At 43.7% G+C, this 52,073-nt stretch overlaps 2 protein-coding genes and 1 long non-coding RNA gene across 7 annotated transcripts; 2 read left to right on the top strand and 1 right to left on the bottom strand.

The window, feature by feature from the left end:
• Nucleotides 1–9,136: 9,136 nt before the first annotated feature.
• LOC132539518 (uncharacterized) lies at nt 9,137–9,660 on the top strand. The gene is made up of 2 exons (XR_009550854.1): nt 9,137–9,236; nt 9,592–9,660. It is a non-coding gene; the product is annotated as an uncharacterized LOC132539518 (long non-coding RNA).
• Nucleotides 9,661–13,532: 3,872 nt separating this feature from the next.
• Nucleotides 13,533–30,789, top strand: LETMD1 (LETM1 domain containing 1). 5 transcript variants are annotated; one of them, XM_060195342.1, is made up of 9 exons: nt 13,533–13,664; nt 14,295–14,446; nt 19,424–19,539; nt 20,335–20,417; nt 24,408–24,594; nt 24,712–24,813; nt 24,913–25,065; nt 25,946–26,042; nt 27,808–30,789. In XM_060195342.1, the coding sequence occupies exons 2-9, from the start codon at nt 14,368–14,370 to the stop codon at nt 27,876–27,878; spliced, it is 888 nt and encodes a 295-aa protein (XP_060051325.1). In that variant the 5' UTR covers nt 13,533–13,664; nt 14,295–14,367; the 3' UTR covers nt 27,879–30,789. The 5 variants fall into 5 exon arrangements, with proteins under 5 accessions (XP_060051325.1, XP_007537762.2, XP_060051324.1 ...); XM_007537700.3 differs by having other exon boundaries at nt 13,608–13,771; XM_060195341.1 differs by lacking the exon at nt 24,913–25,065 and having other exon boundaries at nt 13,608–13,771.
• On the bottom strand, nt 29,077–50,317 carry CSRNP2 (cysteine and serine rich nuclear protein 2). The gene is made up of 6 exons (XM_016194598.2): nt 50,179–50,317; nt 49,387–49,543; nt 43,733–43,968; nt 40,011–40,270; nt 35,719–36,015; nt 29,077–32,703 (listed from the first exon to the last, which is right to left on the bottom strand). The coding sequence occupies exons 3-6, from the start codon at nt 43,881–43,883 to the stop codon at nt 31,786–31,788; spliced, it is 1,626 nt and encodes a 541-aa protein (XP_016050084.1). The 5' UTR covers nt 43,884–43,968; nt 49,387–49,543; nt 50,179–50,317; the 3' UTR covers nt 29,077–31,785.
• Between the last annotated feature and the right edge of the window lie 1,756 nt (nt 50,318–52,073).

Genomic DNA, 52,073 nt, shown 5'->3' with positions numbered 1-52,073 from the left:
GGGCTCTTTGGAATATAATTAAAATGAACTACTATCTACAAAATGGAGACCCCTCAATTCTTCATATGAACTATTCCAGCCTTTAGGTTCATGATTAGTCAACACTTTTTTTGGCTCTATATGTTAACTGTTTTTCTCAACCAAACCACCAAATGCCAGATGCTAACATGATGCCAGCAGACCTTCCCTGGACAGACAACCCCACCAATGTGTCCTGAAGCCCCACTTCCCCTAAACCCCATCCCACTAGGGAAAGAGAGAGACAGGCTAGGAGTATGGATCGACCTACCAATGCCCATGGTTAGCAGGGAAGCAATTACAGAAACCAGACCTTCCACCTTCTGCACCCCACAATGACCTTGGGTCCATACTCCCAGAGGGATAAGGAGTGAGAAAGCTATTGGGGGATGGGATGGGATACGGAATTGTGGTGGTGGGAATTGTATGGAGTTGTACCCTTCTTATACTATGGTTTTTGTGAGTGTTACCTTTATTTTTTAAATATTTATTTATTCCCTTTTGTTGCCCTTGTTGTTTTATTGTTGTAGTTATTATCATTGTTGTTATTGATGTTGTTGTTGGATAGGACAGAGAGGAATTGAGAGAGGAGGGGAAGACATAGAGGGGGAGAGAAAAATAGACACCTGCAGTCCTGCTTCACCACCTGTGAAACGACTCCCTTGCAGGTGGGGAGCCGGAGTCTCGAACAGGTATCCTTATGCTGGTTCTTGCACTTTGCACCACCTGCCTTTAACCAGCTGCGCTACAGCCCGACTCCCCAGTGTTTCCTTTTTATAAATAATTTTTTTTAAAAAAGAAATGAAATAGTGCCACTATGCAAACATTAGAAAGAAAAACGCTTTCATTATCTTTTGTTGGAACTTGCAAAGGCAGGTGTTAGGAATTTTTGTTTTTAACTAGAGACAGCAAGAAAGAGAAAGAGACCAGAGCACTACTCAGCTTTGACTTATGATGGTGCAAGGAATTGAACCTGGGACCTTAGAGCCTCAGGCATGACAATTTGTTTGCATAACCATTATGCTATCTCCCCAGTTCAGGTCTTTTTCCCCCCTCTTTATAGTTAAGACCTGAATTTACCAAGGGCTGAGTTATAATAAAACATGAAAAACAAATCAATGGCCAGGAAGGGTAATGCAATGGTAGAACTTTGAAATATGAAGTATGAGGTACCAGGTTCTATCTTTGGCACTGCTTATGCCAGAGTGTTGCTCTGCCCCCCACCCCCTCTCTTTTTCAAATCAGACATATATATATATATCCATACACACATATAATTAGCTTTCCCCCTGTAGATGGGAACAGGGGCTTATATATATTTATTTATATTATATTATATATATTTAATATTATAAATATTATAATATATTTATATTATTATATAATATTATATAATAAAATAAATAAATTATATAATGATATTTATATTATAAATATTATTTATTTATATTATTATAAATATTATAATATATTTATATTATATTTTATATATTTAAATATATTATATATATATTTAGTTGGACAGAGAGAAATTGAGAAGGTAGGAAGTGATAGAAAGGGAAGGAGAGAGGGAAGCCAGGCAGTAACGCAGCGGTTAACTGCACGTGCCACAAAGTGCAAAGACCGGCTTAAGGATCCCTGTCGAGCCCCCAGTACCCCACCTTGTAGGGGAGTCGCTTCACAGGTGGTTGAAGCAGGTCTGCAGGTGTCTTTCTCTCCCCTCTGTCTTCCCCTCCTCTCTCCATTTCTCTATGTCCTATCCAACAACGAACAACATCAGTAACAACAGTAATAACTACAACAATAAAACAAGGGCAACAAAGGAAATAAATAAATAAAAATATCTCTTAAAAAAAAGAAAGGGAAAGAGAAAAAGAGACATCTGCAGCACTGCTTCACCACTTATGAAACTTCCCCTAGCAGGTAGGAACCAGGGGCTTGAAATTGGGTCCTTGCACATGACAGCATGTGCACTCAAACAAGTGTGCCACCCACCCCTGGCCTCTCTCTATTTCTAGTAAGTCTTTAAAAAATACAGAAAAGAAAAGCAAACCACTGGTTAAAGTATGGTCTTGATTTTGTTACTGGGTATTACTTTTTTCCCCCATATACTAAAACAAAGAAAATGTAATTATAAGCAAGCTTATAATAAAATTAAATGGTATTGCCAAGTAAAAGATATATTTTCTTCAACACTGATGTGACAGTACGAGTAGTTACCAAGAGTGTGGTTGATTAAAATCTAAGTGAAATTTAACTAGCATAGTAAAGCACCACTGTACAAGGTAAGTCAGTTTGACCAGCTCATTGTTTCCTTTCTCACAAGTATCTCACTTACCTATAAAATATATATACATATATATATATATGTACAAGAGATATCAACTTTCATATATATATATATATATATATCCATAGGTATATTTATTTTTATTGCTGGGGCCCTGTGCTGGCACAAAGAATTCACCACTCCCAGCAGCCATTCTTTCTATTGTTTCTGTTTTTTCTATTTTATTTGATAGAACACAGAGAAATTGAAAGGGGTGAGAGAATGTCCCACTCACAGGTGGGGAGCGGGGTCTCAAGCCTGGGTCCTTGTGCATGGTAGTATGTGCGCTTAACTGGATGTGCCATTGTCCAACTCCTGATATATCAATTTTCTATAACTTTAAAACTCTACCCAAACTTCTATGTTCAGGTTTACATAAATACATGCACATAGATAGTTTTAAGTTCCAGAAGCAGGTACAACCCCCTGGGGATGTGGCCTTCACAGGCCAGTGGTTGAGCTCTGGCTGTTGTAGCAGTGTTGCAGGGTGGCGGGTCTTTGACCTACACTTCGGGCTGTCAGCTTTCACTATGCTTTCCGAGGACATCCTTGCCCTTTGTTCCAAAGGCTTGAACGGAACTCACCTCTGAACTGACAGAGATGTGTTAAGAGGACCCTGGGCAGAGCAGGACTGAGGGAGAGTGGGTCTCATTCTTCTCGCAGGCTGTTGTCATCTACAGACCAGGGAGTCAGCATCCACGGTGTTGAGAAGGTAGAGTTCAGGCTGAGTCGTCAGCCCCAGGTGGTACTAGGTATAAAGGAAGGAAGAGGGTTAGACTGATTTTCGAGTACTTAAGTATTGATACCTAAGGATCTATAATCAGAATACTGACTAAGTCCAAATAGGTCCATTTCTGTCTGGTACTTTAGATCAAACAGTACTCTGCCAGCTTTTTGCATGAAGGGAGAAAGCCTATACCATCCAACACATGGTTGGAGTACATGTGTTACTCAGGTCAACCAGCACCTTCCCAGTCATGGCTGTTTTCATATTCCCGGAGATTGGAGCACAACAGAAACTGGAAGCCCAAAACCCAGATTATTATTATTATTTACTCTTCTGCCTTTGCCTTCCATTCTCTTTCCAACAGAGGAAGAGGTAGATAGTGAGACATTCAGAACCTCAAGATGTTACTTTTTGCTTAATGGAAGGGGATGGGTCTACAGGTCTTTTTTGTTTGTTCTCAGACTCACCAATTTTAGGGGCTACTTTTCACCCAGTTTCTTAGTTGCTGGCCCCGCCTTTCCTAGCAGGCATTCCAGACAGTTCAAATTCAGTCTGTTGAGTTAGTTTTACTACATTGACTTACTTCAGAAAAGAAATGGTTTACAAAGACATAAGTGGCTTTGCATGAGGTGGGCAGTGGCTGAATTGCTTGCCTTGTATTTAAGAGATGTTGTGGTTGAGAGTCAGGGAGAAAGAGAGAGAGGGAGGAAGAGAGAGACAACAAAGGGGACCACCTGTAGCACTACTCTACCACTTGTGAATGTTCCCCTTCCTACAGAGAGAACCAGCAACTTGAATTAGGTCCTTGTGTGTGATAACATGTGTCCTCTACCAAGATTTTGAATTTTTCTTTTTTAAATATTTCTTATTTACTTATTTTCCCTTTTGTTCCCCTTGTTTTTTCATTGTTGTAGTTAGATAGGACAGAGAGAAATGGAGAGAGGAGGGGAAGAAAAAGGGGGGGGAGAAAGATAGACACCTCAGATCTGCTTCACCGCCTGTGAAGCGGCTCCTCTTTAGGTGGGGATCTAGAGGCTCGAACTGGGATCCTTACACCGGTCCTTGGGCTTCACGCCATGTGCACTTAACCCACCGCGCTACGGCCGACTCCCCAGATTTTGAATTTCACAACACTGAGAAGCTGAACTATAATTACCTTAACCTTTGGTGCCACCTACAGATCAAACTACATTTCACATCTCTACAGCACAAAGATACTGGAAATCCTTTCCACAGCTATAATAAAATTATTAAATGTGGGTGAATACAGTCCCAAACCAGGGGCTGTGTTGTGGTGCATTCAGCTGACTACAAAGGTCACCATGTACAAGGAACTAGGTTCAAGTCCCTGGATCCACCTGCAGGGTGGAAGCTTCACAATTCTTTCTCTCCCTATCTTCCTTTCCATCTCAGTATCTGCCTCTAGCCAATAAATGAATAAATAAGTAAAAATATTAAAAAGTTTAAAAAGAGAGTCTCAAACCATGACTTTTTCATGCACAGATTATAAGAAAAACTGAACACTCTTAGTATCACTTATGTTGTTCCTCCATAAGTTCTCTAGTCCGCCATCATCATCAAAAATGTTTACTGAGGGCATATGTGATATTAGGCAAGCACTAAATCATTTTTTTTTTGTCTCCAGGATTATCATTGGGTTTGGGTGCCTGCACTACTCATCCACTGCTCCTGGAGGCCATTTCTTCCCTTTTGTTGCCCTTGTTGTTTATCATTGTTGTTGTTATTATTGTTGTTGTTATTGCTGTCATTAGATAGGACAGAGAAATCAAGAGAGGAGGGGAAGACAGAGAAAAGGGGGAGAGAAAGATAAACACCTGCAGACCTGCTTCACTGCTTGTGAAGCCACCCCCTTGCCGGTGGGCTCCAACTGGGATCCTTGCTCAGGTCTTTGAGCTTTGCTGCCATGTGCGTTTAACCTGCTGAGCTACCGCCCAACCCTCCACACTAAACCATTTTAAAGATGACAGAAGGGTCTTAAGGTTTCAAATAGGGGTCATGCAGTGGTGCACCCAGTAAAGTAAAACTGTCACAGTGCGCAAGGACCCTGTTTCAGCACCTGGTCCCCACCTGCAGGGGGAAGCTTCATAAGCAGTGAAGCAGTGCTGCAGGTGTCTCTCTCTCACTCTCTCTTGTCTTCCATTCTCAGTTTCTCTCTTTTTCTATCAAAAAATAAACAAATAATATATACATATTTTAATAACAAAGGATACCCAGAGCCAAGAAAATAGCACAAGTTTATGCAATAGACCTCATGCCTGAGAAGTCCTAGATAATTCAATTGCCATCATCACCATAAGCCACAGCTGAGTAGTAAAAAAAAAAGGAGAGGGGGTTAAGTGCACATGGTTCATAGCACAAGGACTGGCTCAAGGATCCTGGTTCGAGCTCCCAACTCCCCACCTGCAGGGGAGTTGCTTCACAGGTGGTGAAGCAGGTCTGCAGGTATCTATCTTTCTCTCTTCCTCTCTGTCTTCCCCTCCTCTCTCCATTTCTCTCTGTCCTATCCAACAATAACGACATCAATGATAACAACAATAATAATGACAACAATGATTAAAAAAGGGGGGTTGGGTGATAGCATAATGGTTATGCAAAAAGACTCTCATGCCTGAAGCTCCAAAGTCCCAGGTTCAATCCCCTACACCACAATAAGCCAGAGCTGTGCAGTGCTCTGGTGTTTCTCTCTGTATCTCTCTCAAAAGTAAAATAAATAAAATACTTTAAAAAAAAAGGGGCAACAAAAGGGGAAAAAAATAGCCTCTAGGAGCAGTGGATTTGTGGTGCAGGTACCAAGCCCCAGAATAAACCTGGAGGCAAAGAGAGAGAGAGAGAGAGAGAGAGAGAGAGAGAAAATTAAGGAAATAAAGTCTGAGGCAAGATCTGTTGAAAGGTGGCTGTCCCCCAGTCTGTCAGCCATGAGTGGCACACAGTGGTTTGAAAGCTGCTGCACTATTTCTTGTGGGGCCCAAGGCACTGTAGGATTTTCCTGCCCTATTTCAGCCTTCACTTTACCCTCATATTCACAATCATTCACAAGTCAATGAAAAGGTATTTACTGGCTTCTTGCAGTCCTGTTTGCCAGTCCATATAACCTCTTACATTCAAGTATCTAGTATTTATTTACTTGTTTTATTTATTTTTTTTAACTAGAGCACTACTCTGCTCTGGCTTATGGTGGTGTGGATGCCTGAACCTGGGACCTTGGAACCACAGACATAAGTCTTTTGCATTACTACTATGCTATCTCCCCTGTTCTGGTAAATATTTAGCAAGTACCTTTTTCTATACCAGGCACAGTGCTAGGGACTAGAAACACAATGAGCTTAGAAACCCATGAAAAGGGGGTAGGTGGTGGTGTACCTGGTTGAGTTCACACGTGACAATGCGCAATGACCCGGGTTCAAGCCCCCAGTCCCCACTTGCATGGGGAAAGCTTCACAAGTGTTGAAGCAGGTCTGCAGGTGTCTCTCTGTCTCTCTCCCTCTCTATCTCCCCATTCTCTCTTTCTGGTTGTCTCTATCCAATAAATAAATAAAAATAAGAATAAAAAATTTTTTAAAAGAAGCCCATAAAAATAGTCCATAAATGTATGATGACAATACTAATTAATTATGATCATGTTGGTGCCACTACGAATAAGTAGAGTGGTGCTGGGCAGTGGTACACCTGGTTAAGCGCACATAGTACCCACTCAAGGACCTGGGTTTGAGCCACAGCTCCACACCTGCAGCAGGGATGCTTCTTGAGCAATGAAGCAGATCTGCAGGTGTCTTCCTCTCTCCCTCTCTATCTCTCTTCCTCTCTCAATTTCTCTCTGTCCTATCAAATAAAATGAAAAAAGAAAAAAGGTGGTGGGGGGGAATAGCCACCAGGAACAGTGGATTCATAGTGCCTGCACAAAGCGCCAGCGACTGGAGGCAATAAAAATAAGTAAATAAATAATAGAGTATATATACACAATGGAATACTACTCAGCTATTAAAAATGGGGATTTCACCGTTTTCAGCCCACTTTGGTTGGAGCTTGAAGAAATCATGTTAAGTGAAGTAAGTCAGAAACAGAAGGATGAATATGGGATGATCTCTCACTGGCAGAAGTTGAAAAACAAGATCAGAAAAGAAAACACAAGTAGAACCTGAACTGGAGTTGGTGTATTGCATCAAAGTAAAAGACTCTGGGGTAGGTCTGTGGGGGGAGAGTACAGGTCCTGGAAAAGGATGGCAGAGGACCTAGTGGGGGTTGTATTGTTATGTGGAAAACTGAGAAATGTTATGCATGTACAAACTATTGTATTTACTGTCGACTATAAAACATTAATCCCCAATAAGGAAATTTTAAAAAAAGAAAAGAAAAAAAGTGTATCTAGCCACAAGATGAATAATAAGTAACAGAGGAACCAGTCTGTGGGGGTTAATGCTGTTTTTATACCATGCAGAAGCATTTATGTTCTTGTTTTACTAAGTAGAACTAACAATCCTATCTATCTCATGAAGCTACAGTTGGGATAATGTGACTTAATAGATGCAAAGGATAAAAACACAGAACACAGTATCTGTCCTATACATGCTATTAATATGATCTCTGCTGGAATATGAAAGATAAGCTAGGAGGAAGAGACAGCAACATATTTAAAAACATGTTAAAGTCATTGGGCTTATGTGGAAATGAAAGGATTAAAACAAATTGTGGAAAGTCGGGTCGTAGCACAGCGGGTTAAGTGCAGGTGGCGCAAAGCGTAAGGACCAAGAGTAAGGATTGCAGTTCAAGCCCCTGGCTCCCCAAATGCAGGGGAGTTGCTTCACAAGCAGTGAAGCAGGTCTGCAGGTGTCTTTCTCTCCCGCTCTCTTGTCTTCCCCTCCTCTCTCCATTTCTTCTTGTCCTCTCCAACAACGATGACAAATTACTACAATAAAACAACAACGGAAATAAAAGGGAATAAATAAATATTAAAAAATTAAAAGAAAAAATTGTGGTGGTGAATGAACCCAGGGCCTTGCAAATGCAAGATGCTATTGAGTAACTTCCTGAAGGCCAATGATTCATTTTCTAGAAACCTAAAAGGTAAAAGGTACCGTGAGATGCAGATGAGGCTGGACAGGTACAGGCTGAGTCAATTATGCAGTCAATCATGCCAGCTTTAGGTGTCTGATTTTTACCCTAGGATCAGAAAACTACAAAAGTAAAGGACACAGGCATATATTTGCAATTAAAAAAACTTTCTGGGCTGGCAAATAGAACTCCCAGTTGAATGTACATGCTACAGTACACAAGAATCTGGGTTCAAGTCCCCAGTCCCCATTATAGGGGGACAGGTCACAAATGGTGAAGCTGTGGTTGCAGGCGTCTTTCCTTCTCTCTGCCTCTCCCTCTCTATTTCTGTCTCTATCAGAAAAGGCCAGTGGGAGTTGTAGAGTTGTGCAGGCACTGAGTCCCAGATAACCCTGGTGGTCAGAAAAAATCAAAACAAGGGAACTGGGCGGTGGCGAAGCGGGTTAAGCACACATGGCGCGATCCTGGTTTGGCCCCTGGCTCCCCACCTGCAGGGGAGTCGCTTCACAGGTGGTGAAGCAGGTCTGCAGGTGTCTATCTTTCTCTCCCCCTCCTCTCTCCATTTCTCTCTGTCCTATCCAACAACAACGACAGCAATAACAACAACAACAACCACAACGACAGTAAACAAGGGCAACAAAAAGGGAAAAAATAAAAATAAATATAAAAAATTAAAAAAAAGAAAAAAACAAACAAAAAATACCCAACTTTATAACTACAATTTGAATATCAACAGTCTGGAGGATGGCCAAAACAGTTGATAGGAGAGCTGAGTAGTGGAGCACCTGATAGAGTGCACACATTAACATACAAAAGAAGGACCTGGGTTCAAGTCCTTGGTCCCCAAGTGCCAAGGGTGGGGTATCTTCACATGTGGTAGAACAGTGCTGCAAGTCTCTCTCTTTCCCGTTCTCTATCTTTCTCCACCTCCCTTCTCAATTTCTGTCTCTATAAACAAAAAGGGGGAGATAGCTAATGATTATGCAAAAAGACTCTCATACGTGAGACTTCTAAGTCCCAGGTTCAATCCCCCATCCCACCATAAGCCAAAGCTGAGCAGTGCTCTAGTAAAAAAAAAGAAAGAAAGAGGGAGTCAGGCGGTGGCGCAGTGGGTTAAGCGCACGTGGCGCAAAGCGCAGGGACCAGCGTAAGGATCCCGGTTCGAGCCCCCGGCTCCCCACCTGCAGGGGAGTCGCTTCACGGGCGGTGAAGCAGGTCTGCAGGTGTCTATCTTTCTCTCCCCCCTCTCTCTGTCTTCCCCTCCTCTCTCCATTTCTCTCTGTCCTATCCAACAACAAAGCAACGTCAACAATGGCAATAATAACCGCAACAAGGCTGCAACAACTAGGGCAACAAAAAGGGGGAAAATGGCCTCCAGGAGCGGTGGATTCATGGTGCAGGCACCGAGCCCAGCAATAACCCTGGAGGGAAAAAAAAAAAAAGAGAGAAAGAAAAGAGAAGAAAAGGAGGAATAAGAAAGGCCTCTAGGAGTGTTGATGACCCTGAGAGAGAGAGAAACCTGCAGCATTGCTTCGCCACTCACAATGCTGCCCCGTGCAGGTGTGTGTGTGTGGGGGGGGTCCCTGGGCCTTGTGTAAGGCAATGTGCGCTCAACCAGGTGTGCCACCACTCCTCAGCCCCACTCCTGGCTGTTTAACTGTATGAAATGCTTCCCACTCTCTAGTAATACCATAGGCATAATTCATTCTCAGTAATTATTTTTGTCTCCTTTGCTGGAATGTGCTGAAAGTTTAGAGCTAACCATTCTGGAGAGATACATAGTAGGGGAGAGGACACAGTATAACATCGTTCACTCAGTTTTCTGCCCCACCCATCCCTTCCACCTAACACATCCACCTACTTTTTTCTAATTATATTACTTTTTCTTCTTTTTTTTGTACAATAGTTTGTACATGCATAACATTGTATTACTTTTTTCTAATTATGCTAAAATCAAATTTCATGACCCAAAAGCTTTAGACAGATGATGTTTTCACAATAACTTTCTTTTTGGATCTTTACAGGTCTCCTAGGATTCAGTGCTATTTCAAAAGATAGAAACTCAGTGCTAAGTACCTGTCCAACGTCACATAAACCAAAGGAAATGGCAGCGACTAGATTGGATTTATTAATATATCCCAAACCCAAATGCTAGCTCAGAGGTTGGCTCAGTCTTCATCACCCTTCACAAAGGGTCTCTGTGTGTTCTTGGAGAACTGACAACTCTTGAAATCAGCTAGTTGCCACTTCTGATGGTCCTTTCCATTTGAGGTATTCATTTTAGTTTCTGGAGCACCAACCCCATGCAGCCATGACACCTAGTGTTGGGAGCGGGTACAGCAGTGAACGGCAAGATAGGTTTGTTCTCAAGTCTACTTCAAGGAGTAGGTCAAAAAAAAAAAAAAAAAAAAAAAAAGGAAATGATTGTTGTGTATGATACAGCAAATCCTAACAGGAATTTTCAAAGTTAACCTAATTGCCAAATAATTTGATTACAGCAATAACTATCTATTGCCCTTTTAAGCCCTAGGACAGCAGGAACCTCCGGCTTCCTCTATAGAGCCTATTTCCCCCAGTCCTGGAAACTCTAGGGTGGGGCTCACTTTCCTGCATGCTTCTCTCAATTCATGCCAAATGATATCGCATCTGCTGAGCCCAACCTAATCAATGCAGTGAGTGCCACCTCGGCATGCTTCACTTCAGACTGTGTCCAGAGATGTCAGGCGTGGAATGTCAACCCTTCAGCCTCATTACTCGGGTGAGACCTTCCCTTTCATAGGATGCTCTAATTCTATTCCAGGTGGTTCACTTCCTAACAACATCCCAAAACGTAGATAGAGACTAGGTCCCATGAGATAGACAGTATGTTCACATGTATCCATAAATTAGGGCAATTACCTGAAAGCAAAAGTGCACAATAGTCTGCAGTGAGTCAGTATAAAGTTCCTAATGAAATAGTTTCTACTTAGACTTAAATACCCTCCTCACCTACTTCCTATTATACTTCCCTCACTCATGCCAAAGTGAACCTTATCAAAGTAAGAACTGCAAAAGCTGAATAAGGGCAAGAGACTGGCATACTTTAACGATGACTCTCTAGTCACTATTAGGCCACCCCATCAGCTGGGGCCCTAGTCAGGGAATCCTGAGATTCCCAAATAGACATGACGGGCCTAGACCTTGAATAAATCCCTCTCCCCAATGTTACTGGCCATCTCTATCAGAACAACACAACAGACCCCTTTGTGGGTCTATTTTGGGTCCCACCAATGTGTCCTGGAGCTTTGCTTCCCCAGAACCCCACCCCACTAGAGAAAGAGAGAGGCAGGCTGGGAGTATGGATCAACCTGTCAATGCCCAAGTTCAGCGGGGAAACAATTACAGAAGCCAGACCTTCCACCTTCTGCATCCCACAATAACCTTACTCCCAGAGGGATAAAGAATAGGAAAGCTAACAAAGCCCCCAAATCTAGATATAGACCAGGTCTCCTGAGATAGAGCATATGTTCACATGTACCCATAAACTAGGGCAAAATATAGACCTGAAAGCAAAAGTACACAATAGTCTGCAGTGAGTACCCCCAACTCTTCATCTGCACTATTCCAGCCTTTAGGTCCATAATTGTTCAACAATTTGTTTGGCTTTGTACGTTAACTCTCTTTTCAGCCACCAGGTTCCAGATGCCAGCAGGATGCCGACCAGACTTCCCTGGACAGACAACCCCACCAGTATGTCCTGGAGCCCCGCTTCCCCAGAGTCCCGCCCCACTAGGGAAAGAGAGAGACAGGCTGGGAGTATGGATCAACCAGTCAACGCCCATGTTCAGCGGGGAAGCAATTACAGAAGCCAGACCTTCCACCTTCTGCAACCCACAGTGACCTTGGGTCCATGCTCCCAGAGGGTAAAGAATAGGAAAGCTATCAGGGGAGGGGATGGGATATGGAGATCTGGTGGTGGGAACTGTGTGTAGTTGTACCCTATCCTACGGTTTTGTTAATGTCTCCTTTTTAAAATAAATACATTTTAAAAAAGGAAAAAACACAAGAAGATTCTATTGGGTGTATGAATGGATATGTTATCACTAAAAATTAAAACATACAGGTTTTAAAATAAAATTAAAAAAAGAAAAGGAGAGCTATCTGGAGGGGATGGGATACGGAGATCTGGTGGTGGGAACTGTGTGGAGTTGTACCCCTCTTATCCTATGGTTTGTTTCCTTTTTATAAATATATATATTTTTTTTTTTTTTAAGTAAATGATGTAAAAACAATCTAAGTGGTGTTATAAAGTACAGAGGGACAAGAGGAAATTTTTTTTTTTTTTTTAGTTTCTTGTGGGCTCTATTTATTTTCGGTGGTACTGGGACCTCCCACGTGTGATTTCTGTGCTCCGGTCACTTTATTTTTGTCATCACCAGGGCTTCACCACCCAACTTTCTCCATTGAAAGAGAGACAGCCACAGTTGGAGAGGGAAAGACCACAGCAGGGAGACGTCCCCTAGTGGGGCGAGTCTCAGGCTTGACAAGCGGGCACACTGTCCAGGTGAGTTAACTTGCCCGCCTGGCTTCCGGTCACTTTTCTTCTTTTAAGTTTTACTTTATTTTAGACAGCACTCTGGTATATGCAATGCCTGGGGCCTGTATTCACTCAGGACTCAAATCTGCAAGTCCGAAGCTCAACTGCCACTGTTTCACTTCCCAAGCCTCTCCAGGTCGCTTTTTCATGCACATGCACATCCATCTACAAAGGAGGGCACCACAGCACCAGAGCTTTCTCTCCCACATGGTGCTGACACTCCAGCCTGAGCCGGTGACGGCAGTGAAGGGTCGCTACCCGGTGAGCTACCTTGCCTGCCCTGTGGGCTCAGATTCGGCCTCTCAGGCATTCAAGCATCATCCGAGGTGAGGCTCCACAAGGCGCTTAACGGGCGGCAATGGCCCCCAGACCCCGCCCGGGAGAGGCCAGCCGAGGAACACTCCCGCTGAGTCCGCACAGGGCAGCTCCCAGGCCGCCCAGGGTCACAGGCCACGGGCCGGGCGCGCGGGGTCCTCCAGCCCCCAGGAGGCGCTGCGGCCCGAGGCCACGCCACGCCGCCATCGGGCACCTACCGCGTCCAGACCCCGAGGCCCGGACACCGACAGAGGCAAAGGCGGCCTGACGAAGCCCTGAGGCCCTGGGGAGGCGCGGGGACTGGGGGCAGGGGTCACAGGAGCGCCAGCAGAGGACGTCCTCCACCCCGCGGACCCAGCCGCTGGCAGCCAGCCTCGCTCCCTCGGGAAGAGCCCGTTTCCGGCGCCTTTAAACCAGGAAGTGCCGCCGGCGCCCAATCCCGCTCCCTCTTCCTCACTCCGTCTCAGCGTCGGCTCCTCGCTGCCGCAGCGCCGGGCGAGCGGCCTGTCGCTACCAATCAGCGCCCCGGAAAGGCGCATGCGTCTTGCGGACCAGCGGGGACCTTTGACCCCATGGTCGCCTCCCCCGTCTTGTGCCCCTCCCTGGCTTTGAAGATGGCGCTGTCCAGGGTGTGCTGGGCTCGGGCTGCTCTCTGGGGTTCAGCTGTCACCCATGGACCTTATGTCACCCGAAGGCTGCAACTTATTCGCTGTGGCCTGACCTGGGGGACGCCTGGGTGAGGGACCTGAAGAGAGAAAAGCATCTTGACGTTCAGTCTTTTTCAGTGCCGCAGCCTTTTTTTGTTGTTCTTTTGCACTCGCTTACCTTCTTGCATGCTCTCTTAAATTTCAGGGTCCCACTCCTTGACCTCAGGATTTTTATTCTTCTCAGAAACCACAGCCCGAATCCCGCTGATGACCTGTCTTCCTGAACCCTCTCAAGTCTGTCCCATATGGTCGAAATTCCTTTCATGTACTTGGTTTTTCTGTTGCTTTCTTTTTTTTTTTTTTCTTCCTGGGGGATGGAGGGCAAGTGCTTTTTTAACCAATTACCTTGATCTCATCTCCCTCACCTTACCCTGGGCTTTCATCAGACCTGCTTTTCTCAGTTTTGTTGCTTATCTATCCATTGATCTCATCTCATTTGGATTTTCACAAGTCCGGGTGTTTGCATTACATTTTCTGAGACAAGTTTTTAGGTATCCAAAGTTTGGAACGGTGACCTGGACTGATTCCCAGCCTTTCTGATCTTTCTCTTAGGTCTTCAAAGATTCACCTTTCATCAAAGGCAGATGTGAAGAACTTGGTCTCTTATGTGGTGACCAAGACAAAAATGATTAATGGGAAATACCATCAGTTCTTGAGTCGTCATTTCCCCCGCTTCTATGTTCTATACACAGTCTTCATGAAAGGTAAAAACAGAATTAAAATAGGAATCCCTTGTAATCAGCTCTTGGGCAGTTAAGAATTCTAAGAGGGTTAGAATAAGTAAGACCATTCACAGGTTGTGCTATGTATGTGTAGAATTGGGATGTCTTCTTTTTCATAATGCTTTCATATTAAACCGATTTTTCTAAGTTAACATATCCTGAGACTATTTCTGGGAAGGTATTGTGAGAATAAATTATTGACAACATTGGGGGTTATATAGATGTTTTATACCTTTCTTAGAATAGAAATTCTTCATATTTCACAAGGGCATGGGGATATATAACTGTATGGACCCTGCCCTGTGACCCTGGTTTACCTGGCACATAAGTAAAGTTGGGGGTGCAGTAACTCATTGTTAAAGCATAGAACTGAACATGTACCAGATCCCAGATTCAGTCTCCAGGGCTAGACAGATCAGAGCTGAGCAGTGCACTAGTTTCAGTCTCATTTTCATTAAAAATAATAGGGCGAGGCTTTTCACACTTCTGTGTCAGGTTACTTATTGTGGAACTAGCACTATATATCGTGGTTTCTGAATAATTTGGGTTCAAATCAGAGTTCTGGGGATTCAGGCGGTGGCAGAGCAGGTTAAGCGCATGTGGCGCAGTGCAAGGACCAGCGGAAGGATCCCGGTTTGAGCCCCTGGCTTCCCAACTTAGGGGAGTCGCTTCACAAGCAGTGAAGTAGGTCTGCAGGTTTCTGTATTTCTCTTCCCCTCCTCTCTCCATTGCTCTCTGTCCTATCTAACAACAACAACATCAATAACCACAACAATGTTAAACAACAAGGGCAACAAAAGGGAAAATAAATATATATAAAAAAAAATCAGAGTTCTGCTGCTTACTAGGAGATGATATAGTGTCCAGTGTCTATTCTAGAGCTGGACTCCATGGGTTCAAATCTCAAATTGTTACTATGCAATTGGGCCTTCTTCTTCCTCTTCCTCCTCCTCCTCCTCCTCCTCCTCCTCCTCCTCCTCCTTCTTCTTCTTCAAGTTTGTATGTGTGAATGAAAGGAGAGACCAGAATTTATCACTTGTTATGTTCCAATTTTTTTTTTTTTTTTTTTGCCTTCAGGGTTATTGCTGGGGCTCGGTACCTGCACCATGAATCCACTGCTCCTGGAGGCCACTTCCCCCCCTTTTATTGCCCTTGTTGTTGTAGCCTTGTTGTGGTTATTGTCATTGTTGATGTCGTTCGTTGTTGGATAGGACAGAGAGAAATGGAGAGAGGAGCGGAACACAGAGGGGGAGAGAAAGATAGACACCTGCAGACCTGCTTCACCGCCTGTGAAGCGACTCCCTTACATGTGGGGAGCCAGGAGCTCCAACCGGGATCCCTACGCAGGTCCTTGCGCTTTGTGCCACGTGTGCCCAAACCACTGAGCTACCGCCCGACCCCCTTTTTTTCTTATTTTTGTATGTTAACCTGGGGATTGAACACAGGACCTCTTGCATGCGAAACACCCACTATTCCTGTTTCTATTATTAACTTTTATTTATTTATTAGATACAGACAACCAGAAATCAAGAGGGAGGTGGAAGATAGAGAGGAAGCAGCACTGCTTCACCACTTGCAAAGCTTTCTCCCTGCAGGTGGAGACCAGGAGCCCGAACCTGGGTCCTTCTGCATTGTAACATGTGCACTCAACCAGGTGCGCCACCACCTGCTCCCCATACCCTCTATTCCTTACACACCTCCCTGGCCCTGAATTAACCTTTGTTGCCCCTAGGTTTTCTCATCTATAACTTGGGGATAGTAATAAGCTTACTTATAGACCACCTAGTTGTTCTGATTACATAAATTAATAAATGCAAAGTATGTAGGACCTAATTCACAGTACATACTCAATATTTTTTTTTAATTTTTTTACCTTTATTTATTTATTGGATAGAGACAGCAGAAATTGAGAGGGAAGGAAGTAGTAGAGAGGGAGCGAGACAGAGAGACACCTGCAGCACTGCTTCACCACTTGCGAAGCTTTCCCACTGCAGGTGGGGACCCGGGGCTCAAACTTGGGTCCTTGAACATTGTAACATGTGCACTCAACTAGGTGTGCCACCACCTGGTCCCAATAATAATTATTGAGGATATTATTTGTACGCTATACTTTAATCATGACACCAATGGCAACAAGCTACCACACTGTTCTTTTTGTTTTCTACTTTTTTTGTTGTTGTTTTTGCCAGAGCACTATAAAACTCTGGGTTTAGGGTGCTACAAGAGATTGAACCTGGGACTTCAGAGCCTTAGGCATGAAAGTCTTTTGCATGGCCATTATGTGTAAGTATCACTAGTTTCATATTATAGTATCACCTATAAAGTAAGGATAAGAATGGCTGCTTTGTCTGTTCCCAGGTTTATAAAGTGGGATCAGATGAGGAAAAAGTAGGGAAGCCTACTGGTAATTTACTTTTTATTTTATTTTTATTTACTAACTAGAGACAGAGAGAAATTGATAGAGGGGGAGAGAGACACCTGCAGCACTGCTTCACCACTCACTTCACCCCTGCTTCATCCCAGGGGCTTGAACTTGGCTTCTTGTGGCACATTACACCATATGCTCTCTACCAGGTGCACAATCACCCACCTCCAGAAGGTTGTTTTTTTTAAATCTTTTTATTAAGAGGGCTAATGCTTTACAGTGCAGTTACTGACACATGGGTTTAATTTCATAATGTACCAGGGCCCCAATGTTCTCTTCAGCCCCTCCACCTTCTTCCCCATAGTCCTGTGCTTTGATGTAATACACTATGCCCAGTCCACACTTCAGTTGGTGTTCTCCCTCCCTGCCCATATTTATTAAGTCCTGCTTATGAGTGTGACCATTGGTACTTGTCCTCTTTTTGGCTTATCTCACTTAACATGATATCTTCAAGTTCCATCCAAGATGATGCAAAGGAGATGACCTCATCATTTTTAACAGCTGAGAAGTAGTCCATCACACACACACAAATATTTTGTGTGTGTGTGTGTGTGTGTGTGTGTGTGTGTGTGTATCACAGATTTTTTTAGTAAGTGTCTAAGCCTTCTATTGGGAAAATTTTAAAACAGAAAAATAGGGAGTTGGGTGGTAGTGCAGTGGGTTAAGCGCACATGGCGCAAAGCTCAAGGACCGTCCTAAGGATCCCTGTTCGAGCCCCCAGCTCCTCACCTGCAGGGGAGTCGCTTCACAAGCAGGGAAGCAGGTCTGCAGGTGTCTATCTTTCTCTCCCCCTCTCTGGCTTCCCCTCCTCTCTCCATTTTCTCTCTGTCCTATCCAACAACGATGACATCAATGTTAACTACAACAATAAAACAAGGGCAAAAATTACAAAAAATATATTACAAAAAAAAATTACAAAAAAACCCCCAGAAAAATAGAATAGTAAAACAAAGTTTCTTTGTGCTTAACTTACCACAACAATTAGCTAGATTTGTCTTCTGAATCATTTTGAAACCAATCTAAAGATTGTTATTTCATTCATTAATATGAAAGCAGTGGTGGACTAGGAGGTGGTACAGTTAGTAGAGCACCCCACTTGCAAGTATGAGGTCCTGAGTTCAATCCCTGGCATCACACATGCCAGAGTAATACTCTGGTTCTCTCTCTCAGTTATTCTCATTAACAAATAAATAAATCTTTGAAAAGATTAACGTCAAGCTGGTAAGACAGTTTACCTGGGAGGGTGCCTGTTTTGCCAGACCCATCACCCAGGTTTGAACCCAGCCCCTGCCACACTGGGGAAAACTTCAGTGCTGTGATATCTTTTTCTCTCTCCGTCTCCCTCTGCTCCCTTCTCTCTCTACCTGAAAAAGTTGGCCCAAAACCCTGGTGGCTACTTAAAAAAATTATGGAAGCATTTGTAAAAAATAATAATAATAAAATGCTGTTAAATAGAAGAATTCCCACAGAGGGGCCAGGAATGTAGCTCAGTGATAGAACATTTGCTTTGCATATTTTGGACCCTCAGATTGATTTCCAGAACAAAATAAATAAATAGCAATTACTATAGGAAAAGATTGAAAACACAGTCATAGAAATACATTGCATTAGGGTAATTATACAAGTATTCTAGAAATGACATGAATCAATATCTGGTTGGGTAGTACATAGGGTTAATAGAACAAGATTTCCTGGGGTGTGGGAACTTTTGCATGCCTATTTATTTATTTATTTATTTATTTACCAGCGCACCACCGCTCAGCTCTGCCTTATGGTGGTACCAGGGATTGAACCTGGGACTTTGAAGCCTCAGGCATGAGATACTCTTTGCATAACCATTATGCCATCTACCCCCACCACCTGCATGTTTATTTTTAAAAAGAGTTAGTAATGTGGTCTGGGAGGTGGTGAAGTGGCTAAGGAACTAGACTCTCAAGCATGAAGTCCTGAGTTCAATCCCCAGCAGCACATGTACCAGAGTGATGTCTGGCTCTTTCCCTCTCTCCTCCTATCTTTCTCATTAATAAATAAATAAAATCTAAAAAAAAAAAAAAAGAGTTAGTAATGAACCAGAGGAGAGAGACCATTTCACGCTAAATCACAGAAGGTCAATTTTATTGGACAAGAGATGATGCCTAGGGAGGGCGAGTTGGGAAAAGACATATGGATTGGGCAAGAAAAATAGCTCACCTGGATAGTGCACTGACTTTGCTTTGTCATGTGTCTGACCCAGGTTTTTGAGCCTGGCCCCCATTGTACAGGAGAAGCTTCAGTTCTCTGTTATCTTTCCTTTTCTATTTCTGTCTCTCTGTTGAGGGAAAAAGAAAGTCAGTCTAGAGCAGTGAAACCCTCATGAAGACAAACATACAGGTTGACTTCACAAGTATTTCAAGTGACCTAGTTTCAAGCTTTGGTTTTGTGTTGGGGAGGGCAGCTTCTGTGCTTTACGGGAGGAGGGTGAACAGAGAGCAGGAAGATGTGGAAGATTCAAACTGGGATAACTTCACATTGTATCCTCTACTTTAATGGGGCAGGATTGCAGATGTTATGGGCTGATGCCAAAAAGGCTAGAAGAATAAAGTCAAATATGTGGAAGCACAATGTAAAGTTTCATCAACTTTCATACCGGGAGATGGAGCATTTGAGACAGGTATGGGCTGGGGTCAGAGGTCAGAAGTCCATGGTGAAGTAATTAAAGTTAGCCAAAAATCTCAAGATTTTTTTTCTCTTCCTTGTTCACCACTGATCAAGTATTTGCCCTTTGCATTGAAATCAAAGTAAGCAGCTATATATGGGGCTGGGAAGATAGCGCCAGCAGTAGCACAGCAGACCTTCATGCCTGAGGTCCAGGCTCAGTTCCCAGCACCCCTGTGTGCCAGAGCTATGCAGTGCTCTGGTCCCTCTGTCCATCTGTCATTCAAATAAATGTTAAAAGACAAATCCTAACATTTGAAATGAAAACAAAACCAGTACTAAATGAGTATACCAGGTCATCTGTCATTGAGTTCATGCAGTCCTTCATAGAAGAGTTTCTAGAACACTTTGTAAATAAAAATTGTAAACAGTTCAACAACTTTCATTTCTAAGCATATAAATTCTGCCAGAATTCAAAAGATAGCCGAAAGTAGTATGTGGTGGTGACTTGATGGGTAGTTTTGAAACTGAGAGAATGAATCTAGGACCCATTCTGCAGTTCAGGGAGAATTCACGGAGGGACTTGTAGTATCAGGCATATACTAGACATTTTTGGGAGGGTACAGAAGTGAACAAGTTAGGGTTTCTGTCCTCAGGGAACTTAACATCTACTACCAGAGCTTGATAGAAATAGTAATGATCCTTTTATGGGCAGTTTTTAAAGCTTACAGCATAGTGGGGTGGAAGGATTACCCATGCTATATTAAGAATTCACCTTACTAAAATCCCATCTGTGTTTGTTTCCATTTAGTTCCGTCGAGACATCAGCAAGTGTTTTTTCCTAGGTATTATTTCCATTCCACCTTTTGCCAACTACCTGGTCTTCTTGCTAATGTGAGTACAAACTTCTGTCTTCAAGCATACTAAAAGTAGATCGGATGTTTCAAGTCAAATACTCTTTTAAGAAAAATTTCATTTTAGAGGTAAGCAGAGGCTATTGAAATTCCTACTCTGAACTTTGCACTACTTTAAGGTTCTTAAAAGTCACTGAATAATACCTGAGTTACTGCGACAACTATTGGTGTGGGTGGCCTAGTGTTTCCCTCTCTGTTAACTGCTGTCCTTCTTAGTTGTTGGAAAAGTCATGATGTAATTTTGTGTGTTTTTCTGTGTAAAAATTCATCCACCTGGGAGTCGGGTGGTAGAACAGTGGGATAAGCACATGTGGCTCTAAGCGCAAGGACAGGCATAAGGATCCCTATTTGGCCCCAGCTCCCCACCTTCAGGGGAGTCGCTTCACAGGCAGTGAAGACTGTAAGGTCTATTTTAGGTATAGTAGTTTTTGCCTGCACCTGACATCTAATGTGCAGGTGACCTAAACTATTGTCTGGCGGGGGGGGGGGGGGCAGGCCTTACTTCTAGGCTCTCAATTTTATTTCACTGGTCAGTGTGTCTATTCATGTTCCAGTACCAAGCAGTTTTGATAACAATGGCCCTATAATACAGTTTGAGATCTGGGAGTTTGATGCCTCCAGTTCTGTTCTTTCTTCTCAAGATTGTTTTGGCAATTCTAGGTCTTTTCTGGTTCCAGATAAACATTTGTAGTTTTTGTTCTATTCTCCTAAAAAATGTTGTTGGGATTTTAATGGGATTGCATTAAGTTTGTATATGGCTCTGGGTAGTATATTTATTTTAATGATGTTAATTCTTCGAACCCATGAACATGGAATATCTTTCCACTTCTTGTGTCCTTTTCTATTTCCTTGAATAGTGACTCATCATTTTCAGTATACAAGTCTTCCACTTCTTTGGTTAGGTTTACTCCTAGATATTTTATTGTTTTTGTTGCTATGGCAAAAGGGATTGATTTCTGGATTTCAACTTCTTCCAACTTAGTGTTTGCATAAAGAAATGCCACTGACTTTTGTATGTTAATTTTGTAGCCTGACACCTTACTGTATTCCCTGATGGTTTCTTTTCTTTCTTTCTTTCTTAAAGATTTTATTTATTTATTAATGAGAAAGATAGGAGGAGAGAGAAAGAACCAGACATCACTCTGGCACATGTGCTGCCAGGGATCAAACTTGGGACCTCATGCTTGAGAGTCCAAAGCTTTACCACTGCGCCACCTCCCGGACTACTGCCTGATGATTTCTAAAAGCTTTCTGCTGGATTAGGTTTTGCTGTGTATACTATCATATCATCTACAAATAGTGAGAGTTTGAATTCTTTTCTTTTAATTTGTATCCCTTTAAGGTTTTTTCCCCCCTTGTTTTTGTTTGTTTACTTCAGGAAGAAAGTGCACTTTGTGGGGGTCGGGCGGTGGCGCAGTGGGTTAAGCGCATGTGGCGCAAAGCGCAGGAACTGGCGTAAGGATCCCGGTTCGAGCCCCCGGCTCCCCACCTGCAGGGGAGTCGCTTCACAGGCGGTGAAGCAGGTCTGCAGGTGTCTATCTTTCTCTCCCCTTCTCTGTCTTTCCCTCCTCTCTCCATTTCTCTCTGTCCTATCCAACAACGAATTGCGTCAACAAGGGCAATAATAATAACCACAACGAAGCTACAACAAGGGCAACAAAAGGGGGGAAAAAAGTGGCCTCCAGGAGCGGTGGATTCATGGTGCAGGCACCGAGCCCAGCAATAACCCTGGAGGAGGAAAAAAAAAAAAAAAAAAAAAAAGTGCACTTTGTATTCTGATAATATAAATCCTTATTACATTATACCAAAAATGACATACTTTTAAGCTGTAATCTTGCATGCTGTTCCTAGTTATCTCTTGCTGTGTAACAACCAACTACTTTATATCTTTTTTTGTAATATTTATTTATTTTCCCTTTTGTTGCCCTTGTTTTATTGTTGTAGTTATTATTGTTGGGTAGGACAGAGAGAAATGGAGAAAGGAGGGGAAAGCAGGGAGGAGGAGAGAAAAACACTTGTAGACCTGCTTCACCACTTGTGAAGCGACTCCCCTGGAGCAGGGGGCTCAAACCGGGATCCTTACTCTGGTCCTTGCGCTTTGTGCCAAGTGCGCTTAACCCACAGCGCTACCGCCTGACTCCGCCCCCTTTTCTGTATATCTTTTTATTTTATTTTATTTATTTTCCATTTTGTTACCCTTGTTGTCTTTTTATTGTTGTTGTAGTTATTATTGTAGTTATTATTGATGTTGTTGTTGGATAGGACAGAGAAATGGAGAGAGGAGGGGAAAACAGACAGGGAGAAAGACTTGTGAAGCGACTCCCCTGTAGGTGGGGAGCCAGGGACTCAAACCAGGCTCTGTGCCGGTCCTTGCGCTTTGTGCCACGTGCGCTTAACCCTCTGCACTACCGCCCAACTCCCTTTTCGTATATCTTTAATAGCTTAAAAGAAGTATCATTTTCATGATTTAGTGGCTCTAGAATTTGGGTGATGCTCAGGTGAACCTTTTATGTGGTGTTGACAGTGGTCCTTCTGTGATATTTAGCTAGTGAATGAACTAGTGTGGAGGCTCTAGGGTCACTCAGATCTGGTGCATTGGTAGGGTGGCTGGATGGCAGGAAGGTGCAAGGAAGACTGGAAAGCAGGCAGGTGGAAGGGAGGCTGGAAGGCCAGAGTGCCTGTGTGTGTGACCTCATTAACAGGATGACTTCAGGGTGGAGGGGTATCTCTACATGACAGCTCTGGGCTTAGGAATGTTCTAGCAAGTGCGAATCTGCATGGCTGTTTATAATCTACTGTGGCGGTTATAAAGACTGAATTATTTGGTTCTACTGGCTGCATAGGTCACTCAGCTTTTTAAAAGGTGGGACATAGTCCTCACACTCCACAAGAGTGCCTTCTACAGAAACTGTTGCCGGGAGTTGGGCAGTAGTGCAGCGGGTTAAGTTCTATTCTATCCAATAGCAACAATAACAACAATAATAATAACCACAACAAGGATAAAACAAGGGCAACAAAAGGAAAAAAAAAAAGCCTCCAGGAGCAGTGGATTCCAGGTGTAGTCACTGAGCCCCAGCAATAGCCCTGGACAAACAAACAACAACAAAAAAAGAAATTGTTGCCATGTTTTAGCAACCCTATACATATAAATCAGTGGACTGAGAAGTGGATTAGTTGGTGAGCAAAATAGCTCACCTGGATAGTGTTCTTGCTTTTCCATGCATGTGATCCATGTTCTAGCTTGGCCCCTATCTCATTAGAGTAGGCTTTGGAACTGTGATGCCATTCCCTCTCTGTCTGTGTTTCTTTCTATCTCTAAGAGTTAGCCAGGATGTTGAAATTCTGGTGACAAAAAAAAGACCAGATGGTGGTGCATCCCGCTGAGCTCATACATTACCATGCTCCCATGCACAAGGACTCAGGGTCAAGCTCCTGTGTCCCACCTGCAGTGGGGAAGGGAAGCTTCACAAGTGGTGAAGCAAGTCTGCAGGTCTCTCTCTTTCCCTTTCTGTTCCTTCTCCGCCCCCATTACTCTCTGTCCTATCTAATAAAAAACAAAAGTAAAGAAGAAAGGCAAGAAGGAAGGAAGGAAGGAAGGAAGGAAGGGAGGGTGGTTACAGAAGCAATGTAAGCACCAGGCTCCCATGGTAACCCTGGTGGGAAGAAAAAAAGGACATTTCCATTTTGTATACATATAAGGACTGCTATAGTTTCAAGTTTTCAACATAACTTCTCAAACACTTTTAACATATTTTAGTTCAAAAGTCTAGTCCTGCTTCTTTTCGCATAGCCTCAGCAATTTGCTTTAGTGTGTCTTCGACACTGGACTGACATCATTTAACATTCTCAAAGAGGTGAGGTAGAGGAAGTTGTTTGCATTTATTCTTCCTTCCTAGTATTCATGTCTCCCAGTATTCATTTTGAAAGATCTGGATTTTGCAGGTGACTTTTTGATTTCTTTTCCTTTCAGGTACCTGTTTCCTAGGCAACTTCTGGTCCAACATTTCTGGACCCCAAAGCAACAAATGGAATTTTTAGATATCTATCATGGTCTCCGGAAACAATCTCATCCAGAAATCCTTAGATGTTTAGAAAGGGTTACCCCTCTCATTTTTGACAAACAACTCCGGTGGAATATGACAGATCTGTGCACCAAGGTAGCCTCCAGTGAACTCTTCTTGCAAACTGGAAATCTAGTTAGGCCCAGCACTGAAATTAGGTAAACAGACAAGTAGGACTTTTCTAACATCTACTAATCTCTCATTTCTTCCAAGATTCGGCGTGGTACCCACCCAGCAACCCATGATATTCTGGCTCTGAGAGAATGTTTCTCTCATCATCCTCTGGGCTTAAACCAACTCCATACTTTGCAGATGGTAAGCACTAGAGTCCTTTCTCTCTTCCAGGCTTGGCTTGCTCTGGTCTTAGCTTGTGGAAACACTGTGTTGACTTTCTCCTTCTATGTTGTGTCACAGAAAGCCTTTAGTCGGGCCTTGCTTCTTACACCTTACCTGCCTCCTTTTTTGTTGAGACGTCGTTTAAAGACTCACACCACTGTGATTCACCAATTGGATCTGGCTTTGGCAAAGCTTGGGATTAACCACCTAACTGCTCAGGAGGTGAAATCGGTAAGAGCTTGATTGCAACCCTTAGTGGGCTTTTGAGGGCATGGGGAGCTTGCAGAGCTTGTCTTGCTTATTTATAGCTCATTATAACAAAACCCAAACCTGTGATCTCTCTTCTCATTTTCTATACATTTAATTTTTTATATTTATTTATTTACTTTTTGCTGCCCCTTTTTTATTGTTATTGTAGTTATTGTTGTTGATGTTAAGCGCATGTGGCGCAAAGCGCAGGGACCGACGTAAGGATCCCAGTTTGAGCCCCTGGCTCCCCACATGCAGAGGAGTCGCTTCACAAGCGGTGAAGTAGGTCAGCAGGTGTCTATCTTTCTCCCCCCTCTCTGTCTTCCCCTCCTCTCTCCATTTCTCTATCTGTCCTATCCACCAACGATGACATCAACAACAATAACTACAATAACAATAAAAAAGGGGCAGGTTAAGCAAATGTGGCGCAAAGTGCAAGGGACCAGGTTTAAACACCCAGTCCCCACCTGCAGGGGAAAGATACACAAGGAGTGAATCAGTGCTATGGGTAGGTCTCTCTCTCTTTCTTTCTCTCTCTCCCCCCTTTCCCTCTCAATTTCTGTCTCTATCCAACATAAAATTTTTTTTAAAGCTTTTGGATGGTTTGAAGACATTTGAAGTATTTTCTGTGAGAGCTTAAATATGTATTTTTCTAGTTTTATTTATTGTTTAAAATATTAGCATTTGATAAGGTTTGGTTTATGTTTCATTTAAAATATATCTAAGTTTGGCTTATGTTTCCTTTCTACTAACCCTACAAAACCAAGGACACTAAAGATTTAGAGCTACCATTTTAAATTTTATGGGGCTCTTTGCTTGCCTCTGTGATTGCTAAGGTCTGATTATCTTCTGAGTGATATAGGCTTGTTATCTTCGTGGGCTGAATTCTACTCATCTTGCTGAAGAGAGGTGTCGAACTTGGCTTGGAGAATGGCTGCAGATTTCCTGTAGCCTGAAAGGTGAGATGATGTATCCTTATGGTTATACCCCTTCTGCACTCCTTCCCGTTCTTATTCTAGTGCTATTTAAAGTTATTTATTTTAGAAGAAAAGTTTTTTAATATTTTATTTTCCTGTTTGTTGCCCGTTTTTATTGTTGTTGTGGTTATTATTACTGATGTTGTTGTCAGATAGGACAGAGAGAAATGGAGAGAGGAGGGGAAGAGAGAGGGGGAGAGAAAGATAGATATCTGCAGACCTGCTTCACCACTTCTGAAGCGACTCCCCCACAGGTGGGGAGCCAGGACCTCGAACCAGCATCCTTGCCCTTTGCACCATGTGTACTTAACCCGCTGCGGTAGCCCAACCCCCTAGAGTTAGTTATTAAGTACTCTAAAGCCATGAACTCACACATGAAATGAAGGGCACACATTCACTTGTCTAAAGTGGCTAGGAAGGTTATGAAGCATATGGTGTAAGGTAAGAGGGAGTTAGGAGGAATTATGACAGCAGAGGGTGAGTGCCTGTGCATACTGGTCTGATGAGACTTCTCCATGTTCACGCCGCTGATGCTTTACTGTCGGAGATACTTCTCTGCATTGTAGGTTATTTAGCCACATTCTTCAGACCTCTACCCAGGAGATGCCATCAGCTACCCCAATTTTCTATTTGTTTTATTTTTTCAGTTTATTAATTTTGCTTTCAGGGTTACTGCCGGGGCTCGGTGCTGACACTGAGAAGCCACAGCTTCTACAAGTCCTGTTTCCCTCCCTCCCTCCCCATTTTATTGGATAGGACATAGAGAAGGGGGAGGGTAGAGAAGGAGAAAGAGAGAGACCTACAGACCTGCTTCACCACTTGTGAAGGGTCCCTGCTGCAGGGGGGGGATGGGGGCGCAAATCTGGTTCTTTGCACTATGTATGTTTAACCGGGTGTCCCACTGCCCAGCCCCCCAGCTACCTCCAGTTTCGACAACCAACAAATGTCTCCAGACATGACCACTTGCTTTGAAAGTGCAGCTGGTTAGTAGAATTGTTTCAGTTGAGAAGTACTAAAGACATTCAAAATCAGGGCCAGGCAGTGGCACAACTGGTTAAATGCATACACGACAGTGCGCAAGGACACAGGTTCAAGTCCCTGGTCCTCACCTGCAGGGGGAAAGTTTCATGAGTGTGAAGCAGGATTGCAGGTGTCTGTCTCCCCCCCCCCCCAATTTTTCTGTTTCCAGTTTAAAAAAAAAAAAGACATTCAAAATCTAGTTAAAAAAAACAAAACCCTCAGTTGGTCGTATAAAAAGTACCAGAGGGAGTAGAAGAGGTAGCATATGGTTATGCAAAAAGACTTTCATGCTTGAGACTCCAAAAAGTACCAGAGGGTGAATTGATTTTTTTTTTCTCCTCTTTGGAACCTAAGTTACTGTTTTTAAGTCTGTGAATATCAGGGTAGACTTACTGATCTCTTTTGAGCTAAGAAATGTCCCCAGAACACCAGCTTCTACTAGGATCCCAGAAGTGACAATGGTGTTTAGTACAGTAGCCATCTATGAATTTTTCTACCACCATCAACTGAGAATCAAGAAGTGAGGGTGAATAGTTATGAGTATATGGTGGAAGGGAAGCATACATGATGGGACTGGAATGAAACGGGAAATGGGAACAAGAGCTTCTTAAACATTACACCTCCCTGCACTTGGCTCTCTGTCTTTAGTCTCAAGCCCTGTACACCAACATAATTTTAAAGCAAACTCCCATGTTAATGCTCAAGCCATTAATGATGGTGTTTTCAGAAGCCGAGTTGTCTCTCCTACTGCACAACGTAGTCCTGCTTTCCACCAACTACACTGGAACAAGACGCTGAGTGAACATGGAGTGGATGGCCTTGTCCTAAAGTCACACGGCACCGCAGCATGGGACCAAATAACACTTGTCAGTGAAGTCTGTGTGTACTGTTAGGTGTGTGGGAGGCAGAGAAGCAGGTGTCAGAGGCTTGTTGTGGAGGTTGGACCTGAAACCAACCCTCTCACCAGAGCTGGCTCCTTTGAGGTGTCATCCCAACTCCTTAAGAATTAGCCTGAGCTGGCAGCAACCTCTGTACTAAACTTCTCATGGTCATGTTTTAAGTTCAGGGCCCAGGGTGTGAATTTCTGCCCTGGTGAAATCCTCATTTGGTGAGTACTCGACCACTGCCATATTTGTGACAGCTATGTTTTTGGTAAAGACATTTCTGGATGAGTAGCACAGCACTCCTTAAACCAGAGCGCTTATATCCATCCATCCATGGCCTTCAGAGCTCCCTGTCCTTGGTGACATGACCAAAATAGGATTTTCTTTTTGTCCCCTCACTGGACTAAACCACTTCTTTCCTTTTCATATCCTTTGAACAGCTTAACTTATTTTTAAAGTGAATAACTTATGCTAACATCACAGAAAATGCAAGTGCTTTTGACCACTTCCCAGTATTTATAGCCTTCACCCGCCTGTTGTCTTAATGTCTGGGCTGTGATATAACCCTTGTGGATCTTTAACTCAGCTACCTCCACTGTGTTGCAGAGATCCAGCTGTAACTGACAGTGGCTGCCTTCTTTGAGCCATGGATCAAGTCTGTAAGGTTACAATAATGGCCCAGTCTGGGAGACCAGGAGAGATCTACTTCAGATAGTTAGGTTACTTTGTGTATGTGTACATCAATGACCTGTAGTAACTTATTTTAATGCATGAAGCACTGTTTTCAAATCCAAGTAAAAACTACTTAAAACTAGTTGGTGATGATTACTTATGCATACTCTGATTGTTTTGCTAAGGATCCATTTACAAGACTGACATGATGTAACCAATGGGGAGATAACTGGTTGGAACAGAACCTCTTACTGGCATGGAAGTTTGAAGGAATTGATCTGAAATTGATCCTCATGTTGGATTTTAAGATGGTATTTAGGAATAGGGAATGGCTTGAGTTTAAAATGGGGCCCATGAATAGGAACTTTAGGCTTAGCAGGACAAGGGCAGGATCAGGGTCTGCTTCAGCTGAACAAGTATACAAGATCAAGTCAAGTTCGTGATGATGCAAAGAATATGTTCTTTTATTCCTTTTTAAAAACATTTCTGTTAGTTAGGGCTGACAAAATAACTCACTTGGGTCATGTTGCTTCGCCATGTAAGTGACCCAGGTTCAAGGGCAGCCCCCACAGCATTGAGGGAGTTTTGGTGCTGTGGTGTCTCTCTTAACCTGTCTATCTTTCTGTATATTAAAAAATTTTTTATTTGTAACAATCCCTAATTCACCAGGTTTCATGTTACATACAGTTCTGGAGAAGAGTCCTTTTTCTAACAAGTAACTGAGTTCTGCCTGTTAAGATAAAGAATAACATATCATTCTTTTGAATATTTCTTTAGCATTACATTTAAATATTCTCTTTAAATACAGCATTATCACAATTTAAAGGACCTAAAAGGAAAAAAAAAGTTTTCAGAGAACCAGACAAGCTTTGGATTCACATTGAAAATACTACCTGTGTACAGTATGTAAGAAAGGAAATTGGAACAGTAAGTTTCAGTAATAAGTCATTTATCTAGATCCCAACTGAGTGGGACTGAAGCTGTCTGCTTCTATAATCAGAGGCCTACCTTTCCTAGCAGCCATGAGCTATAACTCTGTCCAGCTCAGATAGCACCAGAAATGAGATGGATGAGGTTATAGAAAAGGCCTTTTATTTTTACATGACAGTTAATGCTTGGGATCAGTATGAATCAAAATTGTAGTTTAATGAAGTGATGGAATTAAATTAAGAATCTAGCTTTTTTAAAAACAAGTATCTTAGGCATTGGCATTGAGGTTTTTTTTTTTTTTTTTTAATTCAAATATTTGTTTGATCCCAAAAGCTAATGTGTCTCTTGCTGACCAGGTAAAATCGGCTTCCTAGATTAATTTGGAGCCTTCCAGAAGGAATGTACAGAGCTGACCCTCCCAACACAAGACTCAGATTCATTTCTCCATATAGTCAAATTCCCATTTAAGCTTCTATCTTGTGTTTGAGGGTACCAGTCTATGATAGGGAACTGAACTGCAGACCAGTTCAGGACAGGTACTAAAGACTCAACTGTTTTATAAGGCTGCAGGGGAACAATCAGGCCATATATGCTCAATAAGAAGTCCCCTACAAATGTAAAACAAAGCAAAAGCAGAGAGGCAGATGGGTTAAAAGGCCTTTCAGGCTCCGTTTAGGTATTCTGGTGGTGAAACCCTGCTGTGCCATGCACAAAGACACCAAGGCCTTAGTATACTCGTCCCCAAAGGCTTAATGAGAACAGATAGGAGCAGTGAGCTCTTCACTCTCACGTCTTCATTTTATTTCCTGCTAATCAACAGTGCCAGGTGAAGTACTGTGTAAAGGAAGCTACAGAACAGTGTTTTGCTCCTTACTGCCTCCATTTCAAATCAGAAAGAAAATTTGCTTAAAAATAGACTAGAGTGGTGTAAGTTGGAACAGATCCTTGAATGTAAGTTAGATATAAGAGGAACAGGAACTGTACCTTCCCTGGTAGAAGAACTGAATTTGAGTTTCACTTTATGAACCTCAAAGGTTACAGTCAGAATTTGAAATCTTTGTAACCTGGGAAGTGTATTTAAGTATTGGTGACCTTCTAGTTTCTGTGTGTCACCAAGATGGCCCAATGAGCATCTGCAGTTATTGGGGGTGAACTGGAGTTGTATAAAAACTCAACTCCTATATACCCACCATGAGGGTAGACACAGAAAAAAGTAGAATAAAGACAAAAAGTAGTTGGTGGCCACAAATTGCCACATCCTACATTTCATTAAAGCTCCAATCTCCCAAAGAAGGGAAAAATACCAAACGAGGTGAGCAAGCATGGCACAAATAATGCAGCTTTCTAGACAGCAGCCTGTTCCTGCTGTCTCCTTTGGCCACAGTGCTTCATATATGCCTCCCTCGGGGGGTGTGAACCTCAGCTTTGAACTGCCTAACAGCTACTGTTGGACACATCTAGAAGAGCCAGGCTCTTTATATCACACCCTCAGTCAATCTAGCTCCTTCAGAGGAAAAAAGAAAATTAAAAAAAAGAAAAAGATATATAGACACATTTAACTATAGTACCTAAGAACAGGTGAAAGAAACAATTCAAGTTATAGACCAGGCATTCCCCAGTGTGGGGAACAGGTCAGAAAACACCAAACATGTCAAATATTAACTTATTTACCAAGAGGATTAGGGGAAGGCAGGTTAAAAAAATTTAAACCCTGGGGTTGCTGTATAGATAGAGACCATTCTACTCTCTCCTTCCTCGGGCCGAGCAGGTGATAGTTCCAATTTATTACTGTGATACATCAAAATGGGACATCAGAGTAACTGCTAAGAAAATGGATTTACAGCTCACCAGGTGATGAGGAGAGAAGGGGCTCTGCCATACTGTTCAGTAACCTGGTCCCTACATAAAGAATAGCTGCTTGGATTACCCAGCTTCTCCTGTGAGATCTAGTTCTTTGTTCCAGTGGCTCAATACTCCACACTATGTAGCCTCTTGTACCCCAGGTTTTTATCCTCAGATCAAGATGGAGCTGGTCTCCTTGGTTCTGTTTCTCTTTTTAAAAATACTTGTACAAACAATCCTGTCCCACCCATTCCCTACAGACCCCAATAAAATAAGATGGGAGCAGCCGGTACTTCTACAGTTTTGTTTTGAAATGGTATTAGATAAAACAAGGGAATAAATAGAGATGGGTAAAAGGCAGGATCAGCAGCCCCGTGTCACACTGCCAGAGGGAGTTCTAGGGAAGAATCTTCAGGGGGCTGGTCCTGTGAGGGTTTATCCACCACACAACCCTCTTCATTGTCCGCACGGAAGGGAACGTTTGAGGGGGGCCAAGAGGGGCGGAAGTCCTCATTCTCAGGTTCTTCGGGGTTACAATCTTCGGGTACTAGTGCTTCTAAAGTGGCTGATTTCCCCACTTCTGATTTACAGGGGGCAGCTGAGTCTGTGGGGCTACAAGCCACCAGTGAGGTAACTGGGAGAGAGAAGACACTGAGATCCTTCTCCTTAGGGAAAGAGGGTGGGACTTCTTCTGTGCTAGGCTCTCCTTTCACCCCCAAGACTGGCCTCTGCTCCACTTGGTAATACACCAGGGGTCCGCTGTTCAAGTAGGATGGGTTGTTCACTGTTGAAGCAGTTGGGTGGTCTGAGTTTTCAGCAAAACATAAGACAGAGGAACCTGGGGGCAGCTGAGCCTGGATGAGAATGGGAGCTGTGAGGCCCGGGCACAGCTCTTCAGGAACCGCGAGGGGCTCCTCCAGGATGCACACGCCCAGACTCTCAATGCTGGAGTCGAGGCTGGCACTGGAGCCGCTGGAGTCTTCCTCTGCCTTGAGCCGTTCCAGTTCCTCTGCACTCTGTAGATGCATCACTGCTGTCTCATTCTCAGCAATGAACTCCTGGAAGTCCTGTGTCTCAGAGCCCTGTGCTCCTCCAGTCAGGCTGCCACTGGCTGTGGGTGAGGGCTCCTCATCTGGGACTGGGGGACGGTTCACCTGCCGCTTGCTCTCCAGCTCCAGCTTCATGATGGTGTGGAGGTAATGAGTCCGGACCCGGATTGGATTGAATTCAATGCGTCCAGCCATGTTTCCACAGCCATCCCGGGAGCAGCCACATGGAAAAGACATGCGATCCACCTAGGAGAGGACAGGGAGGTGGAGGCAAGATGATTTAGCAGAAGAGCTAGGAGACAGTCCATTGGCAAACAGGCTGCTGGGACTTGAGGTCTTATAAGCAGCAACCAACTCAAAGCAAAACATACAGGGTAAGCCAAAGGGGAAGTAGACTGTAGTGATCAGAGTTTCAGTTCCAGTGTAGTCATTAATTAATAAGTATCGGCTCAAGAAGACTATTTTGCTTGAGCTTTGTTTTCTAAATGAAAAGTTGACAAAAGCCAAAGGGCCTTTTCAATTAAAAAGTCAGCAGATGTGGGCAGGAGGTAGCATAATGGTTATACAGAGGCTCGTGCCTGAGGCTCCAAGGTCCCAGGTTCAATCCCCTGCACAAGCCAGAGCTGAGCAGTGTTCTAGTGAAAGAGGAGAAGAGGAGGAAAAAATCCACAGATACCTGTGTGCTTCAGAGACTCTTAGTATCTCTCAGGTTTATTCAGCAAACAAAACACTGAGGCGCAAGCATTTTGTCTTCTACAATGACATGGGGAAGTGGGCTGGAAGATGCATTGAGTCCTGGTATTGGGTTGTTGGAAAAGACAAGTTTTTGCATAATAAACAGAAAAAAAGCGTTAGGACTTTTCCAACAACCCAATACATTCTGGGGGAATTCAGCGAAAATGCCTTATTTTGTGAAGGTGCTAAAATGAAGGTTCAAAGTCATGACCAGCTTTCCATTTGCTTCATTTTCTCTGATGGCTGACCAGTTTGGTTCCCAAGTAATTACCAAGAAAATTATTGCACAGACCAGGGATATCTGGAAAGGTGATACTTCTCTTTTAGAATCCCCAAATTGCAAACAAAACTAATATCAAATAAAAAATGTGTAAGTAAGCAAAAAGTATAGAAATATAAAAAGTAAAAATATAAAAGTATAGAAATATGCCACATCAGCTTATAGAAGTCTCCCTTGTGATCTTAGGAATAATCCTTAAGCATGTTCTTAAGTTTGTGTGTAACAGACTAATTCATTATGGGACTCCAATCTAAAAAGCAGTATTTGGCCAATTCACTACAGCTATTTTATTTTTAATTTTTATTTATAAGCTTGTGTGTGCGTGCGCGCGTGTGTGTGACTGGTAGTAGTTCACAAGATTATTAGATCAAAGTATAGTTACATAGTCTACAGTTTTTTTTTTTTAAAGAAACTTTATTGGGGTAAATAGCTATTTACAAGATATTGTCACATTCACTTATCTCCCAACAACTGACATCTTCCACTACCCTAGTGCCCCCCTGGGTCCCCAAATCCCCTTTTTTCTCTTCGTTTTTTAAAAAATTTATTTATTTATTTATTCCCTTTTGTTGCCCTTGTTGTTTTATTGTTGTAGTTCTTATTGTTGTTGTTACTGATGTCGTCATTTGTTGGACAGGACAGAGAGAAATGGAGAGAGGAGGGGAAGACAGAGAGGGGGAGAAAAAGACAGACACCTGCAGACCTGCTTCACCGCCTGTGAAGCGACTCCCCTGCAGGTGGGGAGCCGGGGTTCGAACCGGGATCCTTATGCCGGTCCTTGGGCTTTGCGCCACGTACACTTAACCCGCTGCGCCACCGCCCAGCTCCTTTTTTCTCTTCTATCAGCATTATTGCTGAGGCTCCATGCCTGCACCAATTCTATTGTTTTTGACAGTCATTTTTTCTTTTGACAGAGGGTGAGAGACACCTGCAGTACTGCTCTACTGCTTATGAAGCTTCTCCCCTGGGTGCTCAGTATGGTAACTCGTGTGCTCTACAGGGTGAGCCATCACCTGATCCCTTCCAATCCTCTTTTTAACTCCCTCACACCTCCCCTTTTAGGGTCCTTGGATCTGCTGCAAAAGAATAACTAGTTCCAACCTGTAATAATAAAAAGTTGGTTGGGATAAATTCAACCTTAATTCACATCCTTAATATACAACATTACAGATAACATTCATTCTTGGGGAGGATACTGCTAGTTTCAGCTGAGATGTGTCTTTGAAACTCCTTTGTCAGAAGGCCAGCTAAGGAGTGAGGCTTCTGTTTCAGATCACTATGGGTTAAGCTCTGCTAGGTCAGGTCTGACCCTGAATTATAAGGTCACAGAACTATGGGGCCGGTAGTGGCACACTTGTTTAAGTACACGTGTTACCATGCACAAGGACCCACGTTCATGCCCCCAGTCCTCACCTGCTGTAAGAAAACTTCACAAGTAGTGAAGCAGTGCTGCAGGCGTCTCTCTGACACACACACACACACACTCTCTCTCTCTCTCTCTCAATCCCTCTCTATCCTCCTTCCCTCTCAATTTCTCTCTGTGCTATCAAATTAAATAAAGCTGAAAAAAAAAATCTTTAAAAAGAACTACTCTGGGAGTCGAGCAGTTAGCGCAGTGGGTTAAGTGCAGGTGACACAAAGCGCAAGGACCGTTGGAAGGATCCCGGTTCGAGTCCCAGCTCCCCACCTATAGGGGAGTCCCTTCACAGGCAGTGAAGCAGGTCTGTAGGTGCCTATCTTTCTCTCTCCCTCTCTGTCTTCCCCTCCTCTCTCCATTTCTCTATCCTATCTAACAACAACGATGACATCAATAACAACAGCAATAATAACTACAATAACAATAAAAAGACAAGGGCAACAAAAGGGAAAATAAATAATTAAAAAAAATTATTTAAAAAAACCTACTCTATTATATCATTGGAGTAGAGATACTATTACCTCATGAATGCTTCCTTTTATCTCAAGGAATCAGTTAATATTTAAGGATAGCTATTTCTAAATGTTAAAATTACTAACCCCTGTTCTTCCACTTGCTGATAGCTATTTGTACTTCTGAAGTATGAAGCATAAAAGATATCTCCAAGGCCTAAGACTTCTATCAAGCTTGTTTTCTTTCTTGGAGGAGGGCTGTGGAACTGGAAAATGTTTGCAACCATGGGAAATCCAGCTATATATGGCAGCCTCCCATGTGAGACCCATACCATGCCCTCTGACCCGAGTGCCATTTCAGACTAATGTGAACCGACCTGGCATTTAATCCCAGCCTGGCTGCAGGCACAGGCTTCTGGGTCACAATATAGTCGACAGTCACAACCACACTCTTCCCGTGACAGGCGGATGGCTCGGAGCTCCTGCTTCTCTTCCGCATCGATGCGGTGGACCCCAGAAGCCCTCAACAGGGCTCGACGCCGTTTTGTGGGCAGAGGTTGCAGGAAAAAGTAATCATCCACCTCCACATTTTCCACATCAATATCTTCATCTGAAACATCATCCAGCGTAAGGCCGTCGGCCTCCACAGACTCCACAGTCCCATTTTTGGTCAGCTGTTGAGAGATAGGAGAAAAGGTTAGCCTCAAGAACATGCTGGCATGAGCAGCTGGAGCACAGGGTCCAAGTGAACTTTATGCAGTGATGGAGATATCTGTGCTGTCTGACATGGTGACCACTGGGCTAAGTGACCACTAAGCACTATCAGTGTGGCCAGTGCAAGTGAGAAATGGAATTTTCAAATTTTCCCTAAATTTTATTTATTTACTAATTATTTGACAGGACAGAGAGATACCGGAGGGAGGAGGGGAGACAGAGAAGGAGAACAAAAGAGCAGCACTGCTTCATTTGTGAAGGTGCCCCTTACAGGTGGGGACTAGGGGCTTGAAGCCAGGTCCTTGCAGATTGTAATATGTGTGCTCAACCAGGTGTGCCACCATCTGGTCCCAGGAATCTTCAATTTTATTTAACACTAATTAAGTAAAAATAGCCACATGTGACTAGTAACTACCATGTTGTATAGTTCAAGTCAAGGGTGAATCCAGAGGAGGAAGACAGGAAGTCTTATTCCCATTTATCACTACCCTGTCATCACAAGAGACACCATCTTTTCCAATCAGTTACTTTAAACCAATTAAATCTCCCCTACTCCCACAAATAAATCCTCCATTGCTAGACTTGTATCCCTTAACATCTAATCCGCCTTCTGACACAGGAAGAGGGTATACCACTGGCTGGGTGGTCAGTCCAAGGATGTATATAACCGTGCAAAACACCCTTCTTCAATTTGCAGTCCAAAGGACCTAAAACTACCTTCTTGGAAAAAGAAGTTCAAGGCTACCAAGAACCTGAATCCTCACAGTGTGAACAACTACCTGGATATCTACAGGAGAACATCCTTTTGTTGACAGAAAAAGAAAAATCAGCTAGCTGATAACAGTTATTATAGGAAGCCCCCACGTCCAAGTCAGTCCAGAAGAAATGTTTTCCTCCTTTTCTCTTTTTCAGTCCTTTATCTGAGTTCAAAGAGAAGATGTGAGGTGGGGGCCCAGTGGTGGTACACCAGGTTAAGTGCACATAGTACAAAGTGCAAGGACCTGCGCAAGAATCCCAGTTCAAGCCCCCAGCTCCCCAAGCAGTGAAGCAAGTGCTATTCTCTCCCCCTCTCTATCTTCCTCCTCTCAATCTCAAATTTCTGTTTTACTAATAAAACAGATAAACAAAACAAAACAAAAAACCCGGAGGCAAAAAAGAAAAGAAACAAAGTTGTAAGGCACAGTGACATATATAATAGTGAGCATTCCACATGCAAGAGAAAACTAGGTTCTCTACCTAAGAGGGATGGAGAGCCAGGAGAAGAATTCATAGTGGAAGGACAGCTTGAAACAATCTGTGGCTAAATGAGTTTTTGATAACTCACTAGAGAATTCAAGGTAAGAAAATGAAGCCTCAATTCCCAATGCTGTGGAAGGTACTAGCAAGATGAACGGCAGCCTACCGGAGGCTTTGGCTTATTTCATCAGACAGCCGCAGAGAGGTGCTGGTAAAGGAACAACTCCTGGGAGACATGTGATGCAACAGAACCGGGTAATAGGCTACACCTGGGTTTGATTGTTTGTTTAGAGTGATGGAGAGGAAAAATGAGCAGGGAAATAGTGATGCTTCTAGGGGGTTTCCTATAGGGTCAGTTGTTTCTGTGTTAGGAAAGCTTGCTACAGAGACAGGGAGGAGGTAGGCGTGGAGGAGTAGGGACTTCCCAGAGCCCTGAGGACTGCTTCTGTATTTCACCAGGGCCCCCCTCCTCCTCATCACCCTCCCTCCTGCTATCTTCACAAAGGAAAGAGATGAGAGATGCAACAGAAAGAAACTTATATAAACATTAAATAGGAATTTATTGTCATGACAGAGGCGGCATTTCAAATCAGCAAGAAAAGTTTTCTAGGTAGCGGGACAACTGGATATATTTGATTAAAAATAACTAAACCAATAAGATAGGTGAGGGAGGCAGCATAACGGTTATGCAAAGAGAGTCTCTATGCCTGAGGCTCCAAGGTCTCAGGTTCAGGTTCAATCCCTCACACCACCTTAAGCCAGAGCTGAGCAGAGTTCTGGTTAAAAAATTAAATAAATAAAATGGGAAGTTGGGCAGTAGCGCAGCGGGTTAAACACAGGTGGCGCAAAGTGCAAGGATTGGCGTAAGGATCCCAGTTTGAGATCTGCAGGAGTTGCTTCACAAGCGCCCCACCTGCAGAGGAGCCACTTCACAAGCAGTGAAGCAGGTCTGTAGGTCTCTGACTTTCTCTTCCTCTCTGTCTTCCCTATCTCTCTCCATTTCTCTCTGTCCCATCCAACAACAATAATAACTGCAATAAAACAACAAGGGCAACAAAAGGGAATAAATATTTTTTAAAAATCTTTAGAAAAAATAAAAGTAAATAATAATAATAAACAATATAAAAAATAAGGTTAGAGTCCCATTTCCTACCATGAATAATAATAATTTCACATGGATAAAAGAAAGGTAAAACTAAAGTATTAGCAGAATCACTGGTACCTAAAGCCCAGAGTTTGCTGGCACAGGCAGGCTACAAAGGGTGGGGGGCTAGATGGTGGGGGGCGCCTGGGAGGGGAGATGACACACAGGACACAGTGATATCCTATTTTGACAAGTCATTACTAAATTCCATATTTAGGAGAGAAGTTTCTTCTAGGGAAAGGGAAGAAAGTCTTCATTACAGATGAGAACAGTTGTTTGTTTGCTCAGCTGTTGCTATAGCAGCAGGAAGGTGATAGGGTCAGTGATGGAATTCCTTGGAAGAAAGGGAAGCCTGAGCATCATTCTAGCTGGAAAAACAGGTGTCAGGCTTAGAAGCAGGCTGAGGGAAGTAGATGTAGATCTTTCAGTGGGAGAAAGGAATGAAGACCCAGTTAGTCGATAGCCTTTGTCACCAGCTCTCTGACCCCACCCTATCCTGTTGTCTCATTAGAGTTTTACCCACAACCCTGGAAATAATGCAACCACCTGTTCTACTATGGCTCAACAGGCTTTGGGGCCTAAAGAAGCTTGGTCTGGTCTAAAGTATTTTTCTTCAAATTAGGAGTCAGGAATGCTGGGGAAATATTTTATACACTGGTGGAAACTATGGATGCAGAGGACTAGACAGTATCAACATGGAAATTTATCAGTAGCTCTAAGGAGCCATTTGAAATGGATCTTCTTCCAGCCCTGCTCTCCTCCAAAACATAAACAGCTTGAGCTGCCTCAGACAGCAGGCCCAGTACTACACAAGTCAAAACAACTGTCTAGGGAGCTATGCAGTAGAGTACACATCTTAAATGTGTACGGTCCTGGGTTTGATCCTTGACACAACGTATAAACAGAATACAAATGAAACAAATCTCTTGCTCCTTCCCATTACAAAGACAGACTGTTATATATATCTAGAAGACTTATCACCCATAGGTGATGGGGGGCCATAGAACAGTAGGATCTTGTCAAAGAATATAAAAGGCCTCAAATTTACTCTGTGCACCAAGGCAATTGTTACTTGACAAGAAATTGAAACATTTTCTTTGGTTCCAAGGGCAACAGACTTTTGGTACTCATACATAAAAAAAAAAAAAAAAAAAAAAAAGTGTCGAGGGGACTCTTTTGCTTTCTCTGTAGACTCCACCAGGAACAACAGGAAGGGTGTCTTGGACTAATTATAAGGATTTAAAAATGCCCATATGCAAGGGGCACAGTGGAAAAAAAAAACACAATGGACCTAGATGGTTCCCCACTTTATCTTGGCACATGGAAACTAACAGACTAGGGCCTGGGTGCTGGCGCACCTGGTTAAGCACACATATTACAATGCACAAGGACCCAGGTTCGAGCCTCTGTTCCCCCACATGCAGGGGGAAAGCTTTGCAAGTGGTGATGCAGGGCTGCAGGTGTCTATCTCCTCCTTCCCTCTCAGTTTCTGGCTGTCTTTATCCAATAAGTAAATATAATACATTTTTAAAAAATTAAAAAGAAAAACGAACAGACTCCAGATCCCTTAGGTACCTTCATCTTCTTGGCATGGAGTTTCTCCTCCTTCAGATGCTCACGAAGAATTTCCCGATGGTTCACCTCCTGCTCTTGAGCAAACTCACAGAGTGTGTAACTTCGTACAGAGTTATGGCGCTGGGCCATGCCCAGAGAACTCCCACCCTGGCTGGGCACACTGGTGAAACCCTGGCGTCGAGCAAAGTAGTAAACCGTCACTTGGTCAAAACGTACATTCTTCCTCCGCAGTTGCTTCTGCCGTTTCAAGATGGATGTGGCTGAGAAGGAAGCACAAAGTAGTCTGATTAACCCACAGAGGCCTAATTGGGGACCTCATTTTTCCTCAATCATCTGGGCTACCAGCTTTTCTCCAAAGGTGCACCCTGCAACTGAATAGCTCCCTAATTTTCAAATCATATATGCACAGTTCAAAGGGATCTTCAACATTGATACATTTCACTGTTTACAGACTAACTTCATTTACACAAATGACCACAAAGTCTACTGGGAAGGGGACATCAGTTGGAAAGAGGATCTCTAGGTAATTTTTTTTCAAGATATGATAATTTCCATATTTTCACTTTCAATATATCAGCTACTAATCATAAGAAACTAAGTTTAATTAAAATAGGACCAGGGAGATAGCATGCCTGAGACTCTGAGATCATAGGTTCAATCCCCAACACTACCATAAGCTAGAGCTAAACAGTGTGCTGATTTAAGAAAATAACAGGGGTGGCTAGTGGTGCACCTGGTTGAGCACACAAGTTAGAGTGCACAAGGACCCAGGTTCAAGCCCCTAGTACCGCTTGCAGGGCGAAAGCTTCTCAAGTAGTGAAGCAGTGCTGCAGGTGTCTCTCTCCCACTTTATCTCCTCCTTTCCCTCTTGATTTCTGTCTCTATCCAGTAAGTAAGTAAGTAAGCAAATAGTTTTAAAAATAGGGGGGTGGGGGGTGGTAGCACACCAGGTTATGCACACATAGTGCGAAGCACAAGGACAGGTGCAAGGATCCCAGTCTGAGCTCCCGACTGCCCACCTGAAGGGTGGTCGCATCACGGGTGGTGGTCTGCAGGTGTTTTTCTCTTCTCTCTATCTTCCCCTTCTCTCTCAATTTCTGTCTTATACACTAACAAAAATGGGAAAAAATGGCCACCAGGAGCAGTGGATTTGTAGTGCAGGCATCAAGCCTCGGCGATAACCCCCGAGGCAAAAAAAAAGGGGGGGGATGCTGATTGATAGTGCACCCAGTTAAACACATTAACTATGTAAAAGGACCCGGGTTCGAGCCCCTGCTCCCCACCTGCAGGGGGGATGCTTCACAAGTGGTGAAGCAGATCTGCAGGTGCCTATCTTTCTCTCCCTGTCTATGTCTACCCCTTCCCTCTCATTTTCTCTCTGTCCTATATAGTAAAAATTATTAAAAAGGAAAAAAAAAAAAAGGCTGCCTGGAGCAATGGGTTCATAGTGCTAACACTGAACCTCAGTGATAACAACAACAAAAAAAAAGAAGCATGATTTAATATTCAGCTCCTCACACTAACAAGTGCTCCATTGTCCTAAACGGCTGCCATATTTGATGGTACAGATATAGAACACTTTTTCACATAACAGAAAGTTCTATAAAACTGATTTATACTGGCTCCCCACCTGCAGGGGAATCACTTCACAAGCGATGAAGCAGGTCTGCAGGTGTCTATCTTTCTCTCCCCTTCTCTGTGTTCCCCTCCTCTCTCCATTTCTCTCTGTCCTAGCCAATGACATCAATAACAACAACAATAATAGCTACAACAATAAAACAACAAGGGCAACAAAAGGGAATAAAGGAAATAAATAAAATAAAAAAAAACCTGATTTATAGTAGGGCATGACAACTTTCTTCTATAAAGGGCCAGAAGATAATTACTTTAAGTTTTTTTTTTTATTCTTTATTTATTGGATAGAAACAGCCAGAAATTGAGAGGGAAGGGGATGATAGAGAGGGAAAGAGACAGACACCTGCAGCCCTGCCTCACCACTTGTGAAGCTTTCCCCCTGCAGGTGGGGACTGGGGGCTCGAACCTACGTACTTGTGCATTGTAACGTGTGCGCTCAGCTAGGTGCGCCACCACCCGGCCCTTAATTACTTTAAGTTTGACAACCCACAGGTCTCTGTTGCAACTATCCACTTCTTCTATTGTGGTATGAAAAAATAATAAACAGTGGGGGAGGGGCACAGGTGTTGGCACACCTGGTTAAGCACACACACTACAGTGTGCAAGGTCCTAGGTTCAAAGCCCCTGGTCCCTACCTGCAGGAGGAAAGCTTCACAAGTGGTAAAGCAGGACTGCAGGTGTCTTTCTGTCTCTCTTCCTCTCTATCTTCCCCTCCTCTCTCAATTTCTCTGTCTCTACCCAATAATAAATAAAATAAATAAAAAACTAGTGGGTATGGCCACATCTAATAAAACTTTAGCCCACAGGTGGCCCCTGATCCACAGTTTTAGAAGTCATGTCCGGGGGCTGGGACGTATCTCAGAGGTATAACACCTCCCTTATGTGAGTGAGTCCTGTGTGTACTCAGGCCTCTTTGTCATATATCTTGTTTAAAAAATGATTTTCTTATTTATAATTATGAGGGGGGAGGAGAGAACACCAGAGCATTACTCTGGCATATGTGGTAAAAAACCTAGGACTTTAAACTTGCAAATCTTCTGCCCTATCACAGCACCACTTTCTGAGCCACACAGAATTAAAATATAAACTGTTAACATAAAATGAAAAGAACTGGATCAAGTAGATGGTTTAGTAGTAAAACTCGGTGAATCCAATTTCAAGCAAACTATTAAGAAAAGAGGGAGTAGGGCAGTAGCACAGCAGGTTAAGCGCCCATGGCGCAAAGTGCAAGGGCTGGCGTAAGGATCCCAGTTCGTGCCTCCGGCTCCCTACCTGCAGGAGGTCACTTTGCAAGTGGTGGAGCAGGTCTGCAGGTGTCTATCTTTCTCTTCTCCTCTCTGTCTTCCCCTCCTCTCTCCATTTCTCTCTGTCCTGTCCAACAACAACAATAGCTATGACAACAGTAACAACTACAACAAGCAAAACAAGGGCAACAAAATGGGAAAAAAAGCCTCCAGGAGCAGTGGATTCATAATGCAGACACTGAGCCCCAGCAATAACCCTGGAGGCAAAAAGAAAGAAAGAAAGAAAGAAAGAAAGAAAGAAAGAAAGAAAGAAAGAAAGAAAGGGGCTGGGGAGATAGCATAATGATTATGCAAAAGACTCTTCTACCTGTGGCTCTGAGGTCCCAGGTTCAGTCAAACCCTAGCACCACCATAAGCTAGAGCTGAGCTTTGGTGTATCTGTCTTTCTGTCTCTCTCATTAAAAAACAAAAGAAGAGAAGCTGTTTCCAAGAACTAATTGAGCAAAACAATTAAGATATCTGGAGCTGCCCAGTTGTCCAGGCAGTAAGCATTTAAGTCCTGCAAGAGTTAAAATTTCATGGAATTCTGTTACTCTGGTAGGGAATGGTAGAATCCTGAACTACACTTTCTGCAATTTAATCCAATCCATTCTGGGAACCCACAAACCACAGCGCCAGTAAAATTAGCTAGAATAAATCATCAACAAGGTCCTTCAAAGAACAAGGTTGAATGAAGAGCAAGGTAATTACAATGAAGGGCAAATCTCCAGACTGAATAGAAGCTATCTCAAATGCTGCTGTGGGGGAATGTGGGTACAGGAGAGGAGAGAGCAGCATACTCACGCGTGAAGCTGGCGGTTGTAGGAGGGTTGAGGCTGTCACAACTGTCAGCACTGTCACTGCTGGAGATCTCATCATCAGAGTTGGAGACTGATGAGCCCACATCCACATCATCAAACTTCCTCTTGAGACCGGAGCTCGTGAATGCATCCATTGGTTTCAAAGGGGTTTCCTTGGGGATCCCAGCACGTTGGCCCCAATGCCCCTGCTCACCACCAGCTAGCCAGGTGCATTAGGTTCTGCCCAGGGGAAAAGAGGAGTCAGCGCTCCTGTCCTTAGACAGACCCCTCCTTGACCCCACCCCCACCCCCAATAGCTTTTCAATTGAAGCAAGCAAGCACCTGAGCTAACAGTAACGTCTGGCCTCTCAAGACAAGGCCATTTCTCAACTTATTCCAGCCAACATTCTCCTACTTTTGTTTCCCTTCAGACCTTCATTCCCAACCACTCTCAGAATAATGAGATGAACTGCAGCAGCACCTTTCCCAGTGGAGTGAAGGCCTCTGGTTCCCTGCCAGCTGGGCTCTAGGCTTCATTAGCCCAGGGAAAACAGTAGCTGCTCTTCTGATCACCCGGGTGAGCTCTCTAAGGGGCCAGTATGGGGAGTGGGGATCAAAGGCAGAAGTAGGCCTGTGCCTAAACCTAGACAAGATACAATTATTGCTCCTATAAAAATTGAGCCTGGTGACAGACAGACAGAGTTTTCAGGTTCAAAACCTGTACTTCCCAGAAGATGGTCATTCACTTCGGTAAAAAAAAAAAAAAAATTGAGCCTGGAATTTCCCAAAGTGTGGGCATTAAATAAACTAGTTCCGTGGATATTAATAGCTTTTACATGGAAATAGGACTGCTGCTGTGTCAAAACAGTTTAGAAAACTACTTAACTGGAGAACCTCTCAAAGGGGTTTTAATATGCTAACAGGCGAAAGATGGGAGAAAACAGAGAATGCAGTGTTTCACACCCCTAATTTTGGAATTCTTTAGTTTTCAGTTATCTTTGGGGCAAATGATCCTTAGAACACTTTGGAAAATACTGTACTGGGCTCTCAATTTCAAAGTACACTGGCAGTCAGGGAAGTGCTTTATCCAGATCTTCACAAGTATAATGTGTCTCTGCAGGCTCCTAAAAAGGTCAACTTTGGTTCTAAAGAAGAGACTGAAGATTAGAATCTGCACTGGCTTCAAAACCCAGAATCTTTCCCAATCTCATACTGCTGCATAAAATACAGCTAAGCTGGTCGAGCACCATCCTCTGTGCAAGGAAAACAGTGTTAGAGTCTCTGCACTTTAGAAAGGGAGCAAGGGGGAGTCGGGCGGTAGCGCAGCGGGTTAAGCGCACGTGGCGCAAAGCGCTAATGGACCAGCGTAAGGATCTGGGTTCAAGCCCCTGGCTCCCCACCTGCAGGGCAGTTGCTTCACAGGCGGTGAAGCAGGTCTACAGGTGTCTGTCTTTCTCTCCCCTTCTGTCTCTATCTTCCCCTCCTCTTTCCATTTCTCTCTGTCCTATCCAACAACGACATCAATAATAACTACAACAATAAAACAACAAGGGCAACAAAAGGGAATAAATAAATAAAATATTAAAAAAAGAGAGAAAAGTTAAAAAAAAAAAAAAAGAGCAAGGAGAAAACAAGTAGCAAAAGAAGTGACAAGTGACTCTGGTTTCATCAGTGTACAGCAGGCAGTATTTTCAACATGGTGTCATACCACCAAGGAGTCTGAGATAGTCCATTTCCTAGGTAGGGATCTTAGTCTCTTGTCTTCGATCTTAAGTGGTCTGTTTGGCAGAAATGCTGTCAGAGTCAGTCACATGTGATGATGGGAAGCTTCCCCTGCTTTGCCTCAGCAATGTGAGAGTCTCCCCCAGACTATGATCTCACTAGTTGCTAATTATGCAGCAGGAATAACAGCACTGCCCAGAAGACAGGGCTGCATTACTGCAGAGCAGCTCCCCAGAATATACTGGGGTGGGGGGGGAGGGTGTCGAGATGGCTGCTACAGAGCTATTTTTCAAGAGTGTGTCACTGAGAAGTGAGCTGCCTGCTCTTGGATCAGCTCTACATCATCAACCAGATTGATTAAGCTCTTTAGAGATGATATTTCCTAATCTATCCAAATCTCATCAAAACTGCATTCAAGTCACAAGATGGACCTAAACAGTCCCAGCCACTGCAGTTCTCAGACAAGTATATTCCTGAAATATACTTGGCCATGGGGATGGGGGGGGGGGGAGTAATCTAGCTAAGAATTGTAATTAAATTTTAAGATGAGCCCTAAGTATCAATTCTGTCCTCCAGGTGACTGATCTTTTACCATCAGCAGTTACATTCCTAGGATGTGATAAGAATGGAGAGTTAGAGCAACAAAAATGAAGAAAATGGCCTCCAGGAGCAGTGGATTCGTAGTGCAGGCACTGAGCACCAGCAATAACCCTGGAGGCAAAAAACCCAAAAAACGAATGAAGAGTTAAGGACTTTTTATGGGTCAAGATTTCAGCTGGAGTGTCTGGGTGCTGATGTACTGGCAGAGCGCACGTTACCATGTGTGAGGACCCAAGTTCAAGCCCCATCTGCAGGGGGGAACCTTCATGATTGTGGAGCAGAGCTGCAGGTGTCTCTCCTTCTGTCTCATCCCTATTTTAAAAAGGAAAGCAAGTGGCCACCCAGAGTGGTGGAGTGATTGTGCCAGCACTGAGCCCCAGATAACCCTGGTGGAGGGAGGGAGAGAAAAAAATATTTCAGTTGGGTTTAAAAAATACCTACTTGATGGCAGTTGGGCGGTAGTGCAGTGGGTTAAGTGCACATGGCACAAAGTGCAAGGACGGGCGTGAGGATCCCGGTTCAAGCCCCCGGCTCCCTACCTGCAGGGGAGTCGCTTCATAGGTGGTGAAGCAGGTCTGCAGGTGTTGGTCTTTCTCTCCCCTGTCTTCCCCTCCTCTCCCCATTTCTCTCTGTCCTATCCAACAACAGCCGCAACAACAACAACAATAATAATAACCACAGCGATGATGGAACAACAAAGGCAACAAAAGGGGAAGAAATGGTCTCCAGGAGCAGGTACCGAGCTCTGGCAATAAGCCTGGAGGCAAAAAAAAAACCCACCAACAACCTACTTGGGGGCCAGGCAGTGACATACCTAGCTGAGCAAACACATCAGGATGTGCGAAGACCTGCAGGGGGGAGGCTTTACTAGTGGTGAAGCAGTGCTGAAGAGCTCTCTCTTCCTATTTCCCCCTTGCCTCTTGATCTCTCTCTGTCTCTATCAAATAAATAATTTTTTAAAAAATACCTACTAACAAATTCTCATTCTATCTTATTATTGGAAACCTCCGAAGCTGAGAAATAATGCTGACCTCTAAATGTAATTTCTCCTCTCTATTTAAAACTCTCATCGACCACGTGAAAAATAAAGCTGAACTGAAAACCTGCTCCCTCAGAAAGGACTTAAGTCCAGCTTGAGTTTTAACTGAGATTCAGGGAAGTGGCTTCAATTGGAAGCAAATGTGCACTCCTGTTCTTTCCTCGGCTGTCCCTCTACTCCTGGGAGTATGGTGTTCCCTTCAAATATTTCCCTTTAAGCCCTGCATGAGGTTGGGTTTGATCCAAAAATCATCCTTGTTAAAATTCCCCACTGTCTTAACCCAGTTGCCCTCAGGGGGAGTATCAGATCTCTTCAAGCAACTTTTTGTGCACTCTGGTGCAGCAAGGATTATAGGCTTCTTGTTCCATTCTCTTTTGCCCACCCCCCTCCACCCCCTTCTTTTTTCTTTGCCTGTTTCCAATCTATTTCTGGAATAATGATTTCTGGGCAATCATAGGAGGGAGGTGAGAAAGAAAGAAAACCTAGGAAAAAGTAAAACCTAGTTGAAAAATATTCTCCTTAAAATGCCTGAGAACAATCTGAACAATCTATGGCTAAATGATTGTAAATAAAGTGCTCATTTGACTTAGCTCCCCTCACCCTACCCAGGGTCTGTTAGCATCTATTTTGAGGTTAACTCTAAAAAAAAAACAAGCACTCAGACTGGGGAGATAGTGAATCAGACTTGAGGCCTCAGTACTAGAAGAACCTAGTGAATTCAGTCTCTGCTACAACCATAAGCCAGAACTCAGTAATACTCTTATGTCATTAAAATAAACTATCTTTTTTTTAAAAAAAGACACTGGTTCTAGAGCTGGCAAAATAGTTCACCTGAGGGAGTGCCTGTTTTGTCATGTATATAATTCAAGTTTGAGCCCAGCCCCCATCACACCAAATTTTGGTGCTGGTGTCTTTCCCTCCCTCTTTCCTTGTCTATCTAGCTGGAAAAGTCAGCCAGAGGGCCCAGCAATGACCCCCCCCCCCAAAAAAAAAGCATTGCTTCGGTCCTGACAATCAATATAAATTTAAATTCATTCCACTTTGCTTCTCCAACTCTGACATAAAATTGACTCGCTAGATAAAGATGTTCTCTAGGCAAAAAAAAAAAAAAGAATAAAAATTTTCCTGTTCACTTTCACAGCAGCCTAAAGAGATGTTTTTTATTTCAATAGCTACAACCAGCTTATGTTCTACACTTTTCATTTCATCAAATCTATCTCCTTCCAAACCACAATTAGAAACGAACAGAGCACAGGACTTACTCAGAAATCAAACATTTCTACCTCTCCAAACTACAGACTGGTAAAGAAAGGATCAAAGCCAGCGTTCAAGGTAAGAATTTATAAGCCATGCCCAAACCTTAAAACTTTACAGAAATGGCAAAAGGGTAGGTCTGGAAATGCAAGTTATAAGTGACAGTTAACTGTCAAAATAGCCAACTCAAACAACAAAATGTTTTGGGAGAAAGTAATACAAACCTCCATAAAAGCTTTTCTGTATCAGTAAAATGAAAGGTCGGTTGATACTTCCTGGCTACATGACTTATGGTCCTTTTTCAAGTATTTCTAGCCGAGCATTTCCCAAAGGTATATATAAAATAATTCAGATCCACAGTATGTAGAAGTTATTAGGCAAAAACCAAATAAAATAGATCTAGAACATGTGTGTATTTTAGTACTAGATCTAAGCTTCCTCAGGCCTATGAGAATTCCTCTAACAACTCAAAAAAAGCAAACAAAAAACCCTAGCAGATATGAGACTAGCAAAAGGGATTGCCCAGAAAAAAAAAAAAAAAAAAATGATTGCAGAACATTTTTTAAAAGTTCAGGTAATTTCTTTCTTAAACAAGCCCAAAATAGTAAAATAGTACACATCTCAGAGGAAAGCTTCCCCATTAGAGAGGAACCCAACCTTCTGCTAAAGGTCGGGATCAAAATTGCTAGTAAAATCAGAGAGGGGCCATCTGTAGCTGGGTTACAGGAAAACTTGCCGCTAAGTGTCCTTGAGATGAATAGGATCAAGAACTTATAAAGTGCTCAGGTTTAAAGTCCTTTCTAAACCAGGTATTTAAAGGAAGCCCACCACCCATCCATTGACATAAGGTTAGAACTCCGCTTTCCATGTCTCAACTACCACGATCTCTATGGGAGCACTGGAACTCGATGCTGCAGGAGTCATGTATGAACTCAAGAATATCCAGTCATTCACAATTCGGACACACATCACGTCCTCCTGGCTTTGCAAAATGGAAAGTCAGTAAAACAAGCAAGGAAAATCTGAATCAACGTTGGATTTACCTTGAACTGAAAACTGCAGGACAAGGGGACACTGTGTCTCTTGGGGATAACTTCTAACATTTCATACTGAAGAATGGTTTGTTTGTCACCCCTTAAAAGGAGGAATCATGACCATGGCACTAAAGGGGATAGATGGCAATCCGCTGCGTGTTTGGGCCTGTGAAGAAAGATCAAGCTAGCAACCGGGGCAAAGGATGCTTTCGTTTTCCCACACAACGCCGGAAAGATGGGAGACCTCAGGAGCCTGGGCTGAAAGGCCATGTCAAGTCGCCAGTCCCCCAGTGGCCTCCCCCGCTGAACCCCGAGTTCCCGTGCCGGTGCCCACCAGGCTGCCGCTAACCTTCCCGCTCATTCCAGGCGTCCGCAGCCCCAGCCCAGCCTGCCTCATCCCTTCCTGCTGCTCCTCACAAATTCCCAGCCACTCCTCCCACATTTTCCTCGACCCCCCTCCCCTTCCTCCACTTCCCTCCATCCTGCATCATCCCCACTCCATTCCGAACTCAGCCCTCATCCGCGATCCTGCCGGCTTCCCAGCAGCCCGTCTCCCTCGAGCTGCCCCCGGCCCGGGCCCGCGTCCTCCGTGCCCCCCGCTCCCACGCCTCCGCCGCCGCCGAGCCTTCCCCTCGGCGCCCGGGCTCCCCGCCCCCCGGCCGCTCCCTCACTGCTGACCCCTCCATCCGCGCCGCTCCGGGCTCCGGGCTCCGGGCGGACCGCTCCTCCGCAGCCTCCTGAGGGCCGAGCCCGGGAAAGGACGAGGAGGCACCCACCGCCCCGCACCCCCAGGCCCATTACCGGCCCCGCCGCAGCTGCCTCCTCCCGTGATGGTCTCTGCCGCCCCCACTGCCGCCGCCCTAGCCCGGGTGGGGAGGAGGGAGGAGCGTCCCGGCCCCGCGGCGACCGTCGAGGAGTTGCAGGGCAGCAGGGCAAAGAGGGAGGACGGGTGGGGAGGTCGGCGGCCGGCAGGCGGCGGAGGGCGGGCGGCTGTGGCAACTCGGAGGCCCCGGGCAGCAGCCGCCCAGAACCGCCCCGGCTCCGGCTAACAATAGGCTCCGGCCGCAGCGCTCTGGCTCTTATAGGCGCCGGCACGTCCTGCCCGGGCCCGGGGCAGGCTGGGAAATGGAGTATACGGGCCGGCCCCCGCCCGATGGCTTGTCGGGAGTTGGAGGCAGCGACCAACTCTAAGTGGAAATTTGGCAGGCAGCTAGCAGGCTCAGGGGAGCGTCGTCGGTACTGTTGCAGATCTTGGGAGAGCGCTGCAGTCTTTCCAATAGGAGGAAGACAAGACCCAGCTACAGATCTTCAGTAACTAAACGAATTCTCCTTTAAACTGCGTTTCCCTTTTGTTAAGACGACACTCACATGCCTAAGGAACTTAACCGCCCCATCCTCTATTATGGTATTTTAGCCTGCACACGTTGTATGGGAGGGAAAATACAAGCTGTACAGTATTCCAACACCCCTTGCATTGACTTCTTTATACATTCTCTCCAGTCGTCACAACTTTGCAACCCATTTTTAAGATGTAGTAAACGTAGACTGTTAAATTAGAAGTTGTGTGATTTGCCCTGGTTTCCTGTCTCAGACACAAGTACATGTCTTTTCTTTGACCTATAAAGCGATACAAAATATAATTGCATTCTTGTGCTTGCTTCAGCATATATACTAAAATTGAAGTGATACAGAGATTAGTATGACCTTGTGCAAGGACACGCAAAATATGAGTGCACGCTCTTGCTCCACAACCACCACACATCTTGCCTTGTTTGCTACTTTCCCTCTTACAGTCTGCTTTAATTGCCTTGGCCTAATGCCTCTTTCCAGTACCTTTAACAGGACAACTGTAATTTCAGGCCTTTTGCCTGGAATACATTCACCAGCTGGTCATAGAATCTTCTCCGTCACTTAATATTTGCTCAAATGTTTACAGAGCTCTTCCCTTATAGAGAACACCCACAAGATAGTCTATATACATATGCATCCCTCTCACCCATACAACTAAATAAAGCAAAATAGCCAGATTTGAAGGGTAGAAGGGTGAATCTAGAGGGCAAGTTTAATATGTATAACAGAGGAGAATAGAAAGTCTTCCCTAACCGCATATATGATTGTCAAAAATAAAACACTTGAAATTCCATGAGTGCAAGAATTGTTTTGTTTACTGTACCCTCAACATTAATTTCACAGACTAGTATTTGATATTTAGAAGCTTAGTAGCTAGTTACTGGTTATTTACTGGATAGGTAGATGGCAGGATTTAAACTTAGATTTGGCTGGTTTCAGAGCCCATAATATTTTTCATTTCAAAGGAGAGAACCTTTTGGCTACCAATAGGTGGTTGGGCTAGTTTTGAGCTGGGAGACAGCATAATGGTTATGCAAAAAGACTTGCATGCCTGAGGGTAAATCCCTAGCACCAGTATAAGGCAGAGTGTTCTGGTACACTTACAGTCTCACTGGCACATAGTAAGAAAATGTGGATAATTCTAGTTTTTTTTTTTTCCTCCAGGGTTATCGCTGGGGCTTGGTGCCTACACTATGAATCCAATGTTCCTGGAGGACATTTATTTTCCCCCTTGTTGTTTATCACTGTTGTTATTGTTACTATTGTTGTTGGACAGGATGGAGAGAAATCAAGAGGAGGGGAAGACAGAGGGGGAGAGAAAGATAGACACCTGCAGACCTGCTTCA

The sequence above is a fragment of the Erinaceus europaeus genome, chromosome 7 (assembly GCF_950295315.1).
Source record: "Erinaceus europaeus chromosome 7, mEriEur2.1, whole genome shotgun sequence".
In the NCBI taxonomy this organism is placed as follows: Eukaryota; Metazoa; Chordata; class Mammalia; order Eulipotyphla; family Erinaceidae; genus Erinaceus; species Erinaceus europaeus.
Note: the sequence above shows the minus strand (reverse complement) of the source record. Positions and strands in the feature narration are given on the sequence as shown.

What these genes read in the sequence shown, in the direction of transcription:
- LETMD1 (XM_007537700.3), top strand. Translation starts at nt 13,608, where the DNA reads ATGGTCGCCTCCCCCGTCTTGTGCCCCTCCCTGGCTTTGAAGATGGCG. An exon ending in ATACACAGTCTTCATGAAAG is followed by an intron (nt 14,447 to 19,423) that starts GTAAAAACAGAA and finishes TTAATGGGGCAG; the next exon opens with GATTGCAGATGTTATGGGCT. An exon ending in TACCTGGTCTTCTTGCTAAT is followed by an intron (nt 20,418 to 24,407) that starts GTGAGTACAAAC and finishes TTTTCCTTTCAG; the next exon opens with GTACCTGTTTCCTAGGCAAC.
- CSRNP2 (XM_016194598.2), bottom strand. Translation starts at nt 43,883, where the DNA reads ATGGATGCATTCACGAGCTCCGGTCTCAAGAGGAAGTTTGATGATGTG. An exon ending in TACAACCGCCAGCTTCACGC is followed by an intron (nt 40,271 to 43,732) that starts GTGAGTATGCTG and finishes CTTCCTTCTCAG; the next exon opens with CCACATCCATCTTGAAACGG. An exon ending in AGGCTGGGATTAAATGCCAG is followed by an intron (nt 32,704 to 35,718) that starts GTCGGTTCACAT and finishes GTCCTCTCCTAG; the next exon opens with GTGGATCGCATGTCTTTTCC.